General features: G+C 36.4%; 1 pseudogene; it reads left to right on the top strand.

Annotated features, from left to right (window-relative positions):
* Positions 1-13,521: 13,521 nt before the first annotated feature.
* Positions 13,522-63,880, top strand: LOC122728841 (annotated as a pseudogene).
* Positions 63,881-72,089: the final 8,209 nt, after the last annotated feature.

Here is a 72,089-nt window from a genome sequence, read left to right as displayed (position 1 = left end):
ATTCTCTAAGATGTCTGGCTCTAGATCAGTAACCACATCTCCACCGTTCTCTGTGATGTTAAGATCTTTCTTACATAAACTATAATCCATTTCACACTTTTAAAAATATACAACAAATAATGACATGAGAGATCTCATAGCCTTTGAAGTTTGGTGGCTTTATCTGTATATGAAAGACCAAGAATGTGACTGGGCAGATGGAGAAAACAAGGACTTTGCCTTAGGGGCTTAGTTTTGCCTCTAAGCCTTTTCTTCTGCTGCATACAAAAAGGGAAAAAAAAAAAAGAAGCATGGGAAACCCTAAACACTTGAGTTTAGTTGGTAGTTATTGGAAAAATAACATGGCATATGGTCTAACCTTCAACAATTTAATAAAAGTGATTCATTCAAAAACTGAAGTTTTATTGAATATTAACCATGAGCTCTTCAAGCACTGAGACTAAAACATTTATATTAAATAATAAGTCTAAGAATGTTAGCTAGCTAGGAGATTCCCTTTTTTTTTTTTTTTCCATTTTGACTAACTAGGTTACTGGACAAAAAAACCTCCTACTAAATAATGAGTCTAGTCAGGATAATATATGAAACGATAGACAAATTATTGTATGAAGAAAAAAAGAACTATAATTAAAGGTCATCTATTTTTTCCCTTAGCATTGGCTTATGATAAAAACAAAGGGAGACTGCATTCTTTTTTTGTTTGTTTGTTTGTTTGTTTGTTTTTTTGCAGGGCAATGGGGGTTAAGCAACTTGCCCAGGGTCACACAGCTAGTAAGTGTCAAGTGTCTGAGGCCGCATTTGAACTCAGGTACTCCTGAATCCAAAGCCAGTGCTTTATCCACTGCGCCACCTAGCTGCCCCCAGGAGATTGTATTCTAACAGAGACATAGAAAGGCTTCTTCTGTTATTTGCCATGAAAGAGTATCGCAGAGATAACCACATACCTAATGTTTCGGTTGAAGCCAGAAGTTGGAAGCAGAGGAAAACTCCACAGCTCCATGTCCAATAGGAATGTACCTGGAAGCATCCAGGAGAAATTGACTCCATGTCCAGCAGATCCATATCCAGCAGAGCCCAGCAGGGACCAATGAAAGAAGTGTGATGATGTCACTAAAAGACATCACCAACCCTGTAGTTGGAAGCAGGAGTCAGCACTCTCTAAACATACCCTGACCACAAGTAATCCCTATGTGTAGGTCTCTTCACCCAGGCTTGCTCTATGTCTACTTTTTCTACTGATAGTATATATTTGTGGGACAATATATCCAAGTTTCTGTGGATAAATGTTTTACTACTACCTTTCCATTTCATTAAAGGCTTGTGCTTGGGAATAACTATGACATCTGGATGACTATGAAAAAGCTAAAAAGCAAGATTTAAATGGACTTCGACCCTCAGAGAACCCAGAACCTGGAGTAGCCATTTCTGGTAGATCTATCCTGGAAGTTGGGAGACATCCCCAGATGTTACAACAATCAAATCTTTACTATTTTCATAGGAAAGAATGTGGATCTAAGTAGATGAATAAGGTCTTTAAGGACAAAGAGGTAAGTAAGCCTCATGGATATTAAAGTACAAACAGAAACAAAACACAAGGTCTTTGATATCATCAGTTTGTACATTTAAAAAAATATATTGTAGTAAGTGTGGGAAAGACTTAGAGGGCACATTTTGAACACTGAAGCCTGAGATTACTACATCTAATGTTTTCTTCTTCCTACATTGAAGCTTAATTCTTTACCATTATTGGGAGTCTAAGAGCACCTGTGCCACTGGCATAGAAAACTTTAAAAAATATTTTTAAAATATTCATGAGAATTGTAGTATCATTTGGCATATCTTTAACTTTCCTGAGAAAAACTTCCTTGGTACAAGTCACATTAGCATAAGGAACAGCATTTCCAACCTTGAAATCTTAGATCATATTCCAAAGCCACACGCATTACCAATCCAATTTGCTGGGCCATTCATGAAGGAATGCCAAATGACAAGCCTGTTCTAATAAATTCAAAAACATGAAAGACCTGCAAAGGAGACACTTTTAAGATTTAACTAGAGTTGAATCTAGTACAATTAAATGAACATGAAAGGATGAGGAAAGACAGCAACAGACAAATCATGCTAGCACACAGTAATCAGAAATGAAATGGTTCAGCACCAACATAAATGCCAGGCTGTCTGTAAGAAAAAAGGCAGGAATGGACTAATTTACAAGGAAAGAGCTAGTCACTGATTGAAGGACAGATTACAAATTCAATCAATGTGGAAAAGATTTAGGGCACATATTTGCCCTTTTAGTTTTATATGTAGGGACTTTAGCATCACTACAAAAGGAGCTCGTGAATAAAACTCTCATTGGGTTCACAGATAAGAGAAATGATCACTACTGTAAAAAGCGTCAGAGAATATTCTGAAATTATGCTAAACATTATTCTCAAATATAATAGATTTAGAGCTGGGGAGATACCTGAAAAGTCATCTGATCATAGATTCATAGATCTAGAGATAGAAGGGACCACAGTCCATTTAAGTCCAGCCTCAAATTTCACAGATGAGGAAAATGAGGAGAGAGAAGCTAAGTAATTTGTCCAAGGTCACAAAAGTAGTAAGGAAAAGAGGTGGTATTTGACTCATATATTCTGACTCAGGAGCTGGTATTCTTTACACTGTATGTAATCATAGGATCATTGACTTAAGAGCTGGAAAGGTTGTTAGAGATAATGTAGTCTAACCATGACATTGTACAAGAAAGGATATGAAGGCCCAGAGAAGTTAAGTGATTTGTTTAAAATCACATCATTAGTAAATGGAAGAATAAGAGTTTGAACCTGTAGCCTCTGACTTCTACTCTTTCCACAGCAAATCTGTAATAGTCTGGGAGTATTTCAATATTCCTTTCTCTGTTTTTTGTGACAGGGAGAAAAACATAATCCTTGTTCGATATCTAGTAAAAAATGAGTAAGGCACCTGAGGGCCTTTGGCTATGTTCTAGGAGAAAAAGTAGGGTATTATGAAAATAATGCTTTCCTTGGAGTCAGAAAGACCTGGATTAACAATAACATTCATTACCTGTTTAACCCTCGGTAAGTCACTTAGCCCTCTCTCTGCCTCAATTTCCTCCCTGACAAATTTGGCATAATAATATTATACTGCCCACCTCACAGGAATATAGAAGGGAAAATGCTTTGTAAATGTTAAAGTTCTTTAGAAACAAGAGTTATTGATTTTTACAATAACTAAACTTCTATAAAAGGGCAACCACTAGCATAAAGCTTGGTGCATAGTAGGTACTTATTTTTTTCTGTTTAAAATTTTATTTTCCAAATTACATGTAAAAACAAATTTTGACATCGTTTTTAAAACCTTGTCCAACTTCTCTTCCTCCTTCCCTTCCCACCCCCCACCACCAAGAACTCAAGCAATTCAATATAAGTTATACATGAGTAGTCATGGAAAACATCTCCACATTAGCCAGGTTGTGAGAGAAAACAGACAAAAACAAAATTTCAGATTAAGGAATTATCAAAAAAAATTATGCTTCAATATGCTTTCAGATATTATCAGTTCTTTCTCTGTAGATGGATTACAATTTTCATAAGTCCTTCAAAATTATTTTGGATCATTGCGTTGCTAAAAATAACCACATCCTTCCCATCAGATCATCTTACACTATTGCTGTTCTTTTGTATACAGTGCATTTCATTCTGCTTCAGTTCATGTAGGTCTTTCCAAGGTTTTCATCATAACCTTTATATAGTACCTTAAAACTGACAAAGTATTTTCTTCACAATAGCCCAGCAAAGTAGGTACCATACATTTTGCCATTATAATCAATCATCATAACTATTTCCCTCCATGCTATTCCCTTCCCATGATATTTACTCCATTTTCTATTTTCTTTTAGCCTATTCCTCCTCAGAAGTGTTTTGCTACTGACGGCCCCCTCCACTACTCTGTCATCTCTTCTTTCACCCTTCCCACCTTATCCTCTTCCCCTCCTACCTTCCTGCAGGGTTAGATAGATTACTCCTCCCAATTGGGTGTGTATGTTATTCCCTCCTTGAGCCAACTCTGATGAGATTAAATTCTTTGAGACCTGTGTCTTCTAAGTGTGTTCCTTTCAGCTGCCTTAATACTGAGAAAGTTCTTATGAGTTTGTAGTATTATTTTCCCATATAGGAATGTAAACAGTTTAAACTTCTAATACTCCTCATGATTTTGTTTTCCTGTTTACATTTTTATACTTCTCTAGGGTCTTGTATTTAAAAGTCAAATTTTCTATTCAATTCAGGCCTTTTCATCACAAATGCCTGAAAGTCCTCTTTTTCATTGAAGTCCCATTTTTCCTCTGAAAGATTAAACTCAGTTTTTCTGGGTAGGTGATTTTTGGCTGTACTTCCAGTTCCTTTGCCCTCAGGAATATCATATTCCATGCCTTCTGGTCCTTTAATGAAGATAATGCTAGATCTTGTTTCGTCCTGACTATGGCTCCACAGTTTTTGAATTAATTTTTTCTAGCTGCTTACAATATTTTCTCCTTGACCTGAGAGCTCTGTAATTTGGCTGTAATATTCCTGGAGGTTTTCATTTTGGGATCTCTTTCAGGAAGTGATTGGTAGATTCTTTCAATTTCTATTTTACCTTCTGCTTCCAGAATATCAAGGCAAATTTCCCTGATAATTTCCTGGAAGATGCTGTCTACACTCTTATTTTGGTCATGGTTTTCAGGTAGTCTAATGATTTTCAAATTATCTCACCTATATCTATTTCCCAGGTCAGCTGTTTTTCCAAGGAGATATTTCATATTGCCCTCTATTTTTATTCATTTGGATTTTCTTTACTGTGTCTTGGTTTCTCATAAACTCACTGGTTTCCATTTGTTCAATCTTAATTCTTAGGCAATTGTTTTCTTCTGAGAGCTTTTGTATCTCCTTTTCCATTTGACTTTTCAAAATATTGACTTTTTTGTCATAACTCTCCTGTATTTTTCTCATTTCTCTTTCCATTTTTTCCTCTGCCTCTCTAAATCTTCCTTCTATCTCTCCTACTTTCAATTCAAAGTCCCTTTTGAGCAAGTCCATGGCCTGAGACCAGTTCATATTTTTCTTGGAAACTTTGGGTGTAGGGGCCTTGAGGTTGCTATCCTCCTTTGAGGGTACACTTTAATCTTCCTTGTCACTAAAGAAACTTTCAATAATTCTCAATTTTCTTTGCTTGCTCATCTTGCTGTCTTTTACTTTACTTTTAATTCCCTCTTACAGTGGGGCCCTCTTTCCAAGCTACACTGTCCCAAGCTTCAGAGAGTCCCAGGTGTTTTTGTTTGAAGGAGGGCAAGTGTTACTCTCACCTGGCCTGTTCTCCAGTCTTAAGATGACCTCAGGCCAACTTGCTAATTAACCAGCTAGCAGAACTTTGTGCGCTGTGGTGGTTCTTAGTTTCAAAGAGCCTGTGCCCCTCCCACACCTGGGCCTCACACCTCTAAATATTTATTTCTGGTTTCCCACTGGGATGGGGTAACTGAATTTCTCCTTAGGTCTTACAGACACCCCTGTATTTTCCACCACCACCCCTGCCCCGGCCAGCTTTTCAGCCCTCTTACCAAACCATAAGTTAGTTCCAGAAGATGCTGGCGCTGTAGCTGATTCAGAGGATCAGGGATAAGTTTCTCTGGCACAGCCTGCCTGGGGACTGTATGGGCTAGATTGTAGGGTTGGACTCTTATAGAAGCCCAGCACAGCCCTCTTTAAGCTATCTTTGGTTGGAAAATAATCTCAGCCAGTCTTTTTGTGGGTTTTGCTGCTCCAGGGTTTTTTTGTTTTGTTTTGTTTTGTTTTAATTAATAAAGTATCTTATTTTTTCCCGTTACATGTAAAAATAGTTCTCAACTTTTGTTTATATATATATATATAAACAAAATATATATGTATGTATATATACATATATATATGTATATATATACATACATATATACATATATACACATAATGACATTAAACATATTTCTTCAATAGTCATGTTATAAGAGAAAAATCAGAGCAATGAGAAAAAACCTCAAAATAGAAAAACATCTGCACCAAAAACAAAAGAAATAGTATGGTTCATTCAGCATCTATACTCCACAGTTTTTTTTGTTTTTTGTGTTTTTTTCCCTGGATTTGGAGATCCTCTTATATAATGAGTTCTTCCAGGGTTTTTTATGGCTGTTTTGGGGGTAATTGTGTCAGGAACTCTGAGTGTTTAATGCTTTTCCTCTCCCATCTACATAGTAGGCACTTATTAAATATTTGTAAGATGAAACGTAGTATGGAGCTAACATGAGAATTACTTAACTCATCAATTGACTAAATTAAAATAGACAGCAAAGAAAACTTCAATGATAATGTACAAGTCATATTGTGCTATTGAAAACAAAAGACAATAACAACAAAAACAATAATAATAATAATAACAGCTAAGATTTATATAGCCTTTTAAGGTTTGCAAAGCCCTTTAGAAATATTATCTCATTTTTTCCTCATAACAGTACTTGGTGGTAGATGTTATTATTATCTACCTTTTTACAAATGGGGAAATTAAGTCATATAGAGGTTAAGCTACCTGCTCAGGTTCCACTTCTAATAAGTCTAGGGAAGGATTTGAATTCATATCATCCTGACTCCAGGTCTCTAGCCTCTGTGACAACTAGCTGCCCATTGCATGAAAGGCAGGCCTAAAGCCAGTACCCTGGTCCAATGTTGGGACAAAATGATGTACTCATAAGACATTAAACAGTTAACAAAAGCAGGTTTACTTTTCTGTAATACATCAAGTTGCAGAGAAGATGCTGTTCTGAATTAGTAGAAAAAGTTCCACAATTAGAGTTCTCTTGATCAATGAAATCATTGATCTGGTCCAAAGGGGGTTAGGAGGGGAGTAAGTAAGTAGGTCACAGGCAACTTGTTTCCTGATAATGATATGATGATTGTACAAATTACAATTGGAAGTGGGTCATATTTAATATGAAATCACTTTGAAAAAGGACTCTGCAATTTTATCTTTATAAGGAGAAATTTTTGTTTCATTATGTTTACTCAGATTGCTAGGGATTTCACATAGGGAAAGGGTAAAAAAAATGTGAGCTCTCATTCTCTATGAAGGGAAGGCTGTACAATTTTCTTATTTACATATGATTAAATCTTGACCTCACTAAGACGGATCCAATTTTCTCTTCTCACAGTATGAGCTGAATTTGAAGTGGGGATATGAGGCAGAGAAGTTCTAACCAAAAGACACAGAAGGATTCGTCCTCTGTAGCTTGCCATTAGAGGGAGAAAAGGCAGAGAAAAGGTCTTTAGCCTATGGGTTTCTGGGTCTACATGACTTGTTCAAAAAATAAAGTTGTTGAGGAATGTGAATAAACAGGGGGTTTGTTTTATATATTTGGAGGCAAGGGAGAGACAGGCTTAGGAGAAGTCTAAACCACTGTAGCAACTATCAAATGATTTTTTTCAACTACATTAAAATTTAGATCTTGGGGCAGCTAGGTGGCGCAGTGGATAGAGCACCAGCCCTGGATTCAGGAGGACCTGATTTCAAATCTGGCCTCAGACACTTAACACTTACTAGCTGTGTGACCCTGGGCAAGTCACTTAACCCCAATTGCCTCACCAAAAAAAAATATATAGTTCTTATAGTTTCTGAAATGAAATCAGATGTAAATCTACAACAACAATCAATTTATATTATATCATCATGCTTAATTCCTAAGAGGTTTTGAAGAGTCATTTTTCCTACTATTGCCCCAGAAAGAAATATTTCCAATTCTAAGAATATTATATTTGATCACTTTGCATAAGTTTTTAACCATCCCCTTCTCATAAAAGGTTGATGAGTTCCTATGTCAACATACCAAGCAAAGAAATTCAGCTTTCCGTTATCCTAGGCATAATTGTATGTGCAAGCACATACACATATCTTGTAAATTCATTCTTTCCAAGGTCATGTTGTATTTTTAGGACATTTATAATGGTTATTTTAAAATTTTAAATGTTATTTTTAGGCAGAGCGACACAAGAAACCAATATCACCACCAGATACCAGTGATATTTCACATACCTATGTCAGTTGCTCTTATGTCATTTTATCAATGTGCCTTATAATTTGTTAAAAGAAAAAAGGAGGTTTAGTGTTGTTAAACCCTCATTTTGGTGTAAATTCATGTACAATCAACTAACATGTTCCCCTATCTTTTCCATAATAGACATAGGTCATATTTATGGTAATCTCACAATCCTACTCTATACATTGTGTCATATAGTAAGTGATGTAACAGAGTGCTAAGCTAGGAGCAAGGAAGACCTTAATTCAAATCCAGCTTAGACACTAACAAACTGTGTGATCCCAAGCCAGGAAGTTACTCTCCATCCTTGGTTTCCTCATCTATAAAATACAGGAGTTGGACTTAACCTATAAGTTCCTATTATCTCACAATCCTATGATTACTATTAAAAGTAACCAAAAAGAAATCCAAGTATAAGAGTTAAAGAATCCCTATTCTTTCATGTTCCTTCATGGGGTGATTTTTACTTTTTGTCAAGGTCTACTTGAGTTCTAAGTTGCTATGTTCTAGTCCAATTAGCAGTCAGCCCTCATCAAAGAACAAAAAAAAAAAAAAAGAGAGAGACAAAAAACTGGGCAAATTTGCATGCAATCTGTTTTCTATGCCAGAAGTAGAGTAAATATTTGTGGCTAAGTGAAAAAACATGCTCCAAAGTCTTAAAACTCAAATGGGAGACTCTGAATAGAGTCTTTTTTTCCCTAACTGCACAAACAGCTGGCTTGGGGGCTGAAGTATTTGGGGCTTGGCTAGACTACCTTCTAGTCTTGGACACTGTGTTTACTCTGTGTAATTGCAAGGAATTTGAAAAGTGTAAAAATACAATCTTCACTGCAATCTATATAACATATAAAATGAATCTATTGCATTTAGTAATAATCTTTTGGGTTTTCTTTTTTCTTATTTTTCTTTAATCATGAAAGGATTGTGGTTGGCTGGTTGGGAAACTAGACAATAGAGGCCAGACCAGACCTTTGAAAAACAGTAGTAACTTAAGACAATCCAGATTGTGTATAACTACATGAACTACAGAGCTAATTTGTTGCATCATGAAATGACAGTAAAAATCTAAAATAAGTCCCAGGAAAAAATAGTGAAATGGAGGAAATGCATTAAAAATGGAAATTAATAGTATACCCCTCTTATCAACATAAACACATGCTTAATACAAAAAAATGATTAGTAAGGTAAAGTAAAAGGCAATTTGCTCCTGGTCAGATTTATTCTATTCACAGTATTTTTTCCACAGGATACAAAATCCATATTTTTCTTTTCTCTGACACAGGAGTAACACAGGAAATAGAGGAAAAGAGTAATGACAGTTTCAATGATAGCAAATATTACCAAAATTTGGATGACAGAAGTAATGGGTTGCACAATAGCTATTATAAAATGTATATAGTAAACTACCAGGATGGGCTTGAGGAGAACTGTTAATATTTTATGCCACCATAACAAACACTTTAAGGTAATATTAGGATAAAAAAACAACAACAGAAATACAATCTGTACCCATCTATCAAATTTATTATAGTCGTCACAGTCAAGCAGCATGCAGAGATGGCTACTCAGAAACAAAATTGTGAGGTAAAATTATATTGTGTTAGAGCTGAAAGAAACCTGATAAACTAAGGTCACACATTATGGAAAGAGATTATGATTAATTTTTTAAAATTTGTATTAATACATAATACCTCTAACTAGATCTTGAATGCAAATATTTCTACAAAGAAGAGTGCAGCAACCCATCATCAGCTATTAATACACAGCAACATGGATTCATTTTCTCTTGGAAATTTTTGCATGAATCAGTTGTTCATTTCCATTTAACTATGAGGAAACTAAAACCCAAGGAATGCAAGTTTTATGTCCAAGTTTATGCAGTGCCAAAATCACTTGCCAGTTTTCTTGGTGGAATTTATTTTCAGTCATCTTCTCCACCTCTTCTTATATTGCAAGTCTTCCATGGGTGGACAGTTCCTGAATGCTACCTGTCAATGATAGGCATTTCATTGTAGAATCACTTCTCCTTGAAGATCATGCTCAGTACTCCCAGACAAATTTACCTAATCTGTGTCTCATTATCTCTACATGATTTTAATGCTTTTGATGATATACTAATCCATGTAGTATCAAATGGAAGACTGCTGATGGGTTATTGTGTTACTCAAAGTGGTATCTGTATTTTAACAAAAGCCTGGCAGAATAATTTAACTTCTAATCATAAGAACTGCATCATAGCAAGCTAGTAGGGAAGCTAATTAGAAGCAAATTAAGCTAATTACATGTACTTACCAGCTACATGTTAGTCACCAAAGGTAAGAGAAAAGGAATGAAAAGAATAAGTGTTCTTATGGAAAATCTAGAACTGGGATTTCATGAGGATAGGCAACTGTCGGTGAAGAAAGTCACTCTGCCAATGACAAGCAGCAATTGCTCTTGAATTTATAATCTTTGGGGGAGTTATGTGGCACAGTGGATGAAACACTGGCCCTGGAAGCAGGTGATTATAGGTTCAAATCTTGCCTCAGACATATACTAGCTGTTTGCCCCTGGTCAATTCACTTAATCCCAATTGCCTCAAAATAATGTAATCTTAGAGAGCTTCCAAGGGATAACAAGAAGTTAAGTGATTTTTATATTCATTTTAAACTAAACATTATCAAAATGGCTACAGTAACACATCAAAAACATTACAAATTAAACCAGGTTGAAATTTTCCTAGGAATTCAATATTGGGTCAATACTTGAAAAAACTATAAACATAATATACCATATTAATGAAAAACAATAAAAATAAAATGATTATCAATAAATTCAGAAAAAAGCAAGCAATTTTGCTTAATATGGTAAATAGCATCTATTTTCAAACAAGAGCCACCTTTATTCATAATAATTGCTAGAGGCCTTTCCAATAATAATAGATGCCCATTATCAATACTGTTATTTGAAATAATACTAAAAATGGTAACTATAAGCAAAAAGACAGGAAAAGAAAAAAGAGGAAATAGGGACTGATAAATAGGAACCAAAATGTCACCTTTGCAGACAAAATTATTGAAGACATACAGAACCTCAAAGAATCAAATAAAAATTAATTGAAAGAATTAACTTTAGTAAAGTAGCAAGAAATAAGCCTACAGAAATCATTAGCCTTTCTTCTTATTAGTAAAAAATGCAGAAAGGAGAAATAGAAATACTATTCAACATAACCTGAGAGAGTTCTGGGGCGGGGGGAACCAAGATGGCAGAGAGAAGCCAGGAATTTTCCTGAGCTTTTCCATGTTTCCATCAAAAACAACATTAAATCAAGCCTCTAGACAGATTCTGGAACTACAGATCATACAAAAAGACAGAGAGACACAATCCTCTTACTTGAGATAATTTAGAAGACTTCAGGAAAGGTGTGTCTCACCTGGGCAAAAGGGGAGGGTAATTCAGCACAGTCCAGTTCAGCAGACAGCTCAACACAGCTGCAGCTCCACACAGATGAGAGTGGGGCAGCCGACAGCTGAAAGAAGCCAGCAACAGTGACCCTTGTGCCCTAGGAGCAGACTTCAGCTTTATAAGTTTAAAAGCAGGCTACAACATGAGTAAGAAACAAAAAGGGACCCTTACCATTGACAGCTTCTATGGTGAAAGGGAAGACCAAAACTCAAACTCAGATGAGTTTGTGAAAATGACTACAAGGAAAGGCTCAGGTGGGAAGAGGATCTTGTCTCAAGACCAAAAGCCTTCAAGCTTTTGAAGAGATCAAAAAGGCTTTTAAAAACCAAATAAGAGAGGTAGAAGAAAAATGGAAAGAGAAATGAGAGTTATGCTGGAAAAAGAAGCACAAAACTTGACTGCAGAAAATAATTCCTTAAAAAATACAATTGGCCAAATGAGAGGAAAAAATGGCCAAATGGGAGAAAATAATTGGCCAAATGGAAAAAGAAGTACAAAAGCTTACTGAGGAAAGTAATACCTTAAAAATTAAAACTGGAGGGGGCAGCTAGGTGGCACAGTGGATAAAGCACTGGCCCTGGATTCAGGAGGACCTGAGTTCAAAGCTAGCCTCAGATACCTGACACTTACTAGCTGTATGACCTTGGGCAAGTCACTTAACCCCCATTGCCCCACCAACAAAAGAAAAAAACAAAAAAACAAAAAAAAAATTAAAACTGGGCATATGGAAGCTAATACCCTCATGAGACACCAAGAATCGTTCGAGCAGAATCAAAAGAATGAAAAAATAGAAGAAAATGTAAAATACCTCATTGGAAAAACAACTGACCTGGAAAATAGAACCAGGAGAGATAATCTGAGACTTACTGGACTACCTGAAAGCCATGATCAAGAAAAGAGTCTAGACACCAAATTCCAGTAAATTATAAGGGAGAAATGCCCTGAAATTGTAGAATCAGAGGATAAAATCATCATTGAAAGAATCTACCAATCACCTCCTGAAAGAGACCCCAAAAGGAAAACTTCAAGGAATATTGTAGCCAAACTCCAGAATTATCAGTTGAGGGAGAAAATACTCCAAGCAACAAGAAACAAACAATTTAAATATCATGGAGGCACAGTCAGGATTGCACAGGACCTTGCAGCTTCAACATTAAAGGATCACAGGGGTACACAGAAAAGGGTGAAGCCAGGATGGTGGAGAGGAGTGAGCAAGTTGCCTGAGCTCTCCTTCTGTTCCCTCAAAAAGAACATTAAATCAAGCCTCTGGACGGATTCTGAAACTACAGAACCTGCAAAGAGACAGAGAGACATAGTCTTACAACAAGAGAAAATTTAGAAGACTTCAGGAAAGGTCAGTCTGACTTGGGCAAAAGGGAGGCGCAGCGCCCAAGAGGTTGGGGCAAGTCAGCAGGAAGCTATGGGCCACAGCAAGCAACTGAGGCCCCTGGATCCTGGCTCAAAAATCTGGTGGCGCAGCAGGACTGTGGTGAAACCCACCTGCACCAGCCAAGAGGGCAGGTTGCCAGCTTGAGGGCCATGCACAGGACAGATGCAACCAGGCCTACCAATCCCAGCATGCTCTGACAGGAAGTATGTAGGGGGGGGCAGGAATCCACAAGCCATAGAGGCCTCAGTCTAAAAAGCCAGTGACACAGCCCCTAATCCCCAGCACAAGAAGTGTGAAACAGGGACCCTGGTGCCCCCAGAGCAGACCTCAACTTAAAATAAATAAACAAATGAATAAATAAATAAGCTGCAGTATGAGTAAAAATCAAAAAAGAGCTCTCACCATTGAGAGCTTCTGTATCAACAGAGAAGAGGCAAACACAAACTCAAATGAGCACAATACTCTCAAATTGCCTACATGTGAAGCCTCAAGAGAGAAGATGAATTGGTCTCAAGAACAAAAAGCCTTCTTGGAAGAGCTCAAAAAGGATTTTAAAAATCAATTGAGGGAGGGGTGGGGGGGAAAGGAAATGGCAGAGGCTTCGCTGCAGCCCTGACAGTATTTCTGCCACTGCTGTTTGGCCGAGATCTCCCCGCAGCTGCCGGATTATATCTGCCCACAGTGTGAGTCTGGTTTTATTGAAGAGCTACTGGAAGAGACCAGAAATACTGAAAATAGTTCCAACTCTGCTGCAGCTCCCAGGGATCAGAACAGACAACCATTCGAGAATGTGGATCAGCATTTATTCACCTTGCCACAGGTCTATGGACAATTTGCCTTTGGGAATTTTGATGACAGCTTTGAATTTCCCACATTAGGCTCTGCGGCGCAATCTGAGGATGCCAGGGACTTGGAGAACAGGCAGGAGACAGAACACCAGCAGCCACGGCGCCCCCCCCCCCCACTGTATGGTGTGCTGCAGGGAGGCATGAAGGCTTCGCAACATTAGAAGGGATTATTCACAATTGGTCGATGGAATTATTGCACCTGCAACAATACCAAACCTGGAATTGGGCCCTTGGGGCTTTTTGCATTCAAATCCAATGGACTATGCATGGGTTGCCAATGGCCTAGATGGGATTATTTCACAGCTCCTTAATCAGTTTGAAAACAGTGGTCTCCTACCAGCAGACAAAGAGTAAATACAAGCCCTTCCCACCATATAAGTCACAGAGGAACACGTAGGTTCAAGGTTAGAATGTCCTGTATGCAAAGACACTGTGTGAGAGTGTCCAGCAGTTACCTTGCAATCACATATTCCATGACGGCTGCATAGTCCCCTGGCTGGAACAGCATGATACCTGCCCAGTGTGTCGGAAGAGCTTAAGTGGACAAAACACTGCCATAAACCCCCAGGGACTGACAGGAATTACTTTTTCTTCCTCCTCTTCATCCTCTTCCTCCTCCAGTTTGCCAAGTAATGAAAACTCAACAACTCATGAATCTCACCACCAGCCACTTCAAGCAACCACCCCCGACCTTCTTCCCACGTTCCCCTTTGCCCCAAACCCTAAACTCTCCATTGCCCATCTGCTTCCTGGTCAGAAGGAGCAGCTAATCTTCCCCCACCCCCACACTGAACCCAGGAGACAGAGTGGAGGGGAGGGGGAGGGGGGCAGGGGAGACCCCAAGACCCCAGTACCTTTCTTTTTTTCCTTTCTTTTTTCTTCCCTTTTTTTAAAAAACAAGTTTTGGAAGCACCAAAGGCCTTCAGACCTTTTCCCCCCCTCTCTACCCACCAGTCCCCAATTCATCTGACGGTTCCAAGGAAGCTCTGTCTCTCCTGCCGGTTGATGGCTACCACTGCATTGGTTTACAAAGCCCCCAGGTCACATTAACTGCTTTTCATCAGTCTGGATCCTAGCAGGTACCAGGTTGCTTGAAATGAAGGATGGATGTGGCTAGGCCATCTCTATGGTTGTGGATTTGAGATACTTATCATTTTCCCCTTTCTCCCCAACAACCCCCCTAACCTTTGTAACACCCCCAGAGGGAACATAGACAATGCTCCCAAGTGGGAAGCCCTATGGAGTGTGGCTGTTTCATTGCCATCCAGCATGCGAACTGTCCAATCCCCCTTGAGCTGTCCTCTCCCCCATCATCCTGTCTGTCTTTATAACCTCGCCCTCTAATGCTCAACAATGGAAAGGGTTTTTATAATTTTAAATTATTACTGCTATTAAATAAATGGACGTTTTAGCTCAAAAAAATCAATTGAGAGAGGTAGAAGAAAAATGGGGAGAAAAATGAAAGGAAAACAAGAAAATTATGAAAAAACAATCAGCAGCTTGGAAAAGGAAGCACAAATATTGATTGAAGAAAACAATTTCTTAAAAAAATTCATCTGACCAAATGGAAAAAATGGTGCATAATCTCACTGAAGAAAACAATTTCTTTAAAAATTCATTTGGCCAAATAGAAAAAAAGGTGCCTAATCTCAATGAAGAAAACAATGCCTTAAAAATTAAAATTGGACAGTTGGAAAGTAATGAATCCATGAGACACTAAGAATCTTTCAAGCAGAATCAAAAGAATGAAAAAAGAGAAGAAAATGTGAAATACCTCATTGAAAAGACAACTGATCTGGAAAAGAGATCCAGGAGAGACAATTTGAAAATCATTGGACTGCCTGAAAGCCATGATCAGAAAAAGAGTCTAGACACCATATTCCAGGAAATTATTAAGGAGAACTGCCCTGATATTATAGAATCAGAGGATAAAATCATCATTGAAGGAATCCACCGATCACCTCCTGAAAGAGACCCCAAAAAGGAAAACTCCAAGAAATATTGTAGCCAAATTCCAGAATTATCAGGTGAAGGAGAAAATACTCCAAGCAGCCAGAAAGAAGCAATTTAAATATAATGGATCCATAGTCAGGATTGCTCAGGACCTGTTAGCTTCAATATTAAAGGACCGCAAGGCAAAGAATATGATATTCTGGAAGGCAAAGGAGCTTGGATTGCAGCCGAGAATCTATTACCCATCAAAACTGAGCATTCACTTTCAGGGGAAAAGATGGACATTCTATGACATTGGGGATATTCAAGGTTTCCTGATGAAAATGACAGAACTGAATAGAAAATTCGATCTTAGCATATAAGACTCAAGAGAAGTTTAAAAAGGTAAACAGGGGAAACAAGTTTTTCAATTAGGTTAAATTGTTTATGTCCCTACACAGGAAGATAATACTTATTATACCTCTTGAGAATTGTAAATGTATTTGGGCAAACAGAAGGATTATACACAGAGGGTATAAATATAAATTGTCTTTGATGTGATGATATAAATAAAATTAAGGGGTTAAAAAGGGAGTCTATGGGGAGAAGAGGAAAGGGGATGCGGAATGGGGTGAATTACATCATATGAAGAGGTGAAAAAAAAAACCATTACAATAGAGGGAAAGAAGGGAGGGGTGAACATTGTTTTAACTCTACTCTCATTAGATTTGATTCAAAGAGGGAATAACATATATGTTCATTTGGATAAAGAAACTTAGCTCATTCTTTAGGGAAGCAAAAAGGAAGGGAAGGGGGGACTGATAGAAGGGAGGGCAAAAGCAAGGGAGAAAAGGGTAAAGAAAAGGGAGGGGGTAATAAAAAGGGTGGGAAGATTGGGGGAACCAGGTGTAGGAAGCAAAACGTTGGTGAGGAGGAATAGGGTGAAAGAAGCAGGGAAAAGTACAAAGGAGGTAAATGAAATGGAGAGGAATAGACAATAATAATAACTGGAGCAGAATATATTATGCTTCAGCTAAAGTAAAAAAAGCAGGGGTAGCAATCCTTATCTCAGACAAAGCACAGGCAAAAATAGATCCCATTAAAAGAGATAAGGAAGGAAACTACATCTTGCTAAAAGGTACTATAGAAGTAATAAAGTAATATCAATATTAAATAAGTATGTGCCAAGTAGCATAGCATCCAAATTCTTAGAGGAGAAGTTAAACAAGTTACAAGAGTAATTAGACAGTAATACTATACTAATGGGGGATCTGAATCTCCCCCTCTCAGAATTAGATAAATCTAGCTGAAAAATAAATAAGAAGGAAGTGAAAGAGGTGAATAAAATACTAGAAACGTTAGACATGATAGATGTCTGGAGAAAACTGAATGGCGATAGAAAGGAATATGCCTTTTTCTCAGCAGTACATGGCAAATTTTCAAAAACTGACCATGTATTAGGGCACAAAAATATGATAGTCAAATGTAGAAAGGCAGAAATAGTAAATGCATCCTTCTCAGATCATGATACAATAAAAATTACATGTAAGAAAGAGCCATGGAAAAGTAGACTGAAAATCAATTGGAAACTAAATAATTTCATTCTAAGGAATGAATGGGCCAAGAAACAAATCATAGAAACAACTTTATCGAAGAAAATGACAATAATGAGACAACATGCCAAAATCTATGAGATGCAGCCAAAGCAGTGCTTAGGGAAAATTTTATATTTCTAAATGCTTACATGGATAAAAAGGAGAAAGAGGAGATCAATTAATTGGGCATGCAATTTAAAAAGCTAGGAAAAGAACAAGTTAAAAATCCCCAATTAAATACTAAATTAGAAATCCTGAAAATCAAAAGAGAAATTCATATAATTGAAAGCAAGAAAACTATAGAATTAATAAATAAAACTAAGAGCTGGTTTTATGAAAAAAAAAACAATAAAATAGATAAGCCTTTGGTTAATTTGATTAAAAAAAGAAGAAAACCAAATTGCCAGTATCATAAATGAAAAGGGGGAATTCACCATCAGTGTAGTGGAAATTAAAGCAATATTTAGGAGCTATTTTGTTCAACTGTATGACAATAAATCTGTCAATCCAAATGAAACGGATGGATATTTCCAAAAGTACAAATTGCCCAGGTTAACTGAAGAAGAAATAAATACCTTAAATAGGCCCATTTTAGAAAAAAGAAATGGAATATGCCATTGATGAACTCCCCAAGAAACAAATCTCCAGGGCCAGATGGGTTTACAAGTGAATTCTACCAAACATTTAAAGAAAAATTAATTCCAGTATTATTCAAATTATTTGGAAAAATAGGTGAAGAAGTTCTACCAAATTCCTTTCATGACACAAATATGTTGTTGATACCTAAACCAGGCAGAGTCAAAACAGAGAAAGAAAATTACATACCAATTTCCCTAATGCATATTGATACAAAAATATTAAATAAAATATTAGCAAGGAGATTACAGCAAGTGATCACTAGGATAATACACTATGACCAGGTGGGATTTATACCAAGAATGCAAGGCTGGTTCAACATTAGGAAAACTATCAACATAATCAACCCCATCAATAACAAAATTAACCAAAATCATATGATTATCTCAATAGATGCAGAGAAAGCATTTTACAAAATACAACACACATTCCTATTAAAAACACTGGAGAGCATAGGAATAGGTGGAGCTTTCCTTAATATAATAAGCAATATCTACCTAAAACCATCAGCAAACATTATATGTAATGGGGATAAGTTAGAGGCAATCCCAATAATATCAAGGGTGAAACAGGGATGTCCATTATCACCTCTCTTATTTAATATTGTATTAGAAATGTTAGCTTTAACAATAAGAGAAGAAAAAGGAATTAAAGGAATTAGAATAGGCAAGGAGGAAACAAAACTTTCACTCTTTGCAGATGATATGATGTTATACTTAGAGAATCCTAGAGAATCAACTAAAAAGTTACTTGAAACAATTAACAACTTTTACAAATTTGCAGGATATAAAATATAAATATATAAAATAAATCCACATAAGTCATCAGCATTTCTATACATGACCAACAAAGCTCAGCAGCAAGAGATAGAAAGAGAAATTCCATTTAAAGTAATGGGAGACAACTGTAATTACAAGTTGGAATGCTAAAATTTAAGCCTTATCACAATATAAAGAAGAAAAAGGTTTTGAAAAATCAGGCATTTTATATTTTACCTCAGCACCAAACTATTCATTCTAAGCACTGATATATTGTTAAAAGGGGAGAAGTCCAACCAGTCTTCTTATAAGCAGACATCCTCTTTGATCTAGGAGCTTTGGAATTTGGCTATAATATTCTTCAAGGTTTTATTTGAGATCTCTTTCAGGAGGTGATAAATCAGTGGATTCTTTTTATATCTATTCTACCCTCCAGATCTAAAATTTCAGAGCAGTTTTCTTTGATACTTTTTTTTTGAAATACAGTGTCTACACACTTTCTTTGATCATGCCTTTCAGGTAGCCCAATAATTCTTAAATTATCTCTCCTAGATCTATTGTCCAGGTCAGTTGTTTTTGCAATGATATATTTCATTTTTTTCTATTTTTTCATTTTTTGAACTTTGTTTTATTGTTTGATATCTCATGGAGTCATTCATTTCCACTTGCTCAATTCTAATTGTTAAGGACTTACTTTTTTCAGTGCAACAAACATTTATTTTTCCAATTACATGTAAGGGTAGTTTTCAACATTCATTTTCATAAGATTTAGAGTTCAAAATTTTTCTCCCTGCCTCCCTTTCCTCCCCCCTCAACAAGGCATCAACCAATCTGATATAGGTTTATATATTTACAATCCACAAGTGCTCTTTTTATCAGTTCTTTCTATGGGGGGTGGATAATATGCTAAAGGAATTACTTTCTTCAGTGATATTTTATATCTTTTTTATTTGACCCATTCTGCTTTTTAAGGAGTTTTCTTCAGTGGATTTTTGTGTCTCTTTTTACCATTTGGCCAATTCTATTTCTTAAATTATTATTTTTTTAGTATTTTTATGCCTCTTGTACCAAATTAATTCTTTTTATAATTTTGTTGATTAACTCTCATTTCTTTTCCAAGTTTTTTCCCTACCACTCATATCTTTCTTTAAATCTTCCAAGAATTCTTGCTGGGTTTGGGGCCAATTAAGATTTTTTCTTTGAGTCTTTCTTTTTTTTTTTTTGGTAGCTTTTTCATACTGGTGTCTTCTTCTGAATTTGAATCTTGGTCTTCCCTGCCATAGTGGTTTTTTATAGTCAAGTTCTTTTTTTTTTTCTCATTTTATGTTAAAGTTAGGCTCTTCTTACCTTGGGGTGGAGAGGCAGTGTCCTAAACTTTTTTGTGTTGCTGTTTTCAGAGCTAGTTCTAGGAGTCTGCAAGTACTTGTTGCTTCCAACGTGGTATGATCTGGGGAGAGGCAAGGTCATTGCTCTCCTGATTTGTACTCTGATCTTTACCCAGGAAAGATCCCTGGTCTCCTACAGCCACAAGAACTAGCACTCCTTTTCTGTGACCAGGGCCCTTGCTCACTCTCCACCTTTGAACTGTGACCCAGAACTCCCTATGGGCAATAGAGTTGCCAAGCAGTGCCAGCAAAGAATCCCTTGTGATTTCTTTCTGACTAGATGTCCAACACCTTAACAGTATTTGGGCTGAGAGCTCTCAGAGCTGTTGCTGCTGCTATGGCCACTGACACCACTATTATCTTCCTGGGCTCCAGAGAGCCTCCACCCTGGTATCACAGACTTTTCCTACACACCTCTTAATTTTTCTTAGACTGGAAAAATGTGGCTCTGCCACTGAAAAAGTTGATTTGAGGCATTATATAAAAATTGTTTGAAGGTGAATATCAGGAGAGACAAGCAGGGTAACTGCCCCTAACCTGTCATCTTGGCTCTGCCCTCAATCTTTGACACTTTCAAAAAGCATAAGTTCACCAATAGTCCTGAATAGTTGCACCACTGGATACTCAGGCAAGTAATATGAGGAAAGAAAAAAACACTAAAGAAAGAAGCAGGCAGTGGGTACAAGGACGCTGGGCAAGGAACAGCAAATGTCTCTTACCCTACCTGACCCTTGAGACACAGATGGAAAACAATTCACTTGCTTCACAGCCAGAAAGGCTATGGAGAGATGTGAGAAGACCAGCATCATATTCTCGTACATGATATGAATCATCTTCTGTGCCAGCTCATTAGACAACTAGGTAACTCCTTGTCATTTTCCATTGCCATTGAGTCACACCAGGTCAGAAAAAGTCCCCAAATCTCCCATAGTCAACTGTAAGAAAGCAGAGAATATCTAAGCATATGTACTAAAATATGTAAATCTATCTAAAATACTTATCAGTCATTTCATGAATTTAAAAATAACTATAGGTAGTTATTCACTGAATCAATATAATCCATAGGAACCAAGTTTAGGAGCTCAAGACCCTGGTTAACACTGGATAGTTGAGCCTATAATCAGAAATCACATTTTTTCCATTTGTAAAGATTATTCCAAATATCACTATAAGAAGAAGAGCTGAGGAGATGCCAAAATGAAATAAAACATACTGTAAAATACAAATACAAATAAAAACAACTATGATGGGGCATAGTACAAAGGCGGGGGATGTACTTTTATCAAATTCTAGAAGGATGAGCTTTACCAATGATCCTGAGATAATTGGCTAATGTTATCTGTCAACTTTGTACTATTTCTATGAATATCTTTGCCAAATTAATTTTACTTTTGTTTTCAGTTACATGAGTTCTGGACCTTGCATTAGTAGAAAGATGCCTAATTGTAACAAATCTTTTTTATATCATGAATGGTTGATCTGAGGCTAGTACTTCTATTATTTATTGTAAAGGCCATGTATAATGTCCTTGGTTTTGTAATGCTCCTCATCCTTAGGGAATAGTTCCAGGCAACTTCAGTAAGCAAAATATATCTCTAGTAATGTAGGCAGTTCAAGTAAGTTAGGAACAGATGTAGGTTCCTTGCCGTTTACTATATGTGAAATTTTGGACGAGTCACCCAGCTTCTTAGTGCCTTACTCCTTTATCTATAAAATAAGGAGATCAAATTATCTTTGAGGTTCTTTCTAAATACTATAACCCTCTCACTACAGTAATATCATATCAACCACAGGAATTTTTTTTCTTTTTCTTTTTTTTGGCAGGGCAATGAGGGTTAAGTGACTTGCCCAGGGTCACACAGCTAGTAATTGTCAAGTGTCTGAGGCCGGATTTGAACTTAGGTCCTCCTGAATCCAGGGCTGGTGCTTTATCCACTGTGCCACCTAGCTGCCCTGTTCGTTTGTTTTTTAAGGGACAAAATGTCATCCTCCTTTCCCGCATTATTCCAATTACTATGTAAAAATTATTGAATAGAGACTTGCAGAAAACCTCAGTTTATAAAGAGCAAAAAGGAAGTACTCAGTCCATAACCACAACTTGTCCAAGAATGGAAATGAATTATCTCTCTTACCTAATGAATATCACCTTATTCTATAGTTCTCTGGCCATTGCTTAGACATATTTCTATTGGTCATGTTTCCAGTGACTTTTATTTTCTTCTGCAGTGAATTTATCACATAAATTTCAATGAGTAATTGTCCTCTAAGTACCCTAGGTCTTCATTCAGGCTCCACATTTAGACTGTAAGCCCTTTAAAGATATGAACCAAGTATTTTTCTTTCTTTCTTTTCTTTTTTTTTTTTCTTTTTTTTTTTTTTTGCAGGGCAATGAGGGTTAAGTGACTTGCCCAGGGTCACACAAGCTAGTAAGTGTCAAGTGTCTGAGGCCAGATTTGACTCTATCCACTGCACCACCTAGTGGCCCCTGAACCAAGTCTTAACATTTTTTTCTGCACCCCCTAAAGCGCCTACCACAACACTAGCTACACAGAGGTAAACAAATCAAAGCCTGCTGATTGATATTATTAATGAGGAATAATAACAAGCCAATTGACAGGCTGATCCCACAAGGATTTTCATTAAAATCACAACTTTCAAGTAGGAAGAGATCTTGGTGATCATCTAGTCTGACTGAGCCCCAAGGAGATGACTTAACTAAGGTGATTAGTGACCAAAGCCAGAAGAGGGGGAAAAAAGGACTTGTCTGATCCAGTGGACCTCTATAGAAGAATGACTGATTTGGGGTGAAGAGAGCTCTGTTCCTTTTCCACCCTTAAAGCATACCTAGCAAGCCCACTATTTCCCAGTTGCTGCTATTCACCTTGACTCAATCAAAGAAGCAAAATTCTTAGAGACCAACCCTAAAATTCAGAGGAGGGAGGAGGAAATTTAAAGTTACTTTAAGACATGATACCTTTTCTGGGAAATCACGTACAAGGAAACAGAGCCTGAGATTTAGAGTTAGAAGAGAACTTAAAGATCATCTTGTCTAACAACCTCATCATATTTACAGATTCAGAAACTGAGCCTCAGAGTGTAGAAATGTGACTTGCTCAAGACCTGAAGTCACAATTATTTGGGCTGAGATGCACGTCTCCTGGCTTCATTCTCAGTGCTTTTTCCAATGATTATATTACACATCAAGCTATAAATAGGGCAAGACTTCCCTTTGTCAACTACTGCTAAATGGTTCCCTCTAAGGAGTAGAGAAAGACTAGGGTGACTTTAAGTTGATTGTATCTCTATTTTCACTTTAAGGTCACTTTATCCTTTTCTCTGAGACAGGCTTCAGAAGATGGACTTATTTTGGTTTTGAAAATATCTATTACTACTGACTATTCCATCATTTTTCTATCCCATCAGAAAATAAAGGGAGACCACTGAGTGTATAAGAAAGCTCTGGATAGATCTGTCCTCCCTGAGGGAAAATTGTATCCACTTTCAAAGCAGCTTCATAGTCACATTGAATATATAGGTACAGGGCTCAGAAAGGATGAAACAACCACATTCTACAATAAAGGCTAAGGCAAGGGCTGTATCTGGAAAGGCATCAGCCTCTCTGTCAGAACCCATGACCAATGCTGAAACCTGGTATTTCAACCCGGAACAAGTGCATGAAAAGTTGCACTAAGCCATAATTCAAAACACTTCCATATAATTAATTTTTCAACCTGGATTAATATATAATCGATTTACAGGTTCAAAAGGCTGACTTCTTGTCAGTAGTGAGTCAGAATGTTCCTTCTTAAGGGAACAATCATATTCGTGAACATTTTGGAAACATTCCACAATTAGGAGACTATATTATATGCAAGGATAACCTTTAAAAAGATTAAATGGGAAACCTGCTTGTGAAGCCTCTGACTCATGACTGGATCATAAAACTAGTCAAGCCTAACTCAAGTTTACGCCAATTAATAAAGGCAGTGAAGCTTAAGTAAGGTTTTTACCATTAAAGTAATAGCTGATGATGTTAGTCCTAAGTAGAACTGCTAACTGTACAGATAAATTATATTCGTTATAGTAGATACTGTTTCCTCATAAATAAGGGATCAAAAATGAATTACTTGGTGCAGCGGGGTGGTACAGTGGATAAAGCCCCACCCCTGGATTCAGGAGGACCTGAGTTCAAATCCTTCCTCAGGCACTTGACATTTACTAGCTGTGTGACCCTGGGCAAGTCACTTAACCCTCATTGCCCCACCCAAAAAAAGAAAAAAAAAAGAATTACTCTTTAGCACTAAGGAAGATGCCAATTATACACAACAGAAATCACATAAATATGAACAGTGCCCGATGTACTCAGATTAAAAAAAAATAATAAATTGCCAATTTTTATCAAGCACCATTACTACACACTGTGCTGAGGACTGGGGATAAAAAAGACAAAAATGAAACAGTCCCTGAACTGAATGAGTTTATATTCTATCTAGACAAACAACAAATACATATGTAAGTATATAAAACGAATACAAAATAAATTAAGGTCATTTGTTTGGAGGCAGTTACAGCTGTGGTGATAAGGAAAGATGTCATGAAAAAGATGGAGCTTATGCTGTGTTTCGAAGAAAACTAAATGAAGGTTCCAAATTCCAACTACCCTGACCCAGGTAACTCCTGGTACATTCTAAGGATACATAGATGAAAAAAAATAATCCTGCTTTCAAGGAACTTACATTCTAAGGGAAACTATCTCATACGCAGAAAAGGATGATATGAGGTAGAATGTGGTCAGAGGAAAGGCTAGATTCTGGCAAAGTGCTTAAAGAAAAACTGGGGAAGGAGAACAGTTTCAATTGAAGGAATCATGGGTGGCTTCACAGAGGACATAGTACCTGAGCTAAGCCTCAAAGGAAAAAACAAGGATTTAAACATACATATCTTAACAAAATCAGACAATAAGCAGTGTGTGTGCGTGTGTACCTCACTTCTACCTTACATGTTCTTATTTTTTTATGTATACTTTGGGAAACTGAGTGAAGGTATCTATTTCTCAATAGGCGGTGTAGTTTGAGTTGAAAGAGTTTTGGATGTAAAGTCGTAGCCCCATGGTTCCATTCGTTACTCTGTCACTGGACTGGTATGAAGTGAAGAAGTCACTTGACTTCTCTGAACCTCAGCTCCTCATCTGTAAAATGAGAGGGTTGGACTATGACCTCTAAGGCCTCTTTCTCTTCTAAGTCTATGATTCTCTGACCTTTCTAGCTAAATGACGGCATTCTTTTAGTCCAAAAGCACAAGGAGAGAAAGAACAAAGAATTATTAGGAGGTAAAGTAATGATGGTAAAAGCTCACATATATACAGAATGTTTTAAGAATTACAAAGTAGTGTCTTCATGACAATACTGTCAGGTAGACTGTGCATTACCTTTATTTCACAGATGAGGAAAATGAGGTTCAGAGAGCCTCATTTGACTTGGTCAGGGTCATATAGCGAATAAGTATGAAAGCTAAGACTCAAACCCATGTCCTCTAACTCTAGAATCAGTTCACTTTCCACTTCACCATGGAGACTCAAAAGCACTAGTAAATGTTGGTGAGGCCAAAGCAATATAATGGCTTAAGCAGATATTTTGGCAGATACAGTGATCCATTCATTTACTATAGTTTTCTACTTGCCAACAATATCAGTCTATAATTATCATCACTCAATGATTTTCTTAATTGTATTTTATTGTCCATTTATATTCAGCTATGCAATGTGAAAGAAATTTAAGATATATATATATATATATATATATGATATCTATAAGATATCTATATATCTATATCTATATCTATATCTATTTTTGGCCAGGCAATGAGGGTTAAGTGACTTGCCCAGGGCCACACAACTAGTAAGTGTCAAGTGTCTGGGACCAGATTTGAACTCAGGTCCTCCTGAATCCAGGGCCAGTGCTTTATCTACTGTGCCACCTAGCTGCCCCGACACTTAAAGATATTAAATTAAGAGGTATCATTTCAGAAAAAAAATCTTAACATGGTTAATGTTATCAGAGGGTTCTCTATGTGGTGTTAACAAAGTTATTACTTAAACTATCCTGGAATGCAGTATAATAATAGTGGAAATCAGGGCAGCTAGGTGGTGCAGTGGATAGAGCACCAGCCCTGGAATCAGGAGTACCTGAGTTCAAATCCGACCTCAGACACTTAACACTTATTAGCTGCGTGACCCTGGGCAAGTCACTTAACCCCAATTGCCTCACTAAAAAATAAATTTTAAAAAATTAAAAAAAAATAATAGTGGAAATCAATTCAGATTAAATATATTTGACACCTGTTACCCCATTTCCAAAACTTTGCTAAGGAATTTTCTAACATTTATAACATGAATATTTAGGGGTTTTCAGATCCTTAAATTAGAATTAATAATACATTTCTTCTCTAACATCTTATTCTGCTGCCTCATACTAGTGTAGCCTGGGAAGTTTGTATTTCATTCAATTAAACAAGAGGGAGCCATTTCAGATTCTTCAACAAAGAAGAGAAATTATAAAAGATAAATCTGCCATCCTTATGAGGCCTGGATAGCTAGAAACTAGCTGAACATGTAGGCTTCTTTTACTCTCTCTGCTATAATACCACACTGCTGTACAGAGTCCTGGGATTTGTCTGGAAAGTGGAAAAAAGAAGTGGCAAGTAACAAATCTGAGGGAATAGGCTGGTTATGATTAAGGTTGATTATCAGGAAGGCATTATAGTGATATGGCTCCTGCCTAGGGATAGCTCTTGATTCACTCACCCTGTACTGTCTTGGTCCAGCTAAAGCCAAAAGTGATCAGAGGTCTCTGCAAGTAAGAAGACATTCAAGACTAGAGGGAAAATTTCATTTTCCAAGTTCTATTTCACACCAGATCCCAAAATGAGCTGAGATCCCAACTTCAGATTTTCTGTCTCCTTTATCTGAAAACTGGCCCTGCTGGAAGCACGAGTGGGTATTTATTTGCTCACAAAGGCAAAGCAGTAGAACACTAAACAAAATTAAACTATAAATTTCCAAAGACTGGGTTTTATGCAACTTCAGTCTGCTCTGGGAAGCTTCTGGGATCTAGGTTTACAGCTGGCTAACACATGCTTGGTACGTATGTTATGCTGTATTGTTTTCTTGTTATAGTATACTGTTTATTTGCTTATCAATTCTATGACAAGACTAAAAATAAAATTATACGCTATCCAAGTATATTTCTTTGGCTATGTAGAGAGCAAATTCTATTAAGCCAAAATCAAGGGACAAGAGTTCCATGCAATACTGTGTCAACAAAAAGGAGGATGAGGTTTGCCCATAGATTTTGGAGCTGAAGAGCTTTTTCTTGCTAGATTAATCCCAGAATCCAAATACCCCCTTAACAATGAGTTCACAGCACTACACACTGGAGCTGAAAGATAGAAGGTTGCTAATGCTCTGAGCCGTGGAAAGCATAGTACTTACTCAGCATTTTTACTCAGTGGGGTATGCACAAATTGCCAGGGTAAGCATGGGAATAACAGGACTAGGGCCTCAGAACTGAGAAAGATCAGGTAGAGAGCTATGGATAGCTGTACAGGTACCCTTAAATACAGTATGCTATGGACAAAGGGAAGGAAAAGTGGCAGAAACATTTTCAAAGATCAACATTAGTGAGTTATAAACTAGCAAAGGTAAGTGACTAAAAATATAGTGGTTTCATGAAGAGAAATGGGGAGGAGGGGAGAACAGGAATGAATTAGAAGGAAATGATGAAAATTATTTTATATTTGTTAAATTTCCATTTTCCATGGGGTGTGTAAGTGGAAATGTCTTGCAGACCACTAGAAATGGAGGCAGCTAAGTGGTGCTATGGATAGTATGGTGGAGTAAGGAAAACCTGGGTTTAAATACAACTTCTGATACTTTCTAGTTGTACAACCCTTTACAAGTCATTTAACCTGGTCAACCCCCATTTCCTTATCTATAAAAGGGAGAATACAATAGCTCCCGTTTCACAAGACTTTTGTAAGGATCAAATGAGAAAGTATATGTCAATTCCTTTACAAACCTTAAAGCACTTTTATAAATGCTAGCTACTATTATTGAGGCAGCTAGGGCACAATAGTGCATAGAGTGCTGTGCCTGAAGTCAGGAAGATATCTTCCTGAGTACAAATCCAGCCTCAGATGCTTACCAGCTGTGTGACCCTGGGCAAGTCACTTAACCCACTTTGTCTCAGTTCCTCATCTATAAAATGAACTGGAGAATGAAAAGCAAACCACTCCAGCATCTTTTCCAAGAAAACCACAGATGGGATCACGTGGAGTCAGGCACAACTGAAAAACAATTGAACAATTTCTGTGATTGACTGATAGGCCTCAAACTTGGATTCTGACTTTCAGGGCATACCCTGTGCCACTTAAGTTTAGAACAACAATTTTAAAAGTCCTATTATTATATATTGAGCCGAATTTAGAAGTTAGTCTGATACTCTCTGATTGGGAGTCAGCTTGTTCCTGAAAATAGGTACTGTACCATACCCCAATTAACTAGCACTTTACTTATTGAACATTTAATTTATTACATGTCTAACCTTTTGTATGTGTACGAGAAGCTGAAAAAAAATGTATGAAATATTTCTCTTGAACTTATGGAGGTTACAGCGTCTTTGGGGAGAAAAGACTAATGTATATTCCCCAAATAAGGGGTGTGGGCACGTCTACTGCTAGAGAAAGGAGCTATCAGTGCAAGTTGGAACAATTAAATAAATGATTAAAAAGAAGGTAATCAATTAAGTCAGGAATTGCAAGGTCCTATCTGGATGCAGAGATAGGATACACTGTATGTGAGGAAAACATTATGGTCAAAGGAACAGAAAAAAGCATGTGGATAACTTATGTAAGAAACAAAAAAGAACGAGGACTGAATGGATCAGGGAGTGTAGGCTGTAGGCTCTCAAACTCTGACTCTCCCTCCTAAATCTTTTCACCTTTTCCAATCCTTCATTCCTTCTGTAATTGCTCTTCATCCCTCTAATGAGATCCCACTCCTTCAAGCCTTTGATTTTGCCAGTTCCTTAGCTGTTTATCAACCAAAAGTAATAATGATAACAGCTGGTTTCATATGGTGCTTTAGGATATACAAAGTGCCTTACATAGATTATCTCATGTTATCCTTACCACTGTCCTGTGGAGTAGGCAGTGCAGTATTATTAGGCCCACTTTATTAATCAGGAGAGGTTAACTGATTTGCCTTTGATTAAACAGTGAATAATAGTGTTTCCCCCAAGTTTATCTCATTCCAGTTTGAGAAGCTATGATGTTAGGTTTGGAGTAGTCAAAAGACCTGAATTCAAGACATAGCTCTAACAGCGAACCTTTCTGTATCTCAATTTCCTTACCTGCAAAATTAGGATAATAATATTTCTACTAACTACTTCAAGGAGTAGTTATGAGGTTCAATTGAAATCACATACAGAAAGTTTTCTAATTTTTAAAGCATCATATAAATGTCAGCTATTGCTATTTTGTAGTATTATTTTATATATTTTATTTGCTTTATCAGATTGTAAGGTCCTTGAATTCAGGAAATGGCCTAATTTTATATACACACACATATATCTATATGTAATTATGTATTATATATCAGATACACACAAATTAATGTGTATAACATTGATTAATATTAATGCACATATATCACACACAAAAGGCTCTAAATAAAGCTTTGCTGAATTGATAGGAAAGATAAACCAAATTATAAAGAGGGTTAAAATATACTTACTGGAGTTTAAGTCCTCTTATTTACTACTCCTTGAGGCCAATTCTCTCCATAAAGCTAAAATGATAGGATCATGGGAACAAAGGCTAGCAGCTATCTTAGGAAGAATTTCTGTAAACTGATAATGCCAATTATAGCTCATTCCATTATCATAAGCAGAGCCATCACTGGGGCAAAGCAATGGAATTCTATCCCAGGGCACTAAAATTTAGAAGGTGCACTTGCAGTTCTTCCATGGAATAGAAACAACTGAGCTTAGAAAGCAATCTACTTGGCAAAAATAGATAAAATAGAAAAGATGTTGCATGCCTCTTCCCTCCCCACTGCCTCCACCCTAGTAGTTGCACTCCAGTTGAGTTCATCCCATCTCAAATAGGTATTGTTTAATTCTTTGTTTTCTGTATCCCCTTAGACTAACACAGTGTTTAATATATAAGTAGGTACTTAATAAATATTATTTGACTGAATGATTGATCCTGCCTTTCCTGGCCTTCTATTACCACCAGAATCATCTACAAAGTGTCATAGGTGTAGCGATGGTTTTGAGGTGTTTTAGGGTTGGTAATCCTCTCCCTCCAAAACACAATTAAATTGAGGGAATATTTTCATAATATTTTCCCCATAGTCACTAATATTTTCCTTGAACCTTAACACAGGGCAGCCCATAGTTAGAAAAGATGACAGGTGCTCCTCTATAATAAATCACAATTCATTTTTTCCATACAATTCATGTAGACCTCATTATTCACATCTTACAGGTCCTGAACCATGGTTAAGAGAATTTAAGTGAATTATTTGGTCAGCAAGTTATCAGAACTTGGATTCAAACCCAAGTCTCCTGGCTTCAGGTTCAGGTAATCTTTCCATATCATCAAATCACCTATTTCATCTAATTCATCCTATATTACCATCCCTGTAACTTATGGTTTCACTTTTATTTACTTACATAAAGTGTTTCTAAGTTTTATGGATGTCTTTTGTTTTTCTATCAAAAGCTTTTCCAGGCATAATATCTCACCCACTCTCACATTTCTCCTTCCCTCCTGCAACAGTAAACCTCCCCTTGTTACAAAGGAAAACCTACTATGCAGAATGTCACATTCATATTCCCAATCTTCAGAAGACAGAAAAGGGTTATATTTTCTCACCTCTTTTCTGGAACCAAGTCTGGTCTTTATACATCATTAAGCATCCTTTTAATAGTCTTTTCTTTATATATATATATATATATAATTGTTATATAAATTTCCTTACTGACTATACATATTTTATATTAGTTCATCCAAATCTTTCTATCTTTCTGTCAATTACTCATATTCATTTCTAAGCATTCAGTAATACTGTATTACTTTCATATAACATGGAACAATGGGCTTGGAGTCAAAAGACCAGTGTTCAAATCCTGGTTCTTCCACTTAAAACTGTGTGACCTTGACTGGGCCTCAGTTTCCTCAATTGTAAAATGAGGAAGCTGCACTACATGTCTTGGACATTTCCTTCAAACTTTAAATCTCTGATACAAGCTGCCCTCTTGGCTTCCAGCTGTCTATGTCTGCTAGCTCAGGATTTGGGTACTTTGGGGATAAGGAAATTGCTGGTTCCTTCAGGTTGGCCAAGTACTTCTTAGTTCAATTCTTCTGGGGAGGTTTTGGGGGTGACCCCCCCATCTTTTGGGAAAGACCTAGTGAAGAAGAATCAAAGGAAGAGAGACTTGATAGATGTATTCCCTTTGTAAAGGGCCATTAAGTTGTCCACTCTTGTAGCTCAGTAGTCAATAAGAGTATTTTATCATCTCCGAAGTACCAAGGAGCTTAATCATTACCAGACCGTGCTGAGCACATACTAAGTACAAAATAAATGCTTGATTACTAGACTGTTGACTGACTGATAGAAGATGCCAGAGAAATGGCCATTCTAAGAGGGCCCCAGCTCTGAGTTGGCACACATAATCAGTCAAAAGCAGGAAGGGAATCTCCAAATGTGTCCTTTTCAATCCCTTGATACACTATAGCACATTTTGTTTAGCCTCAAGCAGTGAGCATCCACTTTGTTCCCCACCAAAAAAAAGGCTCTTATGAATGTGGGAACCTTGTGCCATTGTGTATATGCCCAGCTGTATAATCACTTAAACAAAAAGAATGAAAATGTGTTTTTGCTTAAAATACTTTAAGGGGGGATTTAGAGCTAGAGTGAACTTTGTCTTTGCAGGAACCACAAATGGAACTTATCTTCGGTGAGACAGCCATTTCAGTTCTCACATCCTCTTGAGTTTTTTGATTAACTTCTGAATGCATTTGAGGGTGGTCCAATAGTATTGTTGCAAGATCATAATGAACTCTGAGGCACAAAATGTTCAGGTTTTCCTATGTGTCATAGTGTTTACACTGCAGCTGTGGGGGGGTGTTTCTTATTTCAGTTCATTCCTACCCTTCTTCCTTTGAAACCTGCTCCAAATTTCAGACTCATCAGGCATGCAAGATGCACTAAGATACATTCACTTTCCCACTGCTATTATTCTTATCCAAGTGTTTGCAAAAAGCTCAAATATCCAGCTGGCTCAGGAGACAGTGTTATTCACAGTTTCTTTCAGCTGAGCCGGGCATCAGCCAAATGTGGATTCTGGAATTGTCATGGAACACTGACATCAAGCTTGACACGAAGACGCAAACAGCAGGGTTAGAAGATTTGTAGACTTTCCAGTATGTGGGCATGGGGAAATGAGAGGGAAAAAAGCTTCTAAAACAGGAACGTTCAAGTTAATCCAAAATGCAGGCATCTAACTAAAGGGAATTAAATGGGCACTGAAAATCTTAAAGGGTCGTCTAAAATGTCAAGTCCCTTAAGCACCGCTAATAGCCTCCAGGCGGCCATTTCTGTCCATCCTCCATCCCTAGTGTTGTTGTAATGTTTCACTGATCCTCTTCCTTTTTTGCATTATTAACTATATCCACCCACTAGCACTAGCCCTACAATTCTCCCTCCATCGCCCACCCCCCCTCCAAAAAAAGCCCTCCCTTGTCACAGTAAGAATAGCCAAGAAAAACAAATTGACATGTCGGTCATGAAAATCTTTCATTCTACACCTACAGTTTACCACTTCTCTGCCAAGGGAAGGGAAGTATGTTTCATATTTGGTTGCCTGTAGTTATTACCAAGTCACTGGGCTATTTTGAGCATTGAGAATTCTTAAAGTATTACAAAGTTACAATATTCTAGTTATTGTGAAGTCTCTGGTTTCTGCTCACTTCACTCTGCATTAATTCATATCAGACTTTTCAGGTTTCTCCAAAGCTGTTTGTTTTTGTCATTGCTTATGGCACAATAATATTCCATTAGGCAAATCTAATGAAATATTATCAAATGAGAGAATATTTGTAAAGTACTCTGCACAGCTGAGCAATAGTAAGCACTATTTATTATTCCCTTCCCCTTCACTCATATATTATCATTTATTCAGTCATACCTCAAATGATGAGAACCCATTTTATTTCAAATTTTATGCTATAGAGGCAGCTAGGTGGGACAGTGGATAGAGCACCAGCGCCCTGGATTCAGGAGGACCTGAGTTCAAATCTGGCCTCAGACACTTAACACTTACTAGCTGTGTGACCCTGGGAATGTCACTTAACCCCAATTGCCTCGCCAAAAAAAAACCAAAAACCAAAAACCAAAAAAAAAAAAAAAACCCTTTCCTATAAGAAAAAAGGGCTGAATCACATATTTTATAAATGTGAGCATTTGTCTTTCATCTCTTTGAGATATAGGGCCAATAATGGTGTTGCTGAGTCAAAGGGCTATACAGTGTCTAGAGACATTTTAGGTATAATTTCAAAATGCTTTTTGAAATGTTTGGTAAAAATTTAAAGATTCAAAAATAGTACATTAGTATGTTTGCTATCCCAAAGCTCTTTCAACAATTGTCTTTTTATTTTTATTTTGTTTTCTTTACTAATCTGATGGCTGTGAGGTAGAAATTCAGAGCTGTTTTAATTTTCCCTTTTTAAAAATGTGGTATTTTTAGTAATTTTGACATTTGTAATTCTTTCATATGTTTTTGATAAAATGCATTTTTCTTTTCAAAACTGCCTATTTACTGCCTTTGATTATTGATTTTGAAGGGGCTCTTATTCATATATGGTTATGTCAATTTATTTTATGTCTTGGATATTAGACCTATATCATAGAAACTTGGCTGTAAAGAAATTACACTCCCCCCAAGGTTGCCATTCCCTTTATGTTTCTACTTATATTGAAATTGTTTCTATAAAAACTTTAAACTTTAGATAAATAAAATTGCATATTGTATGTTTGATGATCATCCCTATTCTTTATTTGGTGAAGGACTTCTCCCCACCCTCCATCCATAGTATTTCCCTTCTCCAATTTCTTTAATGTCAATGCTTTTACAAACAAGTTACTCAGTTCCCCCCTACCTTTTAAAGGTAAGGGAAGTCAATGAAATTGGGGAATAGAAGAATATAATTTCAATAACACTGGAAAAGTAAATTGCAACCAGGCTGTTTAAGGCATCAAATGTGAAATTAAAGAGAATACTAAAGTCAATAGGGAGTCACTGAAGAGGTTGAACAAAGGAGTGACAGGACCAGACCTATGTTTTAGCAAAATTCTTGTGGCATCTGTGTAAATGGTGAATTAGAAAGGAAGGGGACTGGTGACAAAGAGACAAATTCTGAGAAATACTAAAACAGTCCAAATGAATTGAAAAGAAAGTTCTAACTAGGATGGTGATGGAATATGCAAAAAGATGGGACTAGATTTAGAAGACGTTGTAGAGGTCAAATCGACAGGACTTGGTAACTGATTAGTATGAGGAGTGGAGTAGAAATTACATAGGTTTGAAATCTATGTCAAAATAGAGAAGTTTGGAAGAGAAAAGTATTTTAGAAGAAAACATGATGAGCTCAGTTTTGAGTATATTGAATTTAAGAAACAGGAAAGGCATTTTGATGGACGTAGGCAACAAATAGTTGGAGACCGAAGACTGGAATTCAGGAACAAAAAGGAAGAGGATAAGTGGTTAAGGATCAGTCACTCATTGGGGAGCAGCTAGGTGGTGCAGTGGATAAGGCACGGGCCCTGGATTCAGGAGTACTTCAGTTCAAATCCAGCCTCAGACACTTGACACTTACTACCTGTGTGACCCTAGGCAAGTCACTTAACCCCCATTGCCCCACAACAACAACAACAAAAAAAATGATTAGTCGCTCAATCATTCATTAGCATTTATTAAAAACGTACTACATTCCCCCCCCCCAAAAAACCTACTACATGGCATTCATTATGCTAGGCATAATGTTCTTGCCTTATAAGAGTTTACATTTTTATTTATTTTTTTTTTTTGGTGAGGCAATTGGGGTTAAGTGATTTGCCCAGGGTCACACAGCTGGTAAGTGTTAAGTATCTGAGGCTGGATTTCAACTCAGGTCCTCCTGAATCCAAGGCCAGTGCTCTATCTACTGTGCCACCTAGCTGCCCCTACATTCTTTTTAAGGTCATGAAAGAGGAGGATGTTTTAGATAAGTAGTCTCCATTTTTTTTCAGTAGTTAAACAAGAGTCATGGTCATATTAAGGAGGAAAGGGAAGGAAATGAGATTCTGATATTGATGGTTTGATCCCCTTTGAAGAATAATAGAATAAATCAGAAAACGCTCATTTGCCATGTGTTTATTTATTGTCTATTTTTTGTGGGGCAATGAGGGTTAAGTGACTTGCCCACAGTCACATAGCTAGTAAGTGTTAAGTGTCAGAGGATGGATTTGAACTCAGGTCCTCCTGAATCCAATGCCAGTGCTTTATCTACTACACCACCTAGCTGCCCTGACATGTGTTTATTCATTAAGTAGTTACAAGTTCTAAGTGCTATACTAGGTCTTGAAGATACAAATATAACTAACCAATCCCTGTCTTCAAAATGCCTGCATTCTTTTGGGGAAAATGGACAAAAAGATTGCTGAATATGACGAGGGCAGGGGGGGAATGAGTTGAAGATAATTAGCATGTATGTATGTATGTATATGTATATATATATATATATATATATATATATATATATATATATATATATATATATATATATATATATATTCATAATGAACCCAGTTAGTGTGGTTTAATACCTTCCTCCAATATTGCCTAGTAGCTCAGTTGTATGAATGGGAAAGGGTAATGTTGAGGATGATTACTAGATTGGTAGAGAATGTAGAAAAATCCTTAAGTGGGTGATTTAGTGGAAGAAAAAGGGCACTCCAGAGTTCAATGGGTTTTACTCTTCTCTGTTTTCTATATGAAAGATGAAAATTATAGACAATTCAATTCAACGGACATTTCTAAGTGGCTACTATGTGCAGGGCCCTATGCTAGGCACTAGAGATGCTTTATGAATTTGAACATGACAGTCATACAACTTGCTAGTAAGGAAAGACAGTTGCATTCACCTAAACAGTACCACATGGTTACACATCAATATTCACACACACACACACACACACACACACACACACACACACACACACACTTGGGAACAGCTTCCCCTTCGGCCTGCCTCCTATAAGCCAGTCAGGGCTGAGAACAATTGGCAAGAGTTGGCATAAGTTAAAGGAAAAGATGCAGACCAAAGGATGCAGATCAAAACAATTCCATTTAAATCATCGGTGCCCAATTTGTAGAAGGCAGAGGCACTCAGGGACAACTGGGAAGGGCCTGGCAGCTGTGGATACTCTAGAATTAAAGAAAACAGATTTCAAATAGCTTCATTTTTTTTTTTTACTTTTTACCAAATGTTTGTGCATAAAGCTGTAAAACGTTAAATACTGAAAATAGACTCAGAGGGCCTTAGTATTACACATAAAGTATACTCAGAACTGAAAGGTGCTTTGAAAAGGGATTGAAAAAAAACCACTGAAACAGTAAATAGGCCTCCAGCTCTTATTTCTAGTGAGAACATTTAATATTAGAGAGGAACAATATTGATTGCCAACTTCCTTTTCTTTTTGGATCATTATTATAGGACAAAAAAATGTTTTAATGGGATTTATTACTGCAGAAAATAACATTAATAGCAGCTGCATCTTCTACCACATAAGACAACACACACATGCATCAGCATTATGTACTGCATTTTTAAAACTGATTTTAATATTTTATAAATTATAATAATATTATTTACTTCTTTTGTGCACTTTTTATTCTGGGTCAAACCAGTTTGCTAGTTCATTGTAGTTCATATTTTAAGGAGTTGGGCTGGATTTATTATATAGTAGGCTAGTTTCATGGTAGTGTGAATTGAAGGTCAATAGTAAGGCTGCACCAACCCCAAAACACTTTTTCTACATTCTCCAAACTTTTACATGTGGGAAATTCTATCATCAGTGATTTAGTACTTTGGGTTAATATTTATGTCCCCTATCAATTACCTATGGAAGACTATAATAAACCAAGGTAGAGGAAGGAAGGAAACACTTATTAAACACCTACCATATTTTAGGTAAGATGTTAAGTATTTTCCAAATATTATCCCATTTTATCTTCTCCTCAGCCTTAGGAGCCAGGTGATATTATTGACCCAATTTTACAGTTAAAGAAATTGAGGTGGATGAAGCTTAAATGAATTGTCTCAGAACATAAAGTGTCTCAGTACAGACTTGAACTTAAGACTTCCTGCCTATGGGTCCAGTGCTCTATCCTCTATGTCACAGAGCTGTCTAATATGATCTAAAGATTAGAAATTCATCTTTTAGTGGAAACTAGTTAAGTAGATGTCATTTTTTTCCTAAAAAATCTAGATGACATCATATAAAGTGATGAAATGAGAATTCTGATTTGGTAACTATAGAAGGAATGGGCAACTTAAGGGGCATGAAAATCCTGGCCAAGAAAAACATGCTGGGGGGTGGGGGTTAGGGGGGTGGAGAGTTTCATTGGGAGTAGTATATACACACTAAGAGGTAGAGTGTGAGCACATTATAGGGAAGATCTGTGCAGAAATCTCTGAAGACACACTGCCAGCCCTTTAGGTTGCAGTGGAATAAACTGACATTTAGAGACATCAAGTGCAGATGAATATCAAGAAAGGACATAATAATCCTCTCGTCCACAGAGCAAACTGTACTGCATGTAGGGTGATGTATTCAGTCCATAAGATCATAAATTTAGAGCTGGAAGGGATCTTATAAGCTATGCAGTATAACTCCCTCATTTTATAGATGAGAAAACTGAGGCCCAGAATGGAAGCTCCTTCATAGCAATAATCATAACGATAGAGAGAGTTCTAGTTGCTTGGGTTCCACAGGATGTAGAATGATCTTTCAGAAGGTTAACAATGGTCTTTTATAATAATGAAGACTTCAATAGTCGCAATCATCCTAGCTGGTGGTGTTCTACATCTATTTAGCCTTTTATTTGAATTGGTAATTCTTCCACCGCTGAGCATTCCAATGGATCATATATCCCTGTATTATCCATAGAAAGACTGGGATCTTGGAGTTCTTCATGCCAAAACAATTGCACCCATGACATTGATGGGACCTCACTAGTGGTTAAGAACTGTGATTGAAAGAATTCCTGCAAATGGAGTATGTGGTATTGATCTCCATCATATTCGAAAACAACACCACCAGGGGCATCTGTGCTGTTGTTTTCCCTTTTTTGTACTTTATATTAAGCATCTGCTATTGTACCCTTATTAAATGATACTGCTAAAATGCAAAATATGACATTATGACATAGGGTCAGATTTAGTCTTTTGTTTAACCAATGGTGGTAGTTCGGATAGGTAGTCTGTCCTCCCAGGTCCAACAGTTCAGTGATCTTTATTAACATATTAAAAATGAAAACTAGTTGTGGGACAATAACCGGTGAGCTACAAATAAAAGTCAGGCAAAGAAAGCACAACAATCTTATCTTCACAGTTTTTACAAGAATCGTATAAGTGATCTTAAATACCTCGACTTTCAAAAGAAATGTTCCACTTCTACTCGGACTTTTATTTGAATTAGTAATTGATGTACTTCTGTTGTTCCATTGGTTCTGACACCTCTGTTTTAACCATGGCAGGCCACTTCTATCTTTGTGTTATTAATGACTAGCATAGGGGCAGCTAGGTGGAGCAGTGGATAGAGCACAGCTCCTGGAGTCAGGAGTACCTGGGTTCAAATCCGGCCTCAGACACTTAACACTTACTAGCTGTGTGACCCTGGGCAAGTCACTTAACCCCAATTGCCTCACTAAAAAAAAAAAAAAAAAGCAAAAAAAAAAATTAATGCCTAGCATAGTGTTGAGCATGTGGTAGGCACTTAATAAAATTCAGTCTATTTCATTCTGAAAAAATATTTTATTGTTATGTTTGATTGGGTGTTTTGGGAAGTTAGGTAGATATCTAGCATATATAGCAGGGAAACACTAGTTAGTTAATAGGCAACTCTAAAGATCTAAATTCAATTCAGCTTAGCCATCATTTTTCTCCTCCATTTACTACATTACTCAACAATGGTGTTCAATCCAACAGATGTCATTGCTTTCTTACCAGATAAAAAGTACTGAGCATGGAGGAAGATACAAAGAATAGGGCACAATCCTTAAGTCAAGGAGCATAGTACCTAACCTGTATGTTATCTATGAAGGAATTAACACCTGAAAAGTTTCCAGCAATACATATTCTTTCTTCCTAACAAGCAGAACAAGAAAAGAAAACAGACTTACTAAACCATGGATAGTACTTCTTAATCCTCCCAGATGTTGTTCGTCTCTCTTCTAAAATATTGTACTTTTTAATCTGTGTACTGTAAAGAATGAATTGTTATTTGAGGTTTTCATGCCTCGGCGGGCTTTGGCCTGGGGCTCCGCAAACCGCTCGGTGCTCCACCCACTGGTTGTAGCAGTTGCCAAGGCTCTGGCACCTCACCTCATCGCCACTCACCTGGCAAAATTATAATGATTCGAAGCCTAGTGAGGGCAGTCATGTGACTGTCATAGCAGCCATCCCATTGGCTGGGACTGTGTGGGGTGTTTCTAGGTTTGGAGGAGGAGAATTGGGCATTCTAGGTGGAAGCTGGAAAGCAGGCATTCTGCTTATTTTCAGCTGATTCCTGGGAGGTGGTATTTTTCAGGTATTATAATTTCCCTTTCCCCATTTTTATTTCCTTTCCCTTGATCCTACTGATCCTGTTTGTGTGTTTTTTTTTAAGTTCGTTCTTGTTAAAATAAATCTTGTTCTGTTTTGAGGGAGGCTGCCGGTTTTCTTCCTTGCCCCAATATTGCGGCAAGCCGCTTAGCTAGCACTCCCCAATTAAAAATTGGTCCCCACAGTACTATTGTATCCTCCCCACTAGAACATAAGCTTCTTAAGCACAGGGGCTTTCATTTTTGCCTTTTTATCCCCAATACCTGGAACTGTGCTTTACGCATAGTAGGAGTTTAATAAATATTTATTGGATTAAATTAGAAAACACTCTACACAACCCTTCAAATGGGACAGTGAGGTATTTATTATCTCAATTTTGAAGGCAGGATAAGAAAAGACCAAATAATTTAAGTGACCTGCCTGTTGTCACGTAGCTGGAAAGCGACAGAGTCACATTAAATGTTCTTTTCACTCTAACATGCTGCCTCAAAGGTATAAACCACTCAAGGACACCATTAAAATTTCTGCCTCACTATAGATCAGAGCAGACAGGTCTTAAGGGATTTAGGAGATTACTTTGTACTGAAGTAGTTCTACCAAGTCTTATTTTTCAGTCTATAAAACCTTGGGGGAAACCAAGTCCTTTTCTGTATCCTTTCACAGGTATGAATTAGCATCTGCACATTGATGGAAAGCTGTATTTGCCATAGGAACACTGCAGTACACCATACTTAAACGTTTAAGTTGGGCTCTCATACTAAAGTGTCCTAAAGAATATGGTTGATGGACAAAATATGAATTTTCTAAAGGATAAGAGCCACTCAAGCGTTTCATAAACCAGACCCTCTAGGGTCAGGGTTGACTCGGAAACTAGATCTTCCTTCAGAAATGGGATCCTTGAAAACAACTTTCACCACTATGGCTTCAGATCATCCTAGAGAAGAGGGCTGTTCACCTTCAAAACTGAGCTGGGAAAGAATAAGTGGAGTAATGTTGCTTGATGAAAATTTCGTGATTTGTTATGTGCAGTCTTCCTTCTGACTCAGTTCTGAACAAGTGTATTAGCAGGTGGTGATGTAGTTACTGGTGTGCTGGCTATATTCCAAAAGCTGGACTATAATTTCATGCCTACTGCAAACTCCTCTCTAAATTACACCCACACCCTCAATCAGCTGCAGAAGGCTTTTGTGACCATTTATAAAGGGCACCCTTTCAATCACCTTATAATTTAGCTTGTATCATTTGCTGGAAAAGCTTTAACAACTATGCATTCCAGAGCCCCTTGTATGACTGTGTATGCAGCCTCACTTCTCAATGTGGAACACGTGCCTAGTAATGGTAATTAAATCAGACCAAACTAAATTCTGGCTGCTACAGTGTGACATTTCCCACTTCTCTGAAATTGTAAACAAGCTTGGATAATCCCAGCCTTGAAAAATTAATGATTGCTGAAACAGCCAAGTTTAAATTGGTCTATGTCTACTGAATGCGAAGAGAATAAGGCACCAATGAATTTGTGTTCCCTGAAATTTAAGAAACATGGAATGCTGGGTTTTCACATTCTCACTAGTAAGCAAGAAAAGGTTTTCGGAAGAATGGTTAATGACCTGACCCAGTGACAAAGGTTGGGCAGCAGGCTGGTGAAACCCAGGAGATATTAGCTGAATCACATTGAGACCCTGTTTGGGTTGAAAGACCATCTTGCAGAAACCATTAGTGTATCTACTTCATATTGAAGAAAGATTCTTTGAGGAAATGCCACCTCCCAGGAATCAGCTGAAAATACACAGAATGCCTGCTTTCCAGCTTCCAGGTGCCAGGCATTGTGCTAAACAATGAGGATACAAATAGAAGCAAAGAGAAAGAAAATGCCACCTGAGGAACTCGATTTCTAATGAAGAAAGAAAACATATAAAAAAGAGCTAATGGGGTTGGAGGAAGAAGGTGTCCTCACAGGGACATGTTAGCATAGTACATAGAATATAGTACATAGTATAGTATTTAGAAAAGGGGAGGATTCTTTGTGCCCTTTCTCAAGATGGAGCTTCCAGGAAGAAAGGCAGCTGAAACAAGGGGACAAAAAACTTCTTCAAGACCGATAAACATAGCTCCAAGTCTTCTCAGAAGGGTAATGGACTAGAGATGCAGAATATGACATGCATTCTCAGACATTGTTAATGTATCTGAATAAAACTTCATTTACTAAGCACTTAAAAACAAATAATTTAAATTAAAAAGACTTAATTTATGTTAAAACCCTAATTAGTTTACAGAGTACATTATCATATGTTAATCGTGTTGGGTTTTTTTTTTTAATTAACACTGAATCTTGTGGAATCAGGAGACTTTTGCCTATATCCCAGTGTCAATACTTGTTAATCAGGTAACCTTGGACATTGATTAATAGAAGTTTCTTCATACTTCTATGACTTCTTAAAATCTGTCAAATATGTCTTTATCTTGGATTTACCTTTTTGGATGATAGTACATGGTGTAGAATGAATAAAAGTTTATCAACTAACAGTCACAGCACAACAAAAAGAAGCCAGCATTAGAAGGAAATGGGGCCCCAAATGCTTTTATACATCAGCAATAGCAATGTGAACACCTTAGTGGAATCTATATGGATCTCAACCATTGTGGGCTCTCCTTCCACCTCTGTATGTCACAATCTGCTCATGTTCCTTACTGTAGGAATGTAGACTTTCTCCTTCCACAAATCCTCATAAAGGATCTATCCAAAACAATGAAGGTATTATTCTATTTTTTTCAACAGACCATAGGAAATGTTATAGCATTCAGGCTAGCCATCTGGAATACCTAACTCTAAAAACGTGACATTCTTGTTTCCTTTTCTGATAATATATTTCCTTGATAATTTGTTTTATCCCATATTTTATAAATACATCAGTATTAATAATGTATTAAAGATTTATCCCCACCACATGTCATTTCAGTGCCCTTTGGGTCTCACCTGTAGTCTGAATTCATCAAAGATGATATACCATGATTCTCAGACCCATATACAATCAATGAGGAAAATTAAAGTATTAAAAAAGATAGGTTTTTATAATGTTTTTTGCAGGGCAATGAGGGTTAAGTTACTTGCCCAGGGTCACACAGTTAGTAAGTGCCAAGTGTCTGAGGACAGATTTGAACTCAGGTCCTCTTGAATCCAGGGCCAGTGCTTTATCCACTGTTCCACCTAGCTGCCCAAAAAGATAGGTTTTTAAATCCAGAAGCAACGTGGGATAACTGAAAATACTTTGCAATTTCCAAGATGCAATTCAGCTCATTCTCTTATTCAATTCTTGTCATGCTTCATTGCCATCTGAATGTGGCTGTTCATCTTCATGAAGTTCCTAACCAACATATATGCACCAATGAACCTATTAAATGAGCTGCCCATCAGTTATATGTCATAATCTAAAAAGTATGCAATTCTCATACACTTATTTTTGTGTATGAATTATTAAGTCAATCACTTCTACCTAATGGTGGATCTCATCAAGGAAGTTCTGTAGTTTTAAGGGCTGGACAAGAACAATACGATGTCATCTCTGAACAGAAGTACTTGGAGGATCACATCATCTAAAAACCTAGCTTCTTAAACTGTTGGTTGTGACCTCATACGAGGTTGCAAAACTGAATTTGGGGTCACAAAAATTGGCAACAGTAAAAGGTTATTTATATCTATTTTATATACTATTTTTATACCTATTTTATATGCAATCCAAGATAACATAAAAATTTCTCAGGCAAAATGGTGTCGTGAATGGAAAAAGTTTAAGAAACCCTGCTGTAAAGTGTCTTCTTTCATTTGGTCTCTGTGTTCTGTGGCTAATGCTTTTGGCAAATATATTCTTCCTTTTTATGCTTCGATTTATAACAGGGCAACTCTTACAATGTGGCATAGACAATGTTAGGCATAAATGCACATGCACGCACACACAAACACACAATTTCATACAAGAAATGCATGCATTACTTCACACCACCAGGACTCCTGAAATCTTTTCTTTTATCATTTTTGTTGTTGTTGGGGATTTCTTGGAGGGGCAATGAGGGTTAAGTGACTTTTCCAGGGTCACATAGCTAGTAAATGTCAAGTGTCTGAGTGCAGATTTGAACTCAGGTCCTCCTGAATCCAGGGTCAGTGCTTTATCCACTGAGCCACCTAGCTGCTTCCTCTTTTATCACTTCTTAGGGCATTCTAATATTGCATGATATACATAAACCACAATTTTTCAGCCATTTACCAATAATTTAAGAGATGACCTACTACTAAGACTACTCTCCCCACTAGATTTTCTCTTTCTTTTCCTTTCTTTTTAACCCCTCACAGGTAAAGAAAAAAATTCCCCTGCTCCCTCCCTATAGGATTTGGAAGTTTGTTTTGCTTGTGACTATTCATTCCTACTACTATCCTTCCTCATAACTGCTTCTTGTGGCTTTTAATTTGTTTGAATGTATAAGGTGATGGACTTGGAATCAAGAAGACCTAGGTTCAAACCCAATTATAGTTACTTATTAGCTGTATAATTCTGGGCAAGAAAGTCATTTTGTTCCTCTATGACCTAATATATAAAATGACAGGATTGGACTAAATGACCCCTAGGTTCTCTTCCGTCTCTAAACTTAGAATTTCATCATTTTCCTCCTTCCAATAAGACAATTCTTCTATTCTTCTCTTATTGAAGATTCCAGCTCCCCCAAGACAGCAAAACTCCCCAGCATGAAGAAACATCTCCCAAAATTCACACCTCAAAATCGCTTTACATCTTAATCCATTCGCTCTCCCAAGTCTAATATATTCTTTAAAAATAATGCCACTAGGCCATGTCACCCCCTCAAGATTCCATCCTATATATCTCTTTTACAGTGACAAAATAGTAAAAAGAATCATTCAGATTTTTAACGACTATGCTGGCATAGTACAAGTAGAGTACAAACCATTGAATACAAGTCCAAATATGGACCGTATATCTGTCATCTGAAGATCAGCAGCCAAGGCAAATTCATAAATGTTTATTGCTAGAATACTAGCCTACCAGTAATTTTTTTGAGGTGCAGAAAATAATTTAGCTATAAACTAGGGATGGGGAAATTGTATCCAATCTACATTGGCAAGAGAACCATCATACTGAAAAAAGAGGCCTCTGAAGTTCGGAAGTAACATTTTTATTTTTATGTAGACCTTTCTACGCTGTCCCCTAGAACAGTACATGTTTTACTTTGCCTAAATAAACTAGAAATTTAAAGAGAGTAAAACTTCATGTACAAGTTGCCCTAAAATGACTTAGGAGATACTACTTCTCTTTTCCTACCTTTGTCCTCAGAACACTCAGGAAAAGCCTAGTGCCAGAGACAAAGGATGAATACAACTCTTCCCTTATCTCAGAATCATTTTGTACTGTTTTGATGTACCTGGAATTTTTTCCCCTAGGATTTCCAGAGTGGGGTCCACTGGTCTTCTGTGCTAGCCAGTTCCACAAAGCATCTCTTCAAGAAGTGTGAAGTGCTGTGCTTCAATATTTAAGCTGGCAAACTGTCTTTAAGCCTATTTTTCTATTACCAGGAATACCTTCTGACTACTTAATGACTTCTAGAAGGCCACAAAAACTACACTCCTCCCCGACCTATCCTACCAATAGGTCAGTATGTGATCAATTCATGCATTGCAATTAGGCTTTTAGATTCCCTAAGCCATATTTTCTCCAGTTGTTGCCTCCTATGATAAAGGCTTTCCTGGGCTTCAAAGGAACAAACAAAAACACCTGTCATAAGAGCTTTACTCAAGGGGTGTCTTTGAAACATCTAATCACCTATTTTTCTTAATGGACCTCTACTTTCTCATATACCAGTTATCTGCCCTCTCATTCCCATAGATTTCAACCTATCCTACTCCAATTCCCAGGTCAGTTCTGCCTACCCCTTCCAAAGTACTTCTAGAATGTTTACTTCATACTTAATACATTTCCTCTAATCTTAATCCTCTGCCTCTCATCTTTCCAGATTGTGGCTTTCAATACAATCTAGATCTCTTAGCACTATTTCTCTGGCTATTTTTTTTTTTTGGTGAGGAAATTGGGGTTAAGTGACTTGCCCAGGGTCACACAGCTAGTAAGTGTCAAGTGTCTGAGGCCAGATGTGAACTCAGGTACTCCTGAATCCAAGGCCAGTGTTCTATCCACTGTGCCACCTAGCTGCCCCTCTCTGGCTATTTTTGTTTTGTTTTGTTTTGTTTTGTTTTGTTTTGTTTTGTTTTGTTTTTTTGCAGGGCAATGAGGGTTAAGTGACTTGCCCAGGGTCACACAGCTAGTAAGTGTCAAGTGTCTGAAGCTGAATTTGAACTCAGATCCTCCTGAATCCAGGGCCAGTGCCCTATCCACTGCGCCACCTAGCTGCCCCTCTGGCTATTTTTAAAAGTACTAGAAACACTTTCTCATACTCCAACTTGGGGTGTCAGGATAGTATTTATTTTCCAAAGTCTAAACTTCTAGACTCTCCCTTTGTTACCATTGAATGAATACTCTCCTCCTTTGGAGTTCATATACCACAAATTTATCATCCAATCCATATCCTGAGGACCATTATTTAACCATCTCCTAAGACATTCTTTCTTCATTCTCACTGAATTCCATAACTACTCGCAATTTTCCTCTCTACCTCAAATGCTGTTCTCATTCTAATGAACTTCCACATAAATATTTGTTTTCTTCAAATACCCTACCTTTTCAGTTTCTCAAAATCTTCAATTACTTTGACATCCTCTCTTCTCCATTTCATTTACATAGTGTGATGTTTAAAATCCAAATTGTAGCCGCCTTAAATTAGAAGCTTCAGCACCAGTCTTCAGGCATTAAACATTTATTAAAGCATACAGATATTTACAAAGAGTTCAGAAAGTTAAGAAAAAGAAGTCCTACCTAGCCTAGAGTTCCACCCTGGTTGGGTTCTTCCTGAAGTCCTCCTCCACGAGCCTGCTTTAATCAGGAACTCTCTAGCAAGCTGACTGTGGAAGCTTTTTATAGGTCTGGAACAGAGGCGGTCCTTACACACTGCTTCAAGCTGATTGGTTGGTGTCATCCAAATCCACTGGCTTTGAAGGTGTTCTCAAGTTGAATTCACAGTCTAGCTTCTATGAACAATACCTTCTTAAGGGATAGCCAGGTGTGATTACAATCCAATTCACTTGAAGTAGGCTTAATCAGCAGTCAATCACTCTCACTTGATTCAATCAGTATAGATTAATCTCCAGGTGGGTCTTTGAGTATCTGCTAAATCCTATTATTTCCTCACAATAGCAAGATGGTAATACCTTTGTTCTTGCCATTACACACAAGTATTCTTGTTCCATGGTAATAAGTTGCAAAATTCCTTTATCATAATGTTTTATTATAATAACTTTACCTATGATTATAATCCATATCGCTATCGTTGTCCTTCCTGTGACATCCAATTCCTTCATCCCTTAGTACTTTACTAGAACATCATCCTTGCACTGGCTATACTTGCCTTCCTTCATAGTCTCAAGTCCCTGATGAGTTAGTTCAACTCTATACCATATCCTCTATTGCCAAATCTTATGCTCCCTTGTTCTAGGGCTGCCTTTCCAAAGTCCAACTATGGACTACTCTGTCAGCCTCCTTTGTTCCTCTCATATACTAGTACATGGACCTATAGGAAGTCACGAAACCACAATGAGTGAGTTCACTACAAATTCTTGTTACTTAATCTCAACTGGATTCCTGCAGTTATTATTGTTGTCCAGTCATTTAATTGTGTCTGACTCTTTGTGACCCTATGGACCATACTGTCCATGGGATTTTCCTGGCAAAGATACTAGAATGGTTTGCCATTTCCTTATCCTGGATTCCTGGTAGAGTGAGACACTATTGTTACTCTTCCCAAATTGTTATTTCCCTATCCACCACTGTGGCTGTTCTAAACTTTATCTAAGTTTATCCCAACAGCTTCTCCCTGATCCACTAAGCTAAGGACCTCACAGCACAATTCAGCAAAAAGATTGAAAGCATTCACTGTGAACTCATTTACTTAAATTGCAGTGTATTAGCATGTCAAAGAGCAAGCCTAGATGGCAGAATAGATAACTCTCATTTCTTTTCCCAATTGTTTTCTACTCTCTCTTTTCCCCTTCTCATTTCACATCTTTCTGCTGTCATAAACCACTATCTTCTCCTTCACATTAGTCTTTGATGAAATGGAAGTCCCTCTGCAATCCAAGGACAACTCTTCTATATATCCCCTCCCAAATACAACATCAGATCTTTAGTATCTACCTCATTCTCTTATCTTAAATCTCACCCTATCTTATGAGTGCTGCCTCTGATACTACTATGATGCCTCAAAATGAATTCATGTCTTCCAATCCTTAAAAATCTGATTTGATCCAACCATAACCAATAGTTTTCTACCTATCTCTCTTCACCACCTTGGAAAAAATGTATATATTTCTCTCTGCCATCTGGCTTCTGACTTTATCATTCAATTAGAGCTATGTCATTTACCAATATTAATCTAATAGTGGTCTTTTAATGATGGCCTTTACTCAGTTCTCATTCTTTTTGACATCTTTGAAGAATGTGAAACTGTTGATGACCTCCTTCTGAATATCATCTCTTCTATGAGTTTCCATTTTAAATCTGTTTCTTGTTTTTCCTCTTCCCTCTCTAACTGATCCTTCTAACTCTTCTTTGCTCTTTGTCCTACACAATAACTTTAGTGTTTCCCAAGACTCTGTCCAGGACCATTTCTTTTTTCCTTTACCCCTTTCCAAGTGGTGATCTCATCAGCTTCCATGGGTTCAACTAACATCTCTGTGGAGATAATTCTATGATTTGCTTATTTAGCCACAGTCTGTCTCCTGACCAGCAACTGCACATCACTAACTGACTATTTGACAGCTTAATATGATGTCTTAAAAGTATTCCTAAATCAACACATCCAAAACATAATTTTTCTTCCCCAAACTATCCTGCTTCCAACTTCTAGTGCATGCCTAGGTAATCACTATTCGGTGGTCATCCAGATTTCCTATGTTGGTGTTTTCCTAGACTTTCCACACTCACTTAATCCATATATACAAAAAATATTTATAGCAGCGCTTTTTGTATTAACAAAATAAAGTGAAAAGCAAGGAGATGCCACTTACTGGGAAATAGAGAAACAAAAAATGGCCTACAATTGTCATGGAATATTATCATACATTAAGAAATGAAATAAACAGTTTTAGAAAAAACTGGGAAGATGTGTGTGAGATGATATAGAGTGAAATGAAAAACAAGATAATTTATATATTTTCCAAAAAACATTATAAAGAAATACAAACAATTCTGAAGTACTTGAGAACCCTGATAAATGCAATGATTCTAGAGGATCAAAGATAAAGCATTATATATCTCCTTTCAGAAAGATAATAGATTTAAATTAAGAATAAGAAATACATTTTTGGACATGGCCAATCCATGGAGTTATAAAGACTTGGACACAAATAAATGACTGAATAACAACAACAAAATGAGGGTATTTTCTTTGCTTGACTATATTATGCATTTTTTTAGTTTGTTTAAATTGTGGAATGGATGGGGAGGAGTAGTAGGGAGAGAGAATAAATTCTGGTAAATTAGTAAATAAAAATATTTTTTAAAATAGGAATGGATATACTTTTCCTTAATACAGTAAACTGAATCTCTCTAAAATGAAAGCCAAGAAGTTTCTGTAATGTAGAAACATTAGAAAAATTGCAAGTAGAGTTTGGGGTAAAGTAAGAATATCCATTGTCACCGCTTTTAGTTAATACAATTTGATTATATTAATTGTGGTTATATTTCATTTAATATAAATATAGATATCCTATGTATAGCAACAAGAAATGAGAAAGAAATTGTGAAAAATTATCATATGCAAAAAATTGGCATAGTGGGTAGAGCACTGAGCCTGGAGGCAGGCAGATGTGAGTTTAAATATGACCTCCAACACTTACTAGCTATATGACTTTGAGCAAGTCATCTCTGTTTGCCTCAGGGATAATAATAGCACCCATTTTCGGGGGTTACGCTGAGGATAAAATGAGATTATATTTGTAAAACACTTAGTACTGTGCCTAGCACAAACTAGAAGCTATATAAACGTTAACTATTATTAGCTATTATTATTGTGATAATGATATCATGGTTTATTATAGGTAGGATATTATATGCATATTATATTAATTAATGTGTGTAAATATTATACATAATTATATAACATATATAATTACATATGTGTAGTTAATATAAAGATTGAAAAGGTTTTGACTTTCAGGATGATAAGAATGCTTTATTTCAAAATTGTTCCTGAATGGGATGTATCAATGTATTCCCTAAGGCCCGACTCCCCACCCCTATAACTTCCCAAAGTTCATGTCCCTGGACACTACTGTCAAACATGTATCATTTCCCCTGTTTGAATATAAACCCATTGGGTTCAGGGATTGTCTTGTTTTTGTATTTGTAACCTACTATTTAGCAGAGTGATGGCATTTTAAATGTTTAATAAATAACTTTTCTTTCAATCATTTTAAATCATTAACCACAATGTTGATTATATGGTGTATATTGATGCTTTGAAGTTATTCTGATACCTAGTAATATTATTATTAATCATTTATGAATATTTTTAAAACTAAGGTTATATACTTAGAGGCTGTTTGCATCCAGAATGCTATCCTCACCTCTGTAACTCTCTAAGAATGCTGGAGAGGTTTACAAGGAATTGTGGGTTCCTTCAAGTCCTAGATCCACTCAAAACATTCTTATTTTAGGTCCATGCAAGCTTGAGTTTTGTGCTCTCTAGGCTGCCTTAATTAGTAAATAAATAATCCCTTTGACTTGATCACCCAAAGTCTTGGCAAGCAGTGGCTAAAACTCAAAGTCTGGTTAAAATTAGGCTGGTGGTTTTTTGATAGATGCTTCTTTTCTTTTTTTCTTTCTCTTCCTGTCTTTCTCCTCAATTCTCCCATGATGCCCAGTCTGTGAATGGCCCGCAGTACCTGGTGAAACATGGATGCTAGTTCCACACTTGTTCACTTAAGATGACTCTAAGTTAGTGACGTAAACTTATATTTGGCAGGCAGTGAGATGAGTTTTTCCTGGGGCTTCCACTTTAAAAGTTCTCTAGCCCTCACAAAGTCTTGTTTACCTTGGAGAACTTGGAAGGGTAATACCTTGTTACCCATAAAGACTGTAGAAGACAGCACAGACAGGGACTTGAAAGGAGTGGGGAGGACTGATGAAGTCTCATACCTAAAACAGCTCTCCAAGATATCTGTAATATTAAACAGGGACTTATTCTCAATGCCTTTTTGCTTAGACTTTCAGTCAGAGATAGAGATAAAAAACTGATATTCCATCTTTCTCTTTGCTTTCACAACCCTGACCAGGCTAAAGATTGCAGAGATAAATATGGACAAGAAGATAAAGGAAATCCTTTTTTTTCCTGGTTTGTAGAAATTAGTGGCATCATAAACTAAGTGGAGATTAAAAATATAACTGGACTATAAAATCTTTACTGTAAATGTACAAATTATAGTTTGAAGGTTTTTGTAACTACTGAAAACAACTCAACTCAGCATTCACTCACAGCCTCTAGTAATTTAATGACCAATTTTTTTTCTATCTCTAGTGTTGTTCGCAAGAACAAACTCCAATATCTGAAATAGTTTTAGAAGGAAATTTATTAAGTTCTCATCTGTGAAGTTTTGGGGGCTTTCTATTTGGGAATGGTCAGAAAATCTCATCATCCCCTATGACAGCATGTTGTAAAATTCTAGAGTAATGAATTTAATTAAATAGGATCACTCCCAGTCAAAGAAGGAGTATTTACAGATTTGATGAAAGAATGAATTATAGCTGATAGGTTGTTTGACCATCAGTTATGAAAATTATGAAAATATAAATGAATATGTATCATGTATTATGAATAGGATGTAGTAAAGTTAAATCTTTCTGACAACTTAGAAGCAAGCAACCTTGGATTTAAAGACTTTATTTTGGCCTTAAGGGTTAATGGGCAAGTAATAGCAGTTATTCTGGATACTTACAGTAGCAAGCTTCCTTTCCTCCCTGCCTGAGGTGTTTGAATGAACTATTATATATTCACCGTATTGTAAAATTCTAGAATGTATTCAATTTCTAAATGATTGATTTATGTTTCAAGATGGGTTTAAATTAGAAAGGATAAATAAGGCCTTGTATGTGCCTTTATGTGATTATTGTTCATGAGAAAAATAATAATAACCTAGCCCTAAGCTATGATTAGTAAAATTTTGCTATTTGAGGCAAAATTTCCTGAAATTGTAATTTGATATTATTCTAAGTTTGATTTTGTGTATGACTATCTGAATTGTCATCAAGTCCCCCTTTCAAGAGAAAAGCCATGTGCTGTCCAATCGGAGTATGGTCTGAAAACTGTTACAGATGGGTGTCTGTGCCTGTGAAAGTTGAGGTATCCTTGCATAAATAAAGGAAGATCCCTTTGATGTCGCTTCCCCATTGTACTATTGCCTTTCTGAAAAGGACCTTTTCCCACCTTGTTAATTCTGATTCTGGCTTTGATACCCTGTGAATAACAAGGAATTTTGCTATGTTATTTACTGTTAACTACGACTTTCACTTGCAATCAGAGATCAGTGAATTTTCCTCCTATTATAACTTACATCAGGTCAGTCTGCACCCTTGAAGGGATAGTCTTGATATCGTTATAACCAAGCCCATCCTTTTCCTTTCATAGGAAATTTCTGTAATCAAGGCAGGTGAATTGTAGTAGGCTTTGTGGTTGAAATACTAAATGTATTAATTAATAGGTTAATATTAGAACATCTATGAATTATATAATAGGCTGTGAATATGAAAGATTTTACTGTTTTAAATCAGAATTTGTCATCAACTCCATATCCTAAACAACAAGTTGAATGAGTTCTTAGGCTTACCATAGCATTGCTAATCCAAGATCATCCACTGTGTCTCAGGCCATTGCCATTGTCTTGACTTTTTTCTTGCCACTGGTCTGGAAGAAAACTGGTCTGACTCTGGAAGAAAAAAAATGAAGATAGCAACTTTGTACATATCTCCCTCACTTAAATCCAGTTCATACTCCAGTCAAGACATCTCCCCATGATGCTGTTGGTCTTCTTTAAAAAAAAAAAAAGTTGAATAACAATCCTTAAGGCAAATCCTTGGGCAGCTAGGTGGCACAGTGGATAAAGCTCTGGCCCTGGATTCAGGAGGACCTGAGTTCAAATCCAGCCTCAGACACTTGATACTTACTGGCTGTGTGACCCTGGGCAAGTCACTGAACCATCATTGCCCTGGGGAAAAAAAAGGCAAATCCTTTCTAGGTCCTTAAGTTATCTCTATGTCTTTCAGGATGATATGAGGATTACAAAAATATGTGTGTGTGTATGTATATGTATATGTATATATGTATACATATATATACTCAAAAGAGGGGGCAAAGAAAAAGATGTAAGTGTTTTTAAATTTTAGTGGAGGACTGAATTTCACTTTGAGAAAGCAAGAAAATTAGACTATTTTCTTTTAAGAACAAGGATATACATATACACGTGCATATAAATATACTATACACATATATATGTATGTATACATACATATACACATGTTTGTGTACTTCTAAATGTTTATATGGAAAATATAGTCTTGAGCATGTTTTAGTTAATAAGTTAATAATAATTACTCAAAATTAGATTAAGTATTTTATGTGTAAAATTGTATTAACAATTGTAAAGACATTTTTAAGTCACATTTTTTTTTCCTATTTTGTAGTCTGTCTGATAATATTAAGAAGCCAAAGGGCTTTTTTTACACATCAAGCCCTCATGGATATTTTTTGTTAAGATCCTTCCTTTAAACTATTGATGGCATTATCCATATCAGGTGCAAGATTCAGGTAAACATAGAAAGAGCAAACAGTGTGTAAAAACTAAAATTGTCAATTTTCAAGTGAATTGTGGAATCCTAACTTAATATCCTTCTTATGGCTCTGTCATTAACAGGATTAGCTGCATAAGGTTTGAGCTGGTTTTCACCACATGAACTGGTTAGTTGAAAAATATATTTAGGAAGTTGTACTAAATTGTATTGAGTCTTTTTACTAGCAGATTTTAGCTACATTAAGTAGGAAGTCTCTGCAAGTGACTTGGAATCAGACAAGTGGATCTACTAAGAGGAGCCCCCTTCAGAGCTGCCTGAGAATAAGGTCTAGTCTAGTCTGTAACCTGACTTAGTTTACCAATTGAGTCTGTCTAACAGGATTTGTCTCTTTAAGGGATATATGAGATTATGACTCTACATAATTTTGTTCAGCTTTTATGACAATGAAGTAAAACATGGGATAATGATTTTTTTGTGATACTCCTGGCCACAGTCTACTTATTTCCTAGTGTAAATATAAATCCTCTGACATCCAATCCCTGATGGGGAAAAGTTTGTCACCAATCTGACCCTTACTCCTCCTTATATCAAGGTTTAGACAAGATGGGTATGAACTTACCCATTGATTCTAGTGATTTTAGTGAAATTCTTTTGAAATCATAACCAAGCTTTCTGCTTCTATAATGATACTTCCATTACTATGAGAATATTTGGCTTTAAGCCCAAAAGGGAGGGTTATGGATTATTATTTGTAATTTATTAATACTGTTTGAACATAACTGTCTGTGTTTAGAAACTATTTTTACCTAGATTGTCATTCTAACCTCAGTAACTCTTTAGGAACACCAAAGAGGGCTACAAAGAATTTTGGGATCCTCCAGGTCCTAGATCTACCCAATACATTCTTGTTTTGGTTCCCCACATTCAAGTCTTATTTGGCACCCAAGTTCGTGTTCAGTCCTCTGTTCAAGTGATTCATGTATGACTGGTGAGTGATACCTTTATCAAAATCCTCTAAAATGTAAACCTTCCAGAACCTGGGACAGGAAGCCACCCCTTCTTTCTAGCTCTTTCTCTCTACCAAATCATCAGATAAATTTCTTTCTAAAACAATTTCAGGTATTAGAGATTGTTTTCATGAACAATACTAGAGGTGGAAAATTTTTGATTATCAAATTACTGGAGAATGTTGATGGACTAGAGGAATCACAGGGATATTCAGAAGAAATGTTTTTATCTTACTATGTTTTTGATAGATCATACTACCCAGATGCTCCACTTAGACCCCCAGGTAATATGGGTTGTTCAAACCTCTTTCAAATCCTACCAGGTTGGGTGATTTCCAGTATATTCCTGGTGACAGATTGTGCCTTTCGTCAAAGCACAAACTAAATTTAAAGAGGCTCATCACTAACAGCTTAGTTACTGGAGAAGAGAGGGGTGATTTTTGCCCACAGTATTCCATTAGTAATACAAGATTAATTGGAATTGGTAGCAACTATGATTTCTTCTAGAGTATTTCTATATTTGTCATTAGAAACAGTTGTTTGTAAGTCATTTGGGAGGGAGGGATGGTAGTAGTAGGGACACAGTACTTCCTATGAATTCTGAGAAACGAAGTATAAGGATTCTCTTTAGTTCCTGTATTCAGCTGTTACAGTATTACTACACTTCTTACCCCATCTTTCTCTCATTTTTATACAGTGTTTTTTTTGTGTGTTTTTTGTTGTTTTTTTTTTTAGTGAGGCAATTGGGGTTAAGTGACTTGCCCAGGGTCACACAGCTAGTAAGTGTTAAGTGTCTGAGGCCGGATTTGAACTCAGGTACTCCTGAATCCAGGGCCGGTGCTCTATCCACTGCGCCATCTAGCTGCCCCTATACAGTGTTTTTGCTTGGAGAGGAGGAGAAATTTAGAATTATCAAACCGTGAGGGACTTCAATGGACACCTCTTTAACCCACTACAAATTTTCTAAGAAATGGTTATACAACCTTTATTTGAAGACTTACAGTGAGAAAAGCCGATTGCTTTTAAGGAATTTCATTCCCATTTTGGCTGCCTCTAACCATTGGAAAGGTTTTTCTTAAACCAACCTAAAATTGGCCTCTTTGTAACTTTAGTCATTCTTCCTAGTTTTAGTTTGTGGGAGTGGGGGGGGGAAGTAGGGAGTGAGGACAGGGAGGGTACCTGGGAGCAAACTTCTACCTGATAGCTTTTCAATTATTTGAAGACAGCTTTCATGGATCATCTCAGCACTTAGTATTGAGCTATGTCAATCACTGATATGACTTCCAATCAATCAATAGGTATTTATTAAGTACCTACTGTGTATTCCAGGCACCATGCTAGGAACTTGGGATACAAATAAAATCACTGAAATAATAACAAAGAACTTATATTATAATGAGGGAAACAACAATTACATAAATAGGTGTATGCAGAATAAATATTTTTTTTATGGTGAGGCAATTGGGGTTAAGTGACTTGTCCAGGGTCACACAGCTAATACGTGTCAAGTGTCTGAGGCTGGATTTGAACTCAGGTCCTCCTGACTCCAGGGCCAGTGCTCTATCCACTGCGCCACCTAGCTGCCCCCAGAATAAATATAAAGAAAATAAATGCAAAGAAGCTAAAGAAGAATGCTGTTATCTTTGACAGGAATAGGAAAGTTTAGAAAAGATTAGGGTTTGGAGGAATAATAGTAAATTCAGTCTGGAATGTGTTGAGATTGAGATTTCTCCAAAACATCCAGCTTGAAACATCAATTAAAAAAATTAATGAGAGCTGATGTTCAGGAGAGAGTCTGGGGGTGAATATATAGATCTGAGAATAATCAGCATAGTGATAATAATTAAATACATAGTAGTTGATGAAGTCACTAACAGAAAATATAGAGAACTGTAGGAAGTTCATGAAAGAATCCTTTGGGGATGTCCATAGTTAAAAGGAGTGAAATAAAAGATAAATCAGACAACAAAACTGAGAAGCATTTAGGTTAGAAGAAACAGGAGGAAATAGTGTCACGAAAGACCAAAGAGGAGAGAATGCCCAAAAGGAGAGGGTGGTAAACAGCAAGAAAGGCAGCAAACAATTTGAAAAGGATGCAGAATGAGAAAAGAAAGTCAGCTTTAGCATATAAGAGACTGAGGGGGACAGAATCAAGGGTATAGGCAGTTGGCTTTGGCAAAAGAAGGAGGATTTTATTGTAAGAGTGGATAGGAAAAAGGATGAGAGACTGTGGGATGGCATCAAGGGTTTTCAAGATGAAGAAAAGGTGAAAAGTGGTACCTCATATTAAATAGGATCCATTTTCTCAGTAAAGGAGGAATGTAGAGTGAGGCATGGGAAGCTTGAAGAGGGAAGAAACAATTTGAAAAAAATAATGCTATAGGAAGAAAGAGAAGGAATCAATTTCAAGGGACAGGCACTAAACTTATGATTTCATTGTTATAAAGAACTCCCACAAGGACTTGTCAGTACCTTTCCTGCAACTTATAGTATTAGAGAGTTGGCTAGAGCAGGGCTTCTTAAATTTTTTCCACTCGGGACCACTTTCCACCTGAGAAATTTTTATGAGATCCCGAGTATATAAATATATAAAATAGGTATACATAACCTTTTACTGTTGCCAAATTTTTGGCAACACTCACATTTAGTTATGTGACCACATATGGGGTCGCTATCCACAGTTTAAGAAGCTTTGGCCTAGAGTACTGACATTAAGTAACTTATCCAGATTTACATAGTCACCAGTGAGACGAATCCAGATTTTCATGACTTAAGGGTTCTATCTCTCTATCCACTACACCATATTTCATTAAGCTTTCCAGGATGCATATCATATGAAATCAATGAAATATCAACTCATCTTTTTTTTTTTTTTAAATAGGTACTTTCAACTCTAGAATGGAATATGTTGCTGTCTACAAGACTTAATGACAAGTTAATCTAGGACCCTGGATTTATCCAAAGTGAAAATAAAATTACAGAAGAGCCTTCGAAGAATTATTAGGCTGTCATGTTTCTCAATAACGAAGGAAGTACACTTTTTGGCTAGGGATGCATATTTTGCTGAATTAAGATGAATAACAACAGCTTAGTAGGTAATGAGTACAGCAACTACATAACAATTTGTTCTTGGCAGTATCTCTGAGTCCTGTTACTCAGTAATACCCTGAAGATTCCTTTTCCTTCTTTTTTTTTAAGGAGAAAATATGCAGGATGCAGCAGGAAAACATATTACTGTTCCCTAGAGTATAAAGCAGGACTCTTGCTTCTCCTTTAGCCAATGGATTTCTATTTGTTCTGCTGAGAACTTGAGAAACAATGAAGAATTCCATCAGCACCACAAGACACAGTGCAGAAATCTGCCTTGGGTCCAGCAACACCAAAGACAGTAAATAATTTTTTAACATTGCAGTGATGGGGGGGGGGCAGGTTGTTTGGGAGGTTGGAGAAACTCAGATCTTAAGACATGAGGCCATGTATAGGGTTAAAAATCAGGGACACGATTCTTGGGTGGGGAGACAGTGACTTGTGACAATAAAGGCTTTCTGTCAGACAGAAAAGAGCTAGGGAGTGGAGAGGAAGACTCAAAGTACCAGAGTGGAGTTGGCCAGGTGCTTACCTAGAGATACTACTGTGGCATTTGGTAATCCAAATTCATCTTCCATTAAACTACTTAATAGTTTTCCCTGTTCAACAAGTACTCATTATATTGCTCTAATTTTTAAAGAGGATAAACTTCTAAGTTCTTGATAATTAGCTTAATTTATCACATCTGGGTGCTGATTCTTTAATTACATTATCTTTGCCCTTCTTTCTTTGGTAACAAGTTGCTAAAAATTTAAAAGCATCCAGATCATAGTGCATTTGGACTTTTTAGGATAAATGACCCCAAATATTTATGATAATTTTCAAACTTCATTAAATATTTTACTTTTAAATTTACTTCAAAAGATGATCCTAGGGGGCAGCTAGGTGGCACAGTGGATAGAGCACCGGCCCTGGATTCAGGAGGACCTGAGTTCAAATCCAACCTCAGACACTTAACACTTACTAGCTGTGTGACCCTAGGCAAGTCACTTAACCCCAATTGCCTCACTGGAAAAAGAAAAAAAAAGATGATCCTATAATCTGGCTACTTCCAAGGATGGGTATACCCTGTGTAACATTAAATTGAATAAACGTATTAAGTACCTACTATTATAAGGCATTGTGGTGGGGATATTAAGTTGAAGAATAAGCAGAGAAAGAAAGGAAGAAAGCAAAGGTGAGAGAAAGGGATAGAGGGAGGAAAGAAGGAAGGAAGGAAGGAAGAAAGGAGGGAGGGAGGGAGGAATGCCAGATTTGGATTTGAAATAAGGAAAACCTTTATAACAATTAGGTGTTTTAAAACAGGGAGAGAAGAGGAGTGAGGGTTACTGTTACTCTGATTTTAAAGAATCAGAAACTATGTGGTATTTCTGTACAAGTGTTTTATGAAACAAAGAATAAAATATGAAAGATCTTTCTATATGTGCTTCTGTGTACATGCTCTGGTCCATACAAATCCTATATATTCAATATTAATCTAAAAAGTTCCATTCAGTATTTGTAGTTTAATAAGCTGCAGCCACTTTTCCTAGAAGCCTTAGAAAAGCTTCTATATAAATTTCCAAGATATTATGAAAAGACCTTGGAACCTTTTTAAGATACTGTCCAATGAACCCAATAACCTGGAAGATCCTTCCAGACTAATAATTTAATTTAATTCAAATATTTATTAAGTGCCTACTAGGCCCAAGGCCTAGTACCCTCTATTCCTTAGGCCTATAATCCCAAGAAAGAGCTTCTAAAAAGTTTTAAGAATGAAAATTAAATCAAATCAAACCTAAATAAGAAAGTCACAAGTACCTTTACTTCAGAAATTGGGAAAATCCTGAGGAAGAGAATTAAAATTATAGACTCTCAGAGTCTCAGAGTTGAAAAGAGGTTCAAAATCATCTACATAAAACTGTGGCTGACCAACAATGCTCCCTACAAATTCCCCAACAAGTATGCCCATATAATTTTTGCTAAAGACTTCTCAAGGGAATGGGAACCCACTATCTCTGAATTTGACCCACATATTCAAAATGCATGATTGGCTAAATGCCTTATTTGGGAAACGAGTACAGATTTTGGGCACTTTATGTCATTGACAACAGAATTAATAATCAATCTTCTCAAATATGGCCTGATTGTCCAAATGTTCCCTCACCTTAAACTCTGAAAAGATCGTCCTTTAATTTAGAATATTTATCAGAATGTTACTTCATTACAAATTCTCTTTCTACTCCACGTAAAAAAGGATGACATCATTAAGGATGTGAGTAAAAATACTGTCTACACAATGGGGGTAAGTGTGCTCAATTTGGTAAAGTTTAGAATGAGAGTGAAAAATAGAATTTTAAAAAGCGTAAATCTTTACTAATCAGGTTACTTTGAAGAAAAAAATGGAATTTTGATATAGGAGAATGTCTTAAAGTTAACAGATATTCTTATATAAGTGGAAGAAAAATTCAGAAATGAGACTGCTAGAAATCACTACATTTTTAAATAATTAATTCCAACATTTAAGTTATCAACTGATTAGAATTTTAGATGTAAAACTGACAGTAGATATTCCATTTTAATAGCTGTATTAGTCACTTTCCTCTCTTACTCCTGATAATATAATCCACTACAATTAAATACAATGAACGAGCACATTGCAAACTAGACTGCTCACTCCTCTTTAGCTGTGTGTCTTTAAATTTGTGCCTTCCCAGAATCATACAATCTCATTGATTTATCAAATGTCTGTCCAGTCTACATGTGAATCACTGCACAGTAGAAAGGCTTAAAATTAAGCAGAATCTATCAATCACAAAGGAATAAGAATTTTTAAAAATCATTTGTTTGAGTGATTTCATATTTTTTTATCAGTTTTCAGAGTGTTTCTTTAAACCAGAACTTCTAGAATGTAGACCTTCTACATAAATTAGAGTTATTATCACTTGGTAGCAGCTGATAAAATAGTTTGAATTTCATAAGCACCAGTAAATTTTCTAAAGTTCAGTCAATATTTTCACAAAACTATTGGTAATTTATGCATATGATCTTATTATATTAGAAAAGTGTGGGCTTGTAATCAAAAGACCGAAGGTTGAAAATCTAATTTTTTGTTTTGTTTTGTTTTGGTTTTTGGCAGGGCAATGAGGGTTAAGTGACTTGCCCAGGGTCACACAGCTAGTAAGTGTCAAGTGTCTGAAGCCGGATTTGAACCCAGGTACTCCTGAATCCAGGGCCGGTGCTTTACCACTGCGCCATCTAGCTGCCCCCGAAAATCTAATTTTTAACAAACAGGTAGCAATGTGGTTATAGGCAAGCCATTGAATCTGAGTCTCCCTCTCCCTAGTAGAGTTATTATTATCATTATGGCCACCTTCCTCACATGGTGGATATGAAGAAAATAATTTGGAAATTTTGAAGTAGTATATAATATGTTACTATTTATATAAATACTGCTACCAATGTAACTGTTGGTATCAAAATAATAATATATTAATTAATTCTGTTTGTTAATTTATTTTATAATTATATTTTTTCTTTAACATTCATATTTTTAATTTTTGAAATACTAATTCCTTTCATCTTTGAAGCCTCTCTCTGACCCATTGATAAAAAAAGCAATGTAATGTCAAATATACATGTGAAATCATGAAAAACATATTTCTATGTTAGCCAAGTTGGGGAAAAAAGAGCAAGAATAATAGAGTGGAAAAAAAAATGTGTTTCAGCCTGAACTCAAAGTTCATCAGTTTGGTATTTGGATATAGATAAGGGTTTTTTATTGTGAGTCTTTTGGAATTGGCTTGAATCATTATTTTGATTAGAATACCTAAGTCTTTCAAAAGTGATCATTGTTATAATATTGCTGTTACTTTGTACAATGCTCAAATCACTTTTTATTAATTCATATAAGTCTTCCCAGGTTTTTTTTAACCATACAACTCATCCTTTCATATAATACAGGAGTATTCCATCATAATCATATACCATAAATTGTTTAGCCATTCACCAGTTGATGGATATTTCCTCAATTTCCATTCTTTACCATCACAAAAAATGAGCTGTTATAAATATTTTTGTACAAGCAGATCCTCTTGTTTTCTTTGATCTCTTTGGGATATAGACCTAGTAGTGCTATTGCAGGGTCAAAGGGTATGCAGTTTTATAAACCTTTGGCATGGTTCTAAATTCTTCTCCAGAATAGTTATAGCACTTCACAATGCCACAAAAAATGCATTGTTGTCCCACTATTTCCACATCCCCTCAAGTTTTTTTCTTCATAAAAGCAAGTCCTAGGGTTGGGGAGTTTTTGCTCTTTTGATTTTATTGCATTGTTTCTTGTTATTTTCTGGAATCATTAGCTTTCACTTGTTCAATTCTAATTTTTAAGGAATTATTATCTTTAGTGAGATTTTATATTCTTTTTTAACTTGGCCAATTCTGAGTTTTATGATTCATTTTCTTTTTTTAATTTATTCATTTACTTAATATTGTATTTTCCTCTTTCTGTGTAAAAACAATTTCAACATTATTTTTCTCAAATATTAAGTTCCAAATTCTCTTCCACCCTTCTTTCCCCCCATTGAGAAGGCAAGTAATTTGAACATTATACTTGTATAGTCATGAAAAACACATTTCCATGTGTCATGCTGTGAAAGAAAACATAGATACCTCCCCAAAAATAAATAAAATAAAAATAAATTAAAAGTATTCTTCAATTCAAGCTCCATCAGTTGTGGCTCTGGAGATGGATAGGATTTTTCATCATAAATCCTTCAAAACTATCATCTGATAATTGTATTGCTGATAATAGCTAAGCTATTCAAAGTAGGTTATCATAATATATTGCTGCTACTGTGTATAATGTTCTCCTGGTTCTGTTCATTTCACTTTGAATTAGTTCATGTACATCTTTCCAGGTTTTATTGTGAGCATCCTGCTCCTCATTTCTTATAGCACAATAGTATTCCACTACAATCATATACAACTTGTTCAGCTTTTCCTCAATTGATGGACATATTTCCTCAATTTCTTTGGCACCTATAAAAAAGCAGCTATAACTATTATTGTCATTTTTTTTAAATTTTTACATCTTTGGGATCTAGATCTAGTAGTGATATTGATGGGACAAAGAAGGAGTTATTTTCATCAGTGACATTTTGTACCTTTATCATTTGTCCTATTTTGTTTTTAAGGTGTTACTTTCTTTAGTTATGTTTTGTGCTTCTTTTATCAAGCTATTAATTCTCTTTTTATAATTTTCTTGCATTGATCTCATTTTATTTTCTCATTTTTCTTTATCACTCTTATTTGATTTAAAAAAATTTTTTTTGCTCATTCTTTAGCTCTTCCAGGATTCTTGTTCAGTTTGTAGACAATCTGCATTTTTTTCTTAGAGGTTTTGCTTGTAGCTGTTTTCACTACAAACAAAGTTTTGTCTTCTCCCAAGTTTACACCTTTATCTTCTCTCCCCATAGTGGCTTTTCATGGTCAGATTCTTTTTTTAAAAAAATTCTTGTTTGTTCATTTTCCAAGCCTCTTTTTTGACTTTGAATTTTATGTTAAAGATGGGTTATACTCACCCATCCCAAGCTTCAGGCTTTTTTTACCCTGCTGTTTTCACAACTAGTTCTGAGGGTCTGTAAAGTTTTCAATGATTCCAAGATGTTGTGATCTCCCTTGCAGACATAAGTGCTAGTACCATTCTCTGCCCTTGTATTGCCACAAGTGCCTCTGCTCTCTTGCAACCACAAGGTCTTCTCTCTGCCCTGGAAATTCAACCCGGCACTGTGTATGGGAAATGGAGCTTTGAAACAGCACATGAAACAGCCTCTCACTACTAACACAGGGGTTCCTTGTAACCTCTGTTTGACCAGCTGTCTCATCCCCTTATAGACTCTGGATTGAGAGCTTCTAATTCTGTTGCTGCTGTTAACACTATCACAAATGCCTGCAAGGCCCACAGCTGCTGTTGCTGCCAGGTGGGCTCCATGTCAGCCCCTACCCCAGTGTCATAGACCTCTCCATCTGAACTCTTAAGTAGTCTTGGACAGGAAAAATGTCTCACCCCAACCTTTTGTTAGCTGTATTACTCCAGAATTCAGTTTGAGGCATGATTTTAAAGTTGTTTGGAGGATAATGTTTGTAGAACTGACTCATAGTGCTTCCTCTACTTCAGGGCTTATTAAACTTTTTCCACTCATGATCCCTTTCCAGCTGAGGAATTTGTAATGTGATTCCAGGCATATAGGCATATAAAATAGATAAACATAACCTTTTATTATTACAAAAGTTTTTGCAACCTCTAAATTCAAGTACATGACCCCATATGGGCTCACAGTTTAAGAAGCTTTGCTCTACTCTGCCATCTTGCCCAAATCTCCCTCAGAAACAACATTAAATTAAGCCACTCAACAAATTCTGGAGCTACAAAACTTGTAAAAAGATGGAGTGAAACAATTTTCCAGCTTACAATAACCTAGAAGGTCTTCAGGAAAGGTCTGTTTCATCTGGGTAAAAGGGGAGCACAGCTCAGTGCAAAGGGTATCTGGGCAAGGCAGCAAAAAGCTCTTAGCCACAGCATAGATCAGTAGCTAATGACCCATGGTCCAAGTTCGGCAAGGCAGCAGCACAGTGTGCTAGTTGTGAGGCCCCCAGCCCAATGTAAAAGGCAACCTGACAGCTGGGGTATTTGCTACCCAACAGGCCCAATCAGACTGGGCCACGCCAATGCAGTAAGTAAACTGCAAACAGCTGGGGCCTCAGAACAGAAATCCAGTGACTGTACCCCTGACCCCCAGCAAAAAACGTTAGGAACAGTGCACACTGTAACTTAAGAGCAGAACTCATCTTTAAAAGGCAAGAAAGAGGCTAAAACATGAATAAGAAAAAACAAGAATCCTCACCACAGAAAATTAATATGGTGACAAGGAGGATCAAAACATAAACTCAAAGGACAACAATGTCAAAATGCCTACACATGAAGCCTTAAATGGGAAGAACAATTGGTCTCAAGATCAAAAAGCCCTCTTCAAAGACTTCAAAAAGGATTTTATAAACCAAATAAGAGAGGTAGAAAACAACTGGAAAAAGAAATGAGTTATCTATTCTACCATCTTGGCTTGCTCTGTGACATGCTAATACACTGCAATTTAAGTAAATGGACAAATTAAATTTTTTTAATTGCTCATTTTGTTCTTCCTTTCCAGAGCTTTAGCTTTAATTTACTCCTTGATTACATAGGTCTTTAGTCCATAGAATTTTATTTTAGTATAATGGGTAGTTAGAAATATTGAATTTTAGAGTTGATGGATATTAGAAGTCTCCAACCCACTCACTCTAAAGATGATTAAACTGAGTCTCAGAAAGCTTCATTGAGGCTTATATAGTCATGTTCCTGTAAAGTCAGAGTTAAAAACCAAGTATCATAACTGTCAATTCAATTTTCTTTCATTTCATTAAAAAGTGTTTTGGTTTTGGTTTTATTTTTTGCCAGTCTATATTTCTACCAGGATCTTTTTAATCCCCTGTCTGTGAATGCATTCCATAAGAATGAGTCATTTCAAGATGAGAATCCTTGGATTTGATACAAAATGTGCATGTTTACCAAAAAAAAAATAGAAACAATTTTCAAAGAAAAGATGACTATGTTAGTATAGTCAAAGGGCAGCAACAACTGACATGCTGGCAGCTTCTGCGTATTTTACATACATGCAATATTAATGCAGTTTCTATAGCAGCCAGTATATCACATCATACTTCATAATAATTTGGGGTTATTAGGAATTCATAAAGAAAAAAGAAACCCACCTGAACCTGAGAAAGGAAGAAAAAATCCTTATTGCATGTTTCTCTGCCTGAATCATTTACTAGCCTGTGAGATGTTAATTTATAAATTCATAGGCTATTAGTGTCAAGAGCTTTCTTAGTGACCCTGCCATTCAACTTCCTCATTTTACAGATAATGACATTTAGACCCCCCCAAAAGATTAAGAGGATTATTGAGCAGCAGTGGGAAAATCCAAACCACACTTGATCCAGGGTGCTTTCCTATATGCTACCCTCCCTCTTTTTGGTTGTTTGCCAACAAACACTAATCACTGAAGGGAAAGACTCTCTTTCCTTTCACTATGTAGCTTCCTAGTTATTTCAAAACCTGGATCACCCCTAATGTTTTGGGGTTTTTTTGCTTGGCTTTGGTCCCAGATTACAGATAATGATACAGAACTATGGAATGTTGTAAGGACATTTTTTTTTAAATCACCAAATTTTAATCTATCCCTTGCCATGGAAAGACATAGTGTTCTATGCATTCCCCTTTAATGTCCTACTACCTTCCCACTCTCAGTTTTATCTGGTCCAAACATTCTCTTTCCTATTAAAATTATAGAATTTGAAAAAGATTGTTGTAACATCTGGAAATTTTAAACTGATATCCAAGAATCCCAGAAACTTCTAAACAACATGTAAATCAAAGCTAGAAAGAACTATTCCATGTTTCTGAAAGAACACAAGTTTTGTGGGCTCAAATCCTGTTTCTACATCTTACTACCCTTGTAAACTCAGCAAGTCATATCGATTCTCCTTAACTTCAGTTTTCTCATTGCCAAAATGAGAAGATGCAAATATATGGTCTTTAAGGTTCCTTCTAGTTTTAAGTAAATAAATTTCTAGCCATAAGAAGTTGACCCCTTTACAATGAAGTGGAAACTAGTCTGGGAAAACAAAAATAGTAGTTTATTTTCCTCATCTGAGCTTCTTAACTAAACTATAAAGTACATAGATCATCTATTATAATCCATATTTTACAGATGAGGAAAGATGAAGACAATTATCCAAGGTCATTCAGCTATTAAGTAGAAGAGACTAGACTACAGTTCAGGACTTCTGGCTCTTATTTCAAGACTCCTTATACAATATGACACTGACCCTCCAAAAGTATCCATAAAGTACATAGAATCAATCTTCATAAGTAAAGTTGGATTTAATAAGACAGCTAGGTAGTACAGTAGATACAGTGCAGTACATATAGTCAAGAAAATCTCAGGTCAAATTCTTCCTCAGACAATTAGTAATGTGACAGAACACTTAATCTCTATTTGCCTCAGTTTTCTCAACTATAAGATGGGGATAATAATAGGCATCTACCTCAAAGAGTTGTCAGGATCGCATGAAATAATATTTATAAAGTATTTTGAAAACTTTAAGTGATATATTAATGCTAGTTATATAATGATGATGATGATGATGGTCATTCCCTCACCTGTACCCCACTCCCATCTTATCTGGGCATGATGGGAATTAAATAAGAAGAGGATTCTTTTTTGTATTTCCTTGGGTTGAATTCCCTGTTCCAATTTCAAAGGACAAGAAAAATGATGAAGAAACCCAGGGGTTTTAGTTCTCAGTTATTCAGAACCTCTGATAGACTTATTGTCAGAGGCCATTGACCCTGGCTAATCGATACTAGATTTATGTTGAGGTAAATGTAAATGAAGTCAATTGGAAAGGTCATTGACATCCAAAAAGGTTGGCAAGGAAATAGGAATAAGCAAATGAATGCATATAAAATTTCATAAATATGTTTATATCATTTAAAGGACTATACCAATACCCAAGAAAAAATCTTTTGTCAATTTCTATAATACACTCAAGGAAAATATAGTAGAAGTCAATTTTGTGGCTTAGAATGAGGACTTTAGCAAAACATTATTTCAGGTTATTATATATTATCCTTTTTTCTGTTTTCAATTCCTATTATTTTTTTATTTGATTGTTTAATGAGAAAAGAGAAATATTTTGAGGAGAAAGAAAAATGAGCTAAGGAAGACTGGGAGTTGTTAGAATGATACCAAACTGGCTTCCATCACTTGTCACCAACATTCTGCAAACTGCAGCAAGCAATTCAATTTAAAGAGTAACAGTTTCCATTAAGATTGAGCCTTTCTGTTTTAACAAGTTTCCAAAGACCTTGGCAAAAATACATTTTTACAAAACTGCAATTGTTGGTAAGCTATAAAAAACAGTCCTATTTGAAAGAATGCTTTTCAAATGTTTTTCCTCTCTGAAGTAAACTGCATGAACAAAAACTCATTGCCACCATCCCTCTACTGGGCCCATGCTCTCATAAGTTACTTTACTGGGTATAGAAAGGCCAAAAAGATATAATAAAGTGTCTAATAAAATTGTATAGCTGAGAAAGGCTTCAGCAGCCATACACCTACTGCCAGGGAAGAATTAAAATGGAGCAGATTCTGAAATATCTATCTTATTCTTAAATATCTCTGGGAAAGGCCATATCCCCAAATTCTTAGGTTATTATTACTATATGCAAAACCCACTAGAATGATCTTCCTCATATCCATTCTAAATTGCTCCAAATGCTACATAATGACAGTTTCCATGTATTAAGTTCCCTTCTCTAATGCTCATTCTTTTTGGTGTTTGTTAAAATCAGAATAAAAATTAAAATGAAATTTTCTTTTTAAAAATTACCTCAGGGGCAGCTAGGTGGTGCAGTAGATAGAGCACCGGCCCTGGAGTCAGGAGTACCTGAGTTCAAATCCGGCCTCAGACACTTAACACTTACTACCTGTGTGACCCTGGACAAGTCACTTAACCCCAATTGCCTCACTAAAAAAAAAAAAAAGAAAAAAATTACCTCAGTTGAACTTAAAGTCTTTTACTTCTATACCAAAAATTAAAAAGCATGGAGTAGTAGATCACCACTTGCTATAACAATCTTTCATAGAATGCATAAAGACATTCAGTAAAGGTTATTTGAGTCACCATTTTTAACTGACTGACAAAGAATAGAGACATTTTTTTCCAGGTGGTGCAGTGGATAGAGTGCCTGGCCTAAAGTCAGGAAGACTCATCTTCCTGAGTTCAAAGTTGGCCTCAGACACTTACTAACTATGTGATATTGGACAAGTCACTTAACCTTGTTTGCCTCAGTTTCCTCATCTATAAAAGGAGCTGGAGAAGGAAATGGCAAACCACTTCAATATCTTTGCCAAGAAACTGCTAAATGGGGTCAGGAAGAGTCAGACATGACTGAAAATAACTGAACAACCACATGCAGAGGCAGTGTGATAATACTGAACTTAGCTTCAGGAATATCTTTGTTCAAATCCTATTTTGACACTGACTAGTTTTCTGACCTTGCACAAGTCAATTAACCTAAAATGTGCTACAGGCAACTCTTTAGGTCTTGTCTACCACATTACAGATTTGGTGCCATTGGCAATGGTGGAGAGAGTTCTCACCTTACCTCTGATTCATAGAATCTTTACTTTCAGAAATAAAACAATTTATATAAAAATGACAACATTATAAAGACAAACAACTTCTATGTCTTTCCTTATCCATCCAACTTCTAATGATTCCTCCTTACCTCTGAAAACAAGGTTAAGTGACTGATGCCGGATTTGAACTCAGGTCCTCCCGACTCCAGGGCCAATGCTCTATCCACTGCGCTACCTAGCTGCCCCTATCCTTATATTTCTAACCACTGTTTTTCAAGTCAACAATCATTTATTAAGGGCTTACTATGTGCCAAGGAGCATGTTAAAAACTAGGTTTACAAATACAAGACACAAGAAAGAAAACGCATGCCTGCAAAAGATTAAATTCTAATAATAAAAGACAACACATAATGGGAAGCTAAAAAGCAGGGTCATAGCATACTCCCGTGGGGACTTGATAGTGAATTCCAAAGGGTGAAGTGTGGCTGCCTCCAGCCCTTCCTTAAAATAAGGAAATGGCAAACTACCTTGGCCAAGAAAACCCCAAATGGTGTCACAAAGAGTCAACCATGACTGAAAAGGACTGAACAATAACAACAGCAAGCTCCTTGAGAGTAGACAAGATTTTATCTTTGTTTCTGCATCTCTAATGCCTAGTATAATATCTCAAACAAAGTAGTAGCTTAAAAATACTTGTTGATCAATTAACTCCATATCCATTCAAATATAACCACTTTTTACTTCACTACTGATTAGTTCTTTGCATAGGGAGAAATCATCACTGTTTTCCTATAGTATAATGCCTCCCCAGTTATCATGCTTGCTCCTTAAAACCACAGTTCTTTATTGAATTGTTCACTTAAACCCCACTCTTCATGTTCTTCCTAATTTATTTTTCAACAAGCTCTTACTCATGAATGCATAGGGTCATACAATATTAGCGTACTTTCTAAGATCCTTTCATTTTAGCTTATATCCTTTCTAAGAAGAATAGGACATGAATAAAGACCTTGGTGAAATAAATCAAATATGACCTCACAATCTTCTTGTACAGTCACCTGGAGTCCTTTCAGAAACAAGGTAGAATATATCAAGGAAAATAAATGTTAAAATCATCTGTGCATGACTCAGAGAAACACTTTAACATTTACTCAGAATGAGCCTAAGAATATTTTGGCAAAAAGTAGAAAAGTTAAATCTGGAACTTTCAGAGTATGTGGAAGAGAACCAATGTTATGATCTCCACATTCAGTGAAGATGATATGACCTAATTAATGACACTGGCTTTTCCCCATTTTTCATATCATGGTACAAATTATTCTATTTTTTACAGTAAAGACCCTGGGAGAAAGGACTTTGTCCTGTTGCCACTGGTACTTAGTTCCCACACAATGAGTATTTTCCTTAAAGTATATCTTACAATTCCTAGCATGGAACTCTGAACGTTAGAGACACTTACTAAGTGTTTGTTGAATTGAACTGAATATATACTGATAATTTATTGGCCCGTTACCAGCATCTTCATAGCTCTAATAGACTTAAATTATAAGTCTAAAGAAGAGTGATGATGCAAATTAGCAAAGCAAGAATACCTTCACTCTTAGGACATTTTTGAAAAAGGAAATGAAAAATCTTGCCTACTCTTTTCATTACTCTTGGAATCAACATATTTAAAATTCTTATTGTGTTCAATTCCCATATGACAAGAGCAAGACATGGGATGAGAAGGCTTATTGCTAACATATTCTTCTCTACACTAGTATCACATTATTACTTTGACCTTTCCAGTATTTTGTTAGGTCAAATGAATATCCTCCTCTCCATTCTCAATGGATTTCTCAGTTTGTAAGTAAGACAGAACTAATCAAATTACAGTGGGGTACAAATGTCAAGGTTTCCTTTGTACAATCCACTGTTCCCTTTAGCTGGATACATCAAGCATTCTGATTAACAACTCATCGTTATAACAAATATTAACATGCACAATGTTACTGAAGTGGACAGGGTCCTATTCTTATATGAAAGCTCTTGAAGAAGAAGGAAAACCCATCATCCAGACCACTCCAGTAGCTGCACAGTTCTGCTATTCTTCTTTATCTCACCTTTCCCTGCCAAGTTATCATAAAGCTTAATTTCTAAACTTTGTGAAATGACCTTTGCATTGAGAAATGGTTTCAAATACAATAAACATTTGTGAAGCATATATTATGTGCAAAGAGTTATCTCTCCCCCTCTGCCTTTGAACCGTTATCTTCTATATCTAGCAAACCTTTCAACCAGGGTCACAGTTGGTCTCATTCTGCAGGAATCAAAGGCAGTCACAGATAAGAATGCCACCTACCAATGTTTGATATTTCACCATTAGCAATATATATAGTGTAACAAATACTTATCGTGAAATTATTCTTTGCATAAAAAATATGAAATATACACACATTGAATGGCAAGTCATCTAAATACTTAAAGGAAAAATTATGCATGGCATATTTATAAAATCTGATGACATACTAGGGAAGCAAAACCTTACAAGAAAATTCAGAAAAGCAGAAATATTAAATGTATTTTTTAAACAAAAACTATCAGAAGCTACTTTTCTCAATTATATGCAAACAAAACTAATAGCTTCAATATGCATGAATACAAACAAATATAGAAATACTCAAATTAATAGAAAAAAGAAATTGAATGAGTCATAAATAAAAGTCCCAGAAAAAATGGATTTACAAATGAATTATATGAAATATTCAAAAAATAAATTACAAGATTTTACAAACTATTTGCAAAAAAGAGCAGGAATAGAATATAA

The sequence above is a fragment of the Dromiciops gliroides genome, chromosome 5 (genome assembly GCF_019393635.1).
Source record: "Dromiciops gliroides isolate mDroGli1 chromosome 5, mDroGli1.pri, whole genome shotgun sequence".
NCBI lineage: Eukaryota > Metazoa > Chordata > Mammalia > Microbiotheria > Microbiotheriidae > Dromiciops > Dromiciops gliroides.
The sequence above is the reverse complement of the archived record's forward strand: the minus strand, read 5'-3'. Positions and strand labels throughout refer to the sequence as shown.